Raw genomic sequence first — 60,948 nt, forward strand, 5'->3', positions numbered from 1 at the left:
GGGGCATATTTTGATGCATTAAAACTCTGTTTTTGGTTGCATGATTCATGCCGGGAGTGGTTGGGGTGGTTGTAGTAGAATACAACTTTTTGTGGCCTTGAATGCTTCCTTTTTCACATCCATTCCCCAGCATGTTTTGGTGTCATCTTTTGCATGCTTTTCAGAGTTTAACATGAGTGTTTAATGTCCAAGTATATTGTCTTTATGTGTGCTTAGAGTTGTCCTCTTCCATGCTTGGGTGATGGACCTTGGTGTGTGCATGCTTGCATACATGACTTGTGCTCTCTTGCATCACTTTTTGGTCACTGTTTTGGGGTGGGCTGAGGTTTGTCCCTTTGGTTCAAGTCCACCATTGCATAACCATGTTACATTATTTTGGTTTCGTGTTTACATTATAGCATGTTTGCACACTTGCATATTGTTTAGCTAATTGCATTTCGGGTCATAGCATTGTATGTTTGGTTTGCATTACATTTGGCATGTTTGCATACTCAAGCCCTCTTACATACCTGAGCCATATTTGTATACATGCATTGCATTGTTTGGTTTGGGGTGTCAAACCAAACATGAGAATTGAGGTGCGTTCGTACTCAAAGTGACGTAACACGTCTCGATCCTCGGTTGCCGACGCCCTTGACCTCAACACGATAGGGCATTGGCACTCATTTGTTTTGTTTGCATGCATTTACATTGATTTGCAACTTGGCCTCTTAGGCCATCATGCATCGAAATGTGCAATTGATGGCCCGAGGGTCGAGGGCCACACTTTCTTGAGTCCATTACATGATTGGGAGAGTGGCCATGCGTACATTTGCTTGAAAATTCCATGCCATACACTGCTTGCCCTCTGCTGCTGTCAGCTGCAGGTTTCAGCAGAAAGAATTGGCTGGCCGGCAATGTTGGGTGCCGACAGGCAGAACATGTTTGGCCGAGAGAATAATATTTGGCCGATAATCCCATTCCCATGGCCAGTGGCATTTTGTTCTGGCCGATGACACCCTAGAGCACTCAGGGAGTGATTCAAAGCAGTTCTGGAAATTTATGTGGTCCTCAGAGGAGCAGGGCAGTGTTAACAGAGGCAACAATGCTATGGCAGCGAGTTTCCGGGCGAGACGAGTCAAGCATGCATCATTCACGCATCCCGAGGCGGGGCTGTGGCCACCTTCTTTCTGCATTTAATTTGTTAATTAATTAGAAATTCTGTAATAATTAATTTAGTATTATTTATTCGGACTGTAATATTTATTCGGACCCTCCGAGTGAGGGCAATTATGTAATAAGTGTACGTGAGTGTGTGTATGCCTCCCAACCCCACATCTTTCTTCCCTTTTATTTACTGGCTTTCGATGGTTAGTCTAGGGCATGTTTCAATTAGCATACAGTATGATAGCATGTTTGCATCCATTCATCAGTGTTGTATGCACCGGGTTCGGCGCATCACGCTAACTGCATAGTATTTCAAATCAAACTTGAATACATGTTATCTGTCGCATCTCACATGCCATCTTAGAATAATCGAGCCTATTGTAGTTGCATCTTGTATGTGTTGCATTAGCCATCTTAACATGAGCTAGGATCATGCATTGATTACTAACTAGCTTTTGTTTTGACTCGGAGTACTAGGTAAGCTTTTATGCTTTAGCATCTTGCATGAGTGTGAGTGTTTGTCATGACAGCATGCTTACCATGAGGCCACGTGCTTATATATTATAACTGCCTGAATGCCTGTGGGTGAAGGTTGGGTTACTTAAATTGGAACAATGCATTGGATGCGAATTTTAAGCCCACTTGAGAGTGGCAAAACTATATTTTCTAAGCCCACTGAAGGGTGGCAAAATTCATGTCTTAGCCTACTCACGGGTAGCACCATCAAATCATTCTCAAATAAACAAACATGAAATGTTTTGTTCCAATTTAGGCAACTTAGTCTATACTTGTTTGCTGTGCGCATAACATAGTAATTCTAGGCTAATAACCGAAATAAGAACACATAATGCTTTCAAAACAAGATATCATGGTTAGTAGAGGCCAATCTTCGGATCGGGCGAGAGGGGGTGCTCATAGCTGACCTTCCCCAATCGTACCCAAGTTCCCGAGCCGAGGCAACTTTGGTGATGACGGACACGTGGCCTTCGGCACCGAGTCAGGGTTTCCTAAATTTCCCAAAATAAAATATTTAGGTGGCGACTCTGTATCTGGCAAAACAGTCCATGTTTGGCACTTCTTTTCTAAAAATCTGTTTTTCTCAAAACAATTTGCCGGATTTGGACTCTTTGGTTCAGATTAAGAACCGTGACAAATTTGAGAGTCCTGAACTGTAGTGAACCCAATATGAACAGAACGGGACTCATCCTCCCGGGGCGTTCGGGGACGTCTACACTTGTGTACACTCCTTATTGTGTCGGCAGCGGCGTCAGGTATATGTTTCGATGTTATTTTACTTCTTTGATAAATATTCTGATTGTGTTATTGACTTCATTGTCTATTTTTATATGTAATATTGGGTCGGTAATGTTATAGGTTCGCATCGTATTGTTGTTCTATGTGAATGGTGTAAACACCCCATTTTTTACCACCCTTAAGACTTTGGCACCTCATGGTGAACACTCGATGATGAAATGTTACGCCATATCATCGTTCAAATTCTTCAGCAAAAAGCTTCATTTTTGAGCTTCTAATCCCAACCTTACACCCCATTTTGACCAAAACTATTTTAGACCTTAAAACCCTCTTTTTCAAAATATTTTTCCAAATGTTTCTACGATGTTCTAAGGCTCGCATTTCGTTTAAAATATTGCACTTTTCGGTAAACCGAGTAAGGACAAAGTGGAAATAAGTGGAAGGAAGGTGAAATCTTTGAAAAATCTTTAAAAATATCTTATTTATAGGTTTGGAGTTGAAGGAAATAGGAGGGATTGGAAGAAAACTAGTTGGGGGAAAGGTTGGGCATCAAACCGATAAGAAATAAATGAGTAGCCTTCACTAAATTAGGCATATCTATTTTCACACTTAGAATTTAGATGTGAGGCCACCAGGATTGGAAATTAGACTTCTAGGGCTTCAATTTGGACTCAAGAATCACTTAAAACCGAGTCTGATCAAGAAGATATGGTCGTTTGAAGTTGGGCATCAATCTATTAAGAAAGAAATTAGCAGACTTCACTAAATTAAACATATCTCTTTGTACACTTATAATTTAGATGTGAGTCTACCACCATTCGAAAATAGACTTCTGAGGCTTCAATTTAGATTTAAGAATCATCTGAAACCAAGTTCGGATGAAGGAAATATGCCTGTTTGAAATCGGGCATGAGAGCAATTTTTTGTGACTAGCCGTACAAGTCATTGGTCGGTAGGCCGACCAGGTGTCCCGACAGGCAGATATTTTGCTGCCAGCTGTCCTACCCATGTGCATGCCTTATACCAGCTGTCTCTATATAGATATTTCTGACTGAGGCACCTATTTTTCTATAAATAGAGGACAATCCCTCATGATTTTAGGTTAGAAAAAATTCCTAAGTGCTCAAAACTTATGAAACACTCTCCCTCTCTATCTTGCAATATACATACACTCTATATACACTCCCTAAACCAAATTTTTGAGTCTCTCTGCTGAGGTTCTTAAGCTAAAATCTCAGCCCTTGAGAGTGAAAGTCTTGTGGTTTGTAAACAAAAGAGTAACCTCTCTTCAAGAGGTTTAACTTTGGCCATCTTTACACTACTTCTTTCTTCTCTTTTCTTAATGTTTTTGTACTATTTTTATGGGCTAAAACTTGTGACTTAAAGCTACCAAAGGTGGAGGGGTTAACCACCCTTCTTTGAACCTTATTCTCTAAGCTTTTGTCCTTGTGTTTCCCACTTCTTTGAACCTTATGCCTCAGACACCAACCTATTTGAGTTGATAGCTTTTATTTCATAGTTTTCATACATTTTCTCACACTTGTAATAATAATTTCGGCAACCTCCCTCCTTTCTTGGTTTTCTTTGTTTGAGAGTTGTTTCAAACGAGTGTTGTTCAAGACATGCGAAAGAGACCCTTCCATGCTTAATGGTTTAATCTCTTCGGAGGTTCATTACTAAGGCATTACATCTCTCTCATACGAAAAACAACTTCTTGTTTGACACTTCTCTTCATTTAGTGGACATAACTCTCATTTTTTGACTAAAATGATTAAAGAATGGAAAGGTAATTAAAAAGCGCTAATAAAATTGGTAAAAGAGGTAAAACAATGGAATAAAATCAAGTCGGGTTCAATCAAACGTTAATTGAACCTATTGAGTCTTAAATCATTATATACTCTTAGTGATGTTAATTGTGATATCCATGTTCCGCAATATGTTAATTGGTCCTTCATATGAGTATGGTTATGTGTTTAACATGATTTTGTGTGCCATTATGTGAAAATATGTGGTTTTAAATTTCTATCTGTTCACCGTAGGAATATCTGTTTGATTATCTGCTTTGGGAATTAAATTGAAGGCCCTATCGGCCACCGAAACCAAAATCGATTACGCCATTGTGATTAACGTAATTTTTAGAGCCTACGGTGAAATTTAATTGGAAATTGATTCGGATCAGATTAAATTGATTTAATTAGTGAATTAGTGCTCTATTATTATATATCAAAATAATATAACAAGAGGGGCTTTTATATGAGCACTACACACTCAATTTCTCTTCTTTAGCTTGACTTGGCTGATTATAAACTCTAAGGAAAATGAGAGGGTCGGCTAGAGAGAGAGAGGGTGAAGGAAATTGGAGTTTTGGCCTCAAAGCTTCGTGATCTTGAAGGCACACTCAAGAATTTACCATAAATTGTAAGGATTAAGCTCCTAGGTGAGTAATCACCCCTTGGTTCATAAGTTTGAACTTGTGATTTTGTGTATTCAAGCTAGTTGGGTGATCAAGAGTAAGAGTTAACATGATTTGAGTTGGTTTTGTTGATTTGGTAGTCTATATGCACATGCATGTGAAGAATTGTTTTGAAATTGCATGTTTGAGCACAAAATGTATAATCCATGGGAGATTTTGATTAAAACTCTTATTTTGACCTTCTCTTCATCATCTAAGTTGAGAATGAGAGTAATTTGCCACATGCATGTAGAATTCACAAGGGTGTAAGTGTTGAATGCATGAAATTATTATGTTGGTAATGAATTTGGTGTAAATTGGGACATGCATGGGATTAAATTGTGAAATTGAGCTTCATTGTGTTGTAATTTGGTGTTATACCATGTTAGAATATGTGTATATGAAACTTGAGCCCAAATCATGCATTTGGAACCTTTGAACATCAAATTGAAGCTCAAGAACATGTTCTGGATTTTCCAGAATTTTGATGTCCGCTCGAGCGGGGAAACCGCCGCTCGAACGTGAAATTCGTGTTCCCAATATTTTCTGCAGACATGGTGTCCGCTCGAGCAGGGAAGGCTCGAGCGGGGAGCCATATAGAGAGGCCTTCCACTCGAGCGCCAGAGTTCGCGATCGAACGTAAATTTGACATATCCAGTACTTTTGCAGGCCTCAAGGGTTCGCTCGAGCGGGGATCCTGTTTTCTGAAATTTTGAAAAGACATTCTGTGTTTCATTTTCTGTTCTCTTTCACTTTCAAGCACTCTTGGGCATGCATTGAGCATTGTAAATGAGTTAAAGAGATAAGAATGAAGCCTAAAAAGAAAAATGTGAATTTAGAACGGATCGAATTGTTTGTGACCCTTTTGTGTTCATGGAATGTGTAGGGTCGAGCTCCAGGGCAAACCAACCAACCGATCACTATGAGTAATATCTTAACAGAGATATCTGAAATATATTGTTGTCCAATTGCTCACTTCTATGTAAGTTTTATAAGTTCATTGATTCGATTGGTGGACAATGTTTGCTATACCAAATGAGTGGGCCAGAGGTCAGCCTGATCTGAATAATATAATGAATGGGCCAGAGGCCGTTTTGACAAAAATGAATGGGCCAGAGGCCGTTTGGCATGAATGGATGGGCCAGAGGCCGTTTTGACACGAATGAATGGGCCAGAGGCCGTTTTGACACGAATGAATGGGCCGGAGGCCGTTTCGACATGAACGAATGAATGGGCCAAAGGCCGTTTTGACACAAATGAAAGTTTGAATGGGCCAAAGGCCAGTTTGTTTGGAACCGCAGTCTCTTGACCTAAATTGTGTATATATGTTCAATAGAAATATGAATTGGGCCTAAGGCCGTTTGAAGCATGTTGTTCTATATATCATCTGTATAGCTTCTTTAATTGATATTATTCACTGGGCTTTCGCTCACGCTCATTCATTTGTTTGTAGATGAGCCAAGAGAAGTCCAAACCCAGCCCCAGTGAAGTCTATGTGGAACAACAAATGTTTTGGGAGAGTCAGCCCTTGTGTCTCACGCACGAGACCCGTCTTCGCCCTTTTGTTATGTATTTATGTTCTGTCATGTTGGCGAAGACTTTGCATCTGTTGTATATAGTCGTGATGGGTCGACTCAGACTTATATGATCCTGTATGTACAAAACATTATGTAGTACATATTTTGTTGTGAGTTATTAATGTGCATATGTATGGTTTATTATGGTGTGCCATGTAAGCACAACTCTATGGACAAAGTTTTAAATTGCTTCCGTTTGGCCCCTATTAACTCTGTTAAAATACGTTTGGTTTGGGTCAAGGCCGTAGGTAATCTCTTGATTACTGGCCGGTTATGTCCTTAACCCACGGGGACGGGTTCGGGTCATGACATTAATGGTTGAAGAATCAATGTCTATTACTTCCCTTGAGGTAACTCCATGATATGGAGGAGGTTTTTGTTGGTCTTTATTTCCATTCATTAAGCTTTTGTCCCATCGATCCATAGATCATCATGCAACAACCTTGCAATCATTGATGATTTGTAGTCCGATTCTACTCCTTCCTTGATCAATTTCATGATAGGGAGAGGCAGAGAGGATAAACATCCCTTGGAAACACTCTGTTTTGCTCTGTTTTCATTCTATTGCAGCAGGGCAGTACCAAAAAATAGTGGCCGGCCGGCCGGCCATCTTTTGTTGAGCAAACAGTAGCATTTTTCTTGCAAAACAGAGCAGAAGCTAAGGCAAAAACAGAATTATTTTCTGACTGTGAACAAAATAGAATAAGACAGCAAAACAGAGGCATTTCTAGGAGGATATTCTTGGTTGCACGTGTGATTCCTCAGTTCCCGTACAAATTAGATTTCGTACATAATGTATTGTAATTAATTAACTTTCAATTTACAATAGCTAGTTGCTTAGTTAATTAATTTCGTGTTGTAATTAATTAGTTAGCCTAGTTTTAATTTGTAATAATTTGTTAGTGTAGTTAACTCATTTATTTATTTGTAATAGTTAGTTTAAATTCGGACATTCATTCGGACCCTCTTGCATGAGGGAAAACGTGTAATAATGTGTGTATGTCTCCCAACCCCCATTTCTTTCTCCCTTTTATTTACTTGCTTATGATGGACTGCATGTAGTATCATCTTTTCCTTACCATTTTCCATAATTTGCATCATTTCATTTTGCATGCATAAGGGTTCGGCTCATCATACTATCAATATCAATTTCAAATTCCTTACTCGAATACGTGTTATATCGCATGTCTAGAATTGACTCACATGCCACGATAGTAGCCAAGCCTATTAATTGCATGTTGTGTATATCGCATTAGTCACTTGCATAGTAACGCATGCATTTTTTCTAACAATTTTCTTTCTTTTAGGTTGCCTCAGATATTTGGGGTAAGCATTTTTTGCTTTGCCATATTGCATGCGTGCAATTGTTGTCATGTTAAGCATAACTACCATGAGGCTAAGTGCTTAGTTGATATATCTCTTGAATGCTTGTGGATAAATGCTTGTGGATGAAGGCTTTTCGTTTAAAATTGGGATAATTTGATTAATGTACATATGAGATCACTTTTTCAAATGGTACATATTGAAAACATTTTTCAAAACATACATGAAATCAAAGCGTTCCAACTTTTGTGAATTAATCTATACTTGTGTGTATCACATAGTAAAGATAGCATAATAATCGAAATAAGAGCATATAATGGGGTGTTTGGGAAGGAAGTTTTTTGGTTTTTTTTTTATTTTTTTCACTAAAAACAAATTGGTTACAAAACCCAAAAAAAACAAATCCAAACAAAATATCACATCAAACTCCATAATCATTTCACTTTTTCTCTCACAAATATCACATCCAACCATAAAAAAACCTAACTATCTTCCCAAACACAAAAAAAAAATTCTCCAATAATATCCTACAACTAAAAAAACCTACAAAAAAACTTACTTCCCAAACACCCATAATGTAGATAAAAATCACATCAATATTAGTAGAGGCCGATCTTTAATCGGGTGAGTGGGGTGCTCAATTCATGACCTTCTCCTCTCATACCTAAGTTCCCACGCTAAGACACTCTGGTGATGACGAACCAATGGCCTTTAGCACGAGTCATGGGTTTTCTAAATTTTCCAAAAATATTTAGGCGGCGACTCTGAAATCTGGCAATGCAGTCCATTTTTGACATCTTTGATTCAAAATCGATTTTCTAAAATGATTTGCCGAATTTGGACTCTTTTGTGTTTATCCGTTTCACATTGCACCTATGAAACCAGATTCAAAACCACAGGAGTTCGAACTGTAGGGCTATCGTCTCCGAGGAGACTAAACCCTTCCAAGGAGCACGAAAAGTAAGCTACAAAAGGTAATGTAGGTTTGGAGTACATTGGGGTTTTGGTGGTGTGGTCATTGTTCTATTGTGAGTTCTGTATGTGTAAATGTCATTTGACAAGTTAGTGTAGCTTTGTGTTGTCGAACGATGATTGTGTTGTGTAACGTTGTGGTTTTTGTTAACCGCATTTTGTCATTGTGATATTTGTATTAATATGTGTTTTGTACACATGAAATGGCCCCTGTTTGTTGACATTGTTATGGTTATTGGAGATATAGTAGTGTTAGTTACTAGTTTGAGTCATATGGATGTTAACTAATATCAATGTTATAATGGGGACGAACACCACAAAAAGGAACGAACACTACACCGATAACATCACAAACGGGGTAACATCATCCACCCACAAATCACTCCCCTAAATCCCACAAAAAAATATATATATATTAAAAAAAAAAATTAGAAACGTAAGAACCTAACATACCTACGCACACCCAACATAAGGAAAAAATCCAGACAAAATCACACACAAAGACAAACAAGTAAACTCTCAAACCCCCAAATCAAGGAAATACAACATACCCAAAAGAAAAAAAAAATTAATTGGTTTGAAAGAAAACTTTTAAGACTAAATGGAATAACTTTTCTCTAAATGAGATTTATGAACAATTTTTCCGTAAAATTTTGAAGCATGCATAGCAATGTTTTTAAAATTTGACCGATTCAATTTCAGTTTGGATAAACCCTGAAACCCATTCTACGTTAGATACCGACTTGTTTTCTTAAACTCGGTGAAATTCACAATTAAACCAGATAACCGTTTAAACCAAATCCAGTTCAAGAAACTCTGCCAATCTTGAAGCCATACAAGGCATGGTAGGCATAGTTTATTTTTGGGAGACTTATTTATAAATCATTTTTCAGACACTTATGGTAGGACAAGTCCTGTGTGATTTCTTATAGAGTCTCAAGTCGTATTTAGATAGGAATATATTCCACAAAATCCTACATACACGTAACGTGACGTGACACTTACATAAACGTAACGTAACGTGACACCTATATAAACGTAACGTAACGTGACACCTATATAAACGTAACGTGACACCTACATAAACGTAACGTAACGTGTCACGTTACGTTTCGCAAACTTAATGAGTTTTTATTTTTTTAAATTAAATGTGAAAATATTGCTGGTTTATGTTGGTGTCACGTTATGTTTCATATAAATATGATCTTTGGTAACATTCAATTTCCTATATAGGAAATTGAATGTTACCATAGATCATATGTGTCATGTTACGTTTATGTAGGTGTCACGTTACGTTACGTTACGTTTATATAGATATAATCTATGGTAACATTCAATTTCCTATATAGGAAATTGAATGTTGCCATAGATCATAGGTGTCACGTTACATTACGTTTATGTAGATATGATCTATGGTAACATGCAATTTCTTAAATTGCATGTCACCATAGATCATAGGTGTCACGTTACGTTTATGTAGGTGTCACGTTACGTTACGTTACGTTTATATAGATATGATCTATGATAACATTCAATTTCTTATAGATGGTTTTACTATTATTTATGATATTAACAACTAATATTGAGCGTAAATATGTCAACAAACTTTCTACAGGATTTATGAGAACATAAGTTTTTTAGTAAGATCATATCTAGCATAAGTCTCCCTAATAGGACTTATAAATAATTTTCCCTTTATTTTTCAGATCAAGGTGGTTGTCACGTTTTTTCATACGTACTTGTTGTATTTAAAATGTTCCAATTATCAAATTTATCTAATTTTTTCCATAGATGATATATATTGTGAACCTTATAAAATTAATTATTTAAATTATCGAAAAGAAACTTATTGTAGGCCTCACGAACCACTCCAATTCTCTCAAGTTCATATTTGAATTTAAGAGAAGCCTAATACTTCATAATTTCCATTACCAGCTCTAATAGTATAACAAAGTGAAAGTCTATATATCATAAAAGTAAAATAAGAAAGGAAAAATTACATCATTAGTCCCTATACTTTGAATCTTGTGTTATTTTGATCGCTATAATTTTAATTAGTTCGATTTTAACCTTAAATTTTTTACTCTATCTTAATTTGATCTAATTGATTATGATTGTTAACATTATTTTATTTTTAAAAAAATGCACAAATGAGCGGCATTTGTCGTGCTTTTAGAGACAAAATTATAAAATTGATCAACTTAATTAGTTAATCTCAATCACCTTAGTGATCATCTTTCATAATTTAAAAAATAAATAATCAAATAACCCTAATAGCTTTGTCAATCAGACCAAATTAACACAAAATCTAAAATTAACGATCAAAATTAAATCCATTGAAAGTGTGAAAACCAAAATAACACGAGATAATGTGAAAACTACCTATGCAATTTGCCAATAAAAAAATTCATGTAAATTTAAAATGCATAAGAGAAGAGAAGTTAGTATAATTTTCCCTTTTAATTTTTTGTGTTTTGTTTTTTGTTTTAAAAATCTTAAGAGTAAGGACTTAAAAGTGAAAGTCAGGATGTAATTTAGTTTTATTTTTGTTGTTCGTTTTAAAAATCTTGTAAGGAATTGAAACAGAAACTAGAGGAGCTCACCACAAACGCCTAATTTGTCAAAATTAACCAATTATGTGTAACCGACACCAAAAATAACATAACAAATCATTACCAAAAGGTAATTTTAAATCAATCTAAAAAAATAGTTATAATTTTAAATTTAAATTTGAAAGTAATGATTTAAACTGTTCATTTTATAAGATAATTCGTATATATCAATCATAAAAAATATAAATAAAAAAAACTATTAAGTCAATTCAATGATTATAACTTTTTCATTTTATTTTGCTTGTCTCCAGTGATCTATTTTTTAAAATATATTTATCATCTATTTTTTACAAGACAAATGGCATAAAATAAATAAAATTACGATTATCAAATTAAGCTAACTTTTTCATAAATAATATATTGAAAATTGTACAAAATTAACATTCGGATGATACAAACCCGATATGTTCAAGAAGCCTACTCATGGTAGTTTGGGCAACTTACACCAATAGTTCTTATATTTTGTCTCTTGTATCATTTTGATCTCTATATTTTCAATTGGTTCAATTTTAACCCTTAGTTCTATATTTTGTGTCAATTTAGATAACGCTGTTGGTGTTTTTGATGGAAATAATCATTGAATTAGTTAAGGTTAACTTACTAAATTGAACAATTTTGTAATTTTGCCTCTAAAAGCATGCCATATGTCACTTATGTGCATTTTTTTCATTCAAAAATGCTAACAATTGAAAGCAATTGGATTAAACTGAGACAAATTCATAAATTCATGATCAAAATCAAGTCAATTAAAATTACAAAAATCAAATAATATAAGGACCAAAATACAAGGGTTATTAGTGTAATTTCTCCAAGTAATTTTCCCTTTAGTTACAGTCTGCTCTAATGAACTCAACTAGAAGGATAGAGTTACTGAATATTTAAATGTGGTATAATTACTCTCCAATCCTATTTAATGAACTCAAATATCATTTAGTCTTATACGTCTTTTGAACACACTAATAAATCCTGATATTTATCTTTTACCCATCTCTTTCTCTCTCTCCAACATTTCTCTAAGGCCCTCACACTGCTATTGTCACCAACCATCACCACCATTTTTGTCTACATCATCTTCCACCCGCTACCATTGTCGTCCATTCACTAACACTACCGATGTACACTCTACCGTCATTCACCAATCCACCACCACCACCATTTACTAACCACCTTCATCGTCACCGATCTACACTTTGCAACTATGATCTCCACTTTACCGTCGCTGATTCACTGATTTAATTGTTTCAATGGTAAAATCAACTCCAAATGAAGTATTTTTCAAATCTTTCCTATTCTCCCTCTCTGACTGTTTATTTTTCAAAGAAGATCTGCTGCAAAATTATTTTTCAGTGATAAATTTATCAATTTTTGATTATATATGTATATACAATGAGAGTATCTTGTGATTAAGTGAATGTAAATGTAAGTGTTTTTAGCATCTGTAATTTTTTAACAAATCACTCAGTGATATTCTTTGCATGTTCAAAGGTTCTCCACAACCCGGTATCCAAGTTAGAGTAAATTACACTTTACCCTTTTATGTTTGGTTACTTTATCACTTTGCCCCTTCATGTTTCAAATTTTTCCTAATTTACACCCAAAGCTAATTTCTGTTAAAAATTAGACAAAAAATAGGAAAATGTCTCGTAGCTCAATTTTTGTGGCTCAAAAGTGGCTCAAATGGCCAAAACGACGTCGTTTTGGCCATTTTTATGTTGTTCTGTACTCAAAACGACGTCGTTTTGGCTATTTGAGCCACTTTTGAGCCACAAAATTTGAGCTACGTAGCATTGTCGAAAAAAATACATTAATAATCACGTAACATAAAAATATTTTATTATATATAATTGACACATTTGATACAAACTCAAAATCTAATAAAATAATATTATTTTTTTTATATGATAATTATCGTGATATTTTTCATTTAATTTTGAACATAAATTAATTTAGGAATAAACTGAAAAAAAAAAACTTAAAATATAAAATACCAAAATGAGAAAAAAAATAAACTTTAAGTACGGAAGTGATAAAGTGGCTAAACATAACAGGGGCAAAAAGCAATTTACCCATCGAAGTTATCACAAGTTGTCTGCAAACACAATCTACTTTGCAAGATCTTAATTTTTTTTTCGTTTACATACTTTAATATAAAATCAATTGTATCACTGAATGTATCAATATGAAGGGATTGTTTGAAATGATCTAAATAAATATATTTTTTATCTTTTTACGAAAAAATATGTAAAAAAATAAAAAAATGATGTGATGAAAAAAAGATAAAAAGATAGATTATTTAAGGGATGCCAAACCACCCCTGAATTTATCATTGAATGGATCTGGAATTCTTTTATAGATGTTGTATTAATCTATGATAGTGAAAACTAATATGAACTATTTTCTGATAAATACTATCTATTAATCTGTAATAATGAAAATTAATATGAACTATTTTCTGATAAATACTTTACTATCTACTTTCTGAACTAAGGAGGTGATGACGGCAGTAATATGGTGGTGATGAAAATTGTTTTTGTTAAAAAATAGTTGGAAAAATATCACCGAAAGTTGTGGGAGATTAAAGGTAATTATCATAGTTAGAGACGGCAGCCAAGGGTGGCCACCGGAGATCAGAGGTAGTTGTCAGAGGTCGCCACTGGAGGTCAGAGGTTGAAGGTTGTCTCAGCTGGAAATAATTGCTGGCAGCAGGGTCATGCCAGTAGTGTTATGGTTAAAGTGTTGAATGAGATAAGGTAAAAGATATTTTGAAGATATTGATGATTAAAAAAAAAAACTTCTAAATAAATAAGTCTAAAACCGGCCCCTGAGTGCCAAATTTAAATGTTTCATTAGATTGAAGTAAGCCAATTTGCCAACCCTTTTATAATGCCAACCCTTTTATAAAGCTAGCAGAAGTTCTCAAGAATGATAAAAACCAAAAAATACCGGAAAATGGTAAACCTGACTATAAATTGAGTCATGCTGACTATTAATTGACAATAAATACCTGAATACTAATTGTACACAACACACAAAAATAATTTTGAATTTTGAAAGATATATATATATATATATATATTTTTTCATGCCACCACTTTTGCAACTGTATCAACTCCATCGGTAGAGTTATTTTGCTGTCCCCAGAGCTGGGCATATCTTCCGGCATTCAACAAGAGATTTTCATGGGGTCCTTGTTCCACTACCTTCCCATTCTCCAGAACTATAATCTGACAACAATTAATCAAAAATATCAAATTTATAGCTCGGTGAAGCATATATATATATATATATATATCAAAGGTACATTCACATTCCAAAAAAATCTAAACGAAAAATGGTTTGTTTATGTATATAGATGACAATGCGTCTCTGAATTGTTAAAAGGCCGCAAGTTCTTTTTTATGCACAACTTGCAAGAAGAAGAAAAAAAAATTAATAGGGGAAAAAGACGTAAAGTTTTGAAGGCAAGAGTGGTGTAAATCTCTTAATCGGAGAAATTGGAAGATTGATAGAAATGAAGACAAATTTTGAGGAAAGGTACATAAAGTTGAAATACAATTTAACAACAGAAGGCAATAAGTTTTCCAGAAAAAGAAAACAGAATACGAAAACACAATCAAACATACCATTCCAAGCCCATGAAAACAAGAAGCAATGCATCCAACTATAACCTTGATAAATGTAACAAAACAAAAACAAAAAAACAAATTCAATACCAATAATGCTTACCTGATCACACTGCATTGCTGTCGTAAGCCTATGAGCTATAAAGACTGAAGTTCTATTGTTAGAAAGGGACTTCAAAGCACTTAATATCTCTGCTTCCGTTGTGCTATCAAGTGCGCTAGTAGCTTCATCACAAAGCCTGCATAAGTTTCAATTGTGATTTGTAGTTACAATTCATTCACTTCCTCACTGAAAGGAAAACCTTAAACCCTCCCTTTCCTAAGATTGGGACCAACTATGAAGAAGTAAAACTCCAAAATATAAGCAGATTTCACAATTGACAAATTTTTAAAACAAAAAAATAAAAAGAGCACACAATGTAACTTCAGTAATGCTAGGAGAAAAGCAACTGGTCAGTAGCTAGTAGTTGCGAAAAAGCAATCATTAATTTGAACTTGAATTCGCTCTGTAAGTAGTGAAAGTTGACAAGGGGATGTTTCACGCAAAGTATGGGATGGACAAAGTGAGGAAGGTGCTCTGGAGCATTCTGCAATCAACTTATATTCTGAACAAACATAAGGCCACTTGCACTTCATGATTTAAAATGGACGGTTGTCAATAATTTTGATTCATGAATTTCCAGTGTATAAGATATCGTAGAAATGGCTCTGCCGCCTGGCAAAGAAGTTAGAACTAAAATTGTTACAAGATGATTATGTGCAATAGATAAAATAAAGAAAAAAAAATGTGTGGTGGTTATTGGGACACTAGATGACACTCAATACTAGAACATGCACAAGTTAATCCAACAAAAAGAGCGGAGAGGAAACCTATGTCAGTTGCTCAAAGGATTCCTTAATTATTTCAATTTGTCAAAATGAGAAAATTACGTAAAACATATGATGCTAAAATAGCAACTCATTTCAACCAGCCAACCAGCGATAAATGAGAAAAGGTATTGGACAATTTTAAAATTTAAACTTCTCTCTTTGTACCAGCTTAATGTGGCGGCAAATATTCAGGATTAGTGATCTTGAGATGTGATTAAAAGGCTGTATGTTGACCAAGGACCAGATGTGAGAGACAAACAGAAAGCACTATGTAGGTGCACACAAGGGCGGCATTTGACCACAAGGATGGTGGCTCAAACAAACCAAAGCAGAAAAAATTGAAAGAAAAGACACTTACAGAAGGGCAGGTGCTTTCAGGAATGCACGAGCTAGTGCCACACGTTGCTTCTCACCACCACTTAACTGCAGGAAATAAAAGCATCACCTAATTACTGGAAATACCATTTCCCATTGAAAATAAAAAGAAAAACTTTTGAAAATAAATAATTTGGACATTAAACAGTTGGCAACTTTTGGACATTAAACAGTTGGCAACTTAATCATATTAGGTTTTTTCAGATTTTCTTTCACTCTTCTTTTTCTACGATTTGTAGGTATCTACAGTTGAAGGTTCAAAATTATCAAGGTTTCACCAAACTGCATACTTAAAATGTTGTTTACTTGGGACATATCAAAATATCTCCAACAAGATTTTCAAAACCTAGTAAAGAAGTTTTTCCATTAACATTTCTGACAACCAGGAACATGTGAAATTATTTGTATTTAGTTTATACTTAGGCTAGGAAGAAGTGAAGTTATCCTCACCCTATTAGCCAACTACTGACAATAAGGTTGTATTTCGATCATGGATTTGGGTAGAGATTTGGAAAGGGAAACGACAAGGGAAGGGAAATGGAGAAAAAATTGAACTTATATTTCATTCATTTTTCCCTTGCCTTTTTCTTTCCCTTTCCAAATCCCTACCCAAATCCATTATCCAAACAAAGCCTAAAGCAATAAGGATGAATCTTTAACGTGCAATCCAAAAGAATACAGTAGTAAACTTCAATTTATTCAGAGACAAGGGGCACATGCACCAAGTAAGACCAAATGGCATTCTGGAACCACAGCACATCACTTCTCCTGGAGTGCTTTCTAGAAAACACTAACACACTAGCGATTTCCGTTTTGGCATGCATGTTCCAAAACATGGGAAACTTTCGTTCCAAAAAGGTGAATTTAACAATCCAAAGCGATCTCATAATTTTTTCTATTTTCTCATTAAAAGTTCTCCTTAATTTAAAGAAAAGTACACTATAATTTATTGGATGTGATTGGGGAACGGAAACGCATGGGACAAAGAAGAAATTAGAGATTTTGTAGTTTTATTTATTTATGATGTTTAATTTAATTTAGAGTTTTATTTGGTGAAGTGTTCTATTTTTGGTAATCATAATTAAGGTTTTTTACGATGCCTTTATATAGCCTTTTATGTAATAGTTTTAGTTAGCTTTGAATTAAAAAATATCGAAAGAGTTTTAGGAGTAGCTGTTTTTGTGAGATTAGGGTTTTGACCCTTGTGTTATTCTCTCTTCTTATTCTTCTTACCCCTTTTGATCTTTTCTTTTAGACCAATTCTCTATTTATTCTGTTTTGAGATCAATCGAATAGTTGACCAGATTTCTTCATAGCCATTCTACATCAGGATGTCAAATTAAGAAGTATACCCCTATCATACCATATTTTAAAGAAAGTGGCATACCACCCGTTTCTTGTACCAGAATGATCCGTGTTCTAGGTAACATAGGTGTTGTCTAATAATGCTAAGGAACGTGTAATAGATATATATATATACTCAACTAACATGTCTGAAACTCCAAACACTGATAGGCATTTGAGAAAGACAAACAGAAGAAAGATTGAGCAAATAAACAATTTGTTAGGTCATAAATTGGCCCCAAACTAAAGTTTGGCAAGCTGAAAGACCTGGCCAAGAAGAATTTGGATATCAGAACCTGATTAAGCACAACCAACAAACTTTTTTCTAAACCTGACGGAATGATGTCTTTTATGTTCTTCCACATTCCAATGGAATATGGAGTTGACCGATTATCAAAATTTTAGGGTTACTCTCGCAACAGTGGCTACAGTAACTTGAAACGGCAGACGTGCTACATATACATTTTAAATAAGTGAAGCAACCGTGTCAGACACATGACACCTCTGTATGCATATGGGATTTGTGCCCAACACATCTGATTGGAGATTCACCCACATTTCAAATAATTCAAGTTCACTATACATTCCTAAATAAAACTCCTTTATAATGTTCCTTCTACAACATGATTTCTTCAATAGTACCATGCTGATCATCTATGCTATATGTAAAGGCACCATTTTAATTTAAGAAGCCAAAGAATTCTAAAAAACTATGACTGCTTAACAGCAGCCTCATATCCTCAGATTAAGGGATCAAATAAACCCAGTGTCTGATGTAAAAGCCTAGTTATCCACGCCCCTCACCCAATTCATGTAACAGAGCTAACCTACCCTTTTCCTAGATGATCCATGCAAAGGATGACAGAAAGATGTATCATGTAGTTAAAAGCCGCTGGTTTCTCACCTTCAGGCCCCGTTCCCCTACCACAGTAGAATATTTTTCTGGAAAGTTCATGATAGTGTCATGAATTGCTGCCCGTCGAGCCGCATCATACACCTAGAAGGGGGAAAAGAATATGGGAATTGAAAAGAAACATCACATGACCTAAAAAGTAGAAGCAATGAAAAGTAAATAATAAATTTCGCCACAAACCTCCTCCGTTGTTGCTGAAAGACGACCATAATGAATGTTGTGAAATATTGTATCATTGAAAAGTACCTGTCAGTGCAACATGAGTTGCTTGTATTATGAAGTTAAGACTACAAAAATAAATAAATAAATAATTAAATTAAATTAACCTGGGGAACCTAAGAATTGAAATTAGAAAAGAGGGAAGTAATGAAACAAGATATGGAAAACTCACAGTGTCTTGTGGAACAACACCGACAGGCTTGCGAAGACTCTCTAGTGTTACCTTCTGTATATCTTGACCATCTATCCTTATCTGTCAAGTAGCAATTGATAATGTTGTGTGCAGATTTAAGTCAAAGAAAAGCAAACCCCTTAGCCTCTGGTCACTGGGCCAAACTTGCACGGGAAAACAAATATCACAGCACTAGGAGAAAAACATTCACACAGGTTGAGAAAATGAGAAGGTAACTTTGTGCATGGTACTTTTCCGTCCCAGTAGCATGACTGACAAGGAAAAAACTCAAAAACTTAAAGATAGCCAGTAAAATTGACATCTAGCACAACATGATAAATGAAGCTCATGAACACAGCCCTCTGTGAAGGGACCATCTTTCCGAAACAATTACAACACCAATGCCTCACAAGATATGTGTCATTAGGCCATCTCCAAACCTTAAAATTTTAATCAAATTTGAATAAAAAATTCAGTAAAACCTTTATTTGATATGAATCACTGGACAAACTTATATTTTAAGCATAAATTTGAGTAAAAGTTTCATTAATGGCAAAGTCGTAAATTTGAGAGCCCAAAAATAGCCTAGAAAATTTTGAGTACACATTTGAGTCACCCTTGATTTGGGTAAAAATCTAAGTAAAACTCAATTTGGTATAAGTTTGGGTCAAAAAGTGAAGGGTGTTAAGGATTGGAGATATGCCCTTACTCCTAGTGAACCCATTTTGAAGCAGGACCCTGGCACTTCTATATGCAATCATGCAGAGCCCAGATAGCAGAATATCGTTCAAAAACTACTTCTTTCTTAAAGGTCTTTTTGTCCAGTTTCGAGGTATTATTCATTCAATAATTGACCATAGGCCTTGGCGGGTAAAACATAGGCAGATGATGAAAATATTGGGGCATTACTCGGACTAAAAGCATCCAAATATCATAGTAGCAGTGCTTACATTTCCAGAATGGGTGTCAAACAACCTGAAGAGCAATCTAAGAATGGTCGACTTCCCTGCACACACAAATCCAATTTACGCATCAAGGGTGATGTGCAAAAAATTATCAGGTGATGCAAAAGGATGATGATATTCTTAATGGAGCACAATAAAAAATCAATAATGCTTCATAGGCAAATAGAAGAATAGTTGCCAGATTCAACAAGGACAAGCATAATCATGAAGTAAATCTTAAGAAAGAAAGTATTTGTGGTAATTCGAAATGATATATCAGTAATTGCACAGTACATCTCCAGGATAGGATTTTCAGGTGAGACTTGAAACATGTGAGGTAAATCTTCTAAGAAAATTGATCCTAAAGAAACAAGTCTTCTCAAAAATACAAGAGAGGAAGAAATCAGAATGCCATGGAAAACTAAAGAAAAATAAAAACAAAAAAGCTAAATAAACTTGCATGGACTACAAAATTATTGAAAATAATACCAAGCTCCCATTTAGAAAATAAAATCCAGAATCCTCAACAACTTAAGTTCTCATGAACCTTGACGTTAAGACCATATGCTATAGCATTGACCAAGAATTTGCCACAATAAAACATAAATTTGATGGACCACCAGAAAGAAGAAAAAGGGAACAGAAGCAGGTTGGTCTGTTAAGGAAGGTATTCCCAATACCAAGTCATCAAAAGGTTAAAAAAAATAATTACACAAGTGGCAAGTTGCACGTAACTTTAAGTAAGTGGCAAGTTGCACATAACTTTACACAGGACTCAAAAGGAAGAGCATTAGAATTGGCGACAGGAACCCCAACAAAAGTATTCAAGTTGGTCTCTTGATTGATAAACATGACTATCCACAAGAAAAGAAAAGAAAAGAAATTACACCAAAATTATCAAAGCTGCCATCTCGATTTACTGATGAATAATTATTAAGAAGGATAAAAATATTGGTAGAGATCCAAGTTGACAGTACTTGAAGAATTAAAAGTGATTGACTAACGTTGAGATGTGATTTCTAGTGCATTATGTCCTTGATCATTGCAGTTAGACTTGATTCTGTGATGAGATTGACTACCAATAAACTCTCTCTCGAGTTGTGAAGATGAGTTCTCAATTTGAAAATATTGCTGTCTCTGGCAACAAACACTGAGTGGCCTCCTATGTTACATGGACTCGGGTGCGGATATGTATTTAGAGGTCGGACTCATCAAATCATAAATTTAAGGATACGCAGACTTGGCAAAAAAATGTCATATTTTTATATTTTTAATCTAATATGTGAGATAAAATGGTACTATATTTAACTTATAGTGTCAAAATGACACTTATAGCAATTATACAACAATATGTACATATAATAATAGTGTTATATACAATTATATAAAAAGTATCCGTTGAAAAGTATCCGACACATATCCCATACCCTTGTCCAAGTGTCGAGTGTCCGACACGGGTATTTGATTTATTTTGAAGAGTCCATATAACATAGGTGGCCTCTTTAAAAATGTGAAGCCAGTCTTCATGGAAACTTGAACAAAGAAAGTAGGCATGTACAACAGCTCGGCCAGACCCAGTTTCTGCCAGGCTGGGTTGAGCTCAAGCCAAGCCAACCAAACTCCCACCAAATCTCAGGTTAGGTCAGGCCTATTCTTACAACCCTAGACTCAGCCCATGGCCCTAGGGGGGTAGGGCCTCAGTCCAGGCTTTTAGAGAGCCCTCGGTTTTTTTCAGTTTTTCCTACAAAAATGGGGCAATCCACACTTCAAATACCTCAGCCCAAGCCATAACTGAAGGGTTCCGGGACTTGGTCTAATCCTCTTAAGTGGGGTGGCAGATCGTGCTCTAATTTTCAAATTGGTGAATTTAAAGCAAAAACTAATCAAATAATTGAATTTGAAACAGATTGAACTTCTAATTAGTAGTGAGCCATCATGTGTGCTCTTAATGGTACAAGACACATGGTAGCCCACCCCTGCTGCCTCAATGCAATTCAACCCATAAGAAGTCAAAAATGGTTGGGGAAGAGAGCGCCAAGAGAAGCAACCAAAACTTGCTTACCGCTAGACCAACAATACCAATGAGTAATATCTGTGGTTTTTTTTTTATTCTTTGACATATTACATCTTAATATTTGTATTAAATGTAGTTTCTTAAACAAGTAATGACGCATAAAAATCTGAATGTTACTTTAGAAAATGTATATGAATATATACCAATAGTACATAAATATACGTATATGCATACACTAAATGCTCTCGCTTTCAAGGTATTTTGATAAACAACACTCTTGCCGTCTCACTCTGGACCCATGAATCAATAACTAAGATTCAGAACAAAGCTGGCCCAAATTAAGGTGGGGCTCGAGTGAGCCCGCAGGCCAAATTTACATGCCTAAAGAAAGTCTAGATGGTTGTTCTAAGTGAAGTAACATAACTTGTCAAAAGGGGGAGAAGGAAAAAGAGGCCATACAACCACTAGTGGGGCTACCAGAATATGAAGAGAAGAAAGAAGAGAAAGATCACATAATTTATACAATTTTGGAAATTTTTGGTGTATTATACACTTCAAAAAAATTTCAGAAACTTGCACCATAATTGAAGAATCATGAAACGTCTGAAAGCATACCACTGCCACTGGTTCCAACAATAGCAACACTCGTTCCAGCTGGCACAACAAAGGATATCCCATCAAGAATCTTTCTTTCTGGCACATAACTGCAAGAAGAGAAATAGAGAATGTCCATCAGCTAGTAATAATCCACAGCCATTACAAAAGTGGAAATGGTCAATACAGTCCAAATCCTCCCTCCCTCCCTCCCTCTCTCTTTCTTTAAGGTCAGGTAGAACCAGTAGTTGGTTGCAGATAAGTTCAAAATTTGGTGGAATGAAAATTAAAACCTGTACTTTAAAAAAAAAGACATCACAAATTTTGAATTAGACCAAAAGTTTGCAAGGGCTAATACAACATTGATTCTTAGTCGAGTCCAAGGAGAACATTATATAAGACTGCTAATAACCAACTAAATTTACTACAAGAAAAGCTGTCTATCAAAGAATTTACCACATGATAGGTAAGAAAAGACACAAACAAAGAGTACTTATCTCATAATAGAATGAGTCTCTTGAGGGAAGACCTAGTTTACAGAACCCAATTTACAAGCAATGATAAAATAAACAGTAAAAGAAAAAACTTACGGTGGCTTCAGAAAGTTCATTATGCAATATGGAAGAAGACACTGAAGGTTGGAAAATGTGTATAACGGGGGGGGGGGGGGGGAATCAAGTATCACGTATATTAAACATGCACTCGCAAAAAAAGTTGAGAGACCCAATATTTCATCAGTGCTGTCAAGGTAATTCGATGATAACCAGAAGACTTTGTACTAGCTCAGCTCTCTCCAGTGGAATTTTTAAGACATGGAGCAATAACTTCAGACCAAATGCGTATATTGTATACCCAATTGATGACTACCTAGTGGTGTTGACAGCACTGTACACATGCCCAATTTTTGTAATTATGATGTGTTCAAACACCATGTAATGTGCTTTTGCTCAAAAATGTTTCCAATTTTATCTATAGAAGGCAAAGCCAGAGAAACAAACAAAAAAAAAAAAAACCTGAAGTGAACATTGTCAAATTCAATGCTGCATCCCTTCAACTCCAGAGGCTTTGCATCAGGATCATCGCGAATGTCAGGCTTCTCCTGTGATAATCATTGAAGAAAAATATTTTGTAGGCATTCAAACTGGACTAGTGATGAAGAAAAATTACATCACTGGCAATTTGCCAACACAAAGTACTGACACAACAAAACAAAGACAAAATAGTCCTACAATAAATGATAACAGCCAAAAAATAATGAAACCTCCCTAAGCCACTTTTTTTGCCACCTCTAAATTGATGCAACCCATGAAAATATGTATATAGAATAATTATGTGTCTTTAGTGAAGCGCGTTTTTGATGTTTCAAGGTTTTACGCCCAGAGAGGATCCAGCTTAGAAATAATTATGGGATGTTGGAGAGTTATGTTTTCTTTTGGGGATTATGAGCTTGTTTTGAGTTGATATCTTGAAGAAGCCTCTTGACTTTGTATAAAAAGGAGCGGATTTGCAGAGAAAGGGACTTTTGAGTGGAGAACCACTACACAGAGCTACAACCCCAAATCTACTAGGTTTTGAGGATTTGGAAGGTAGGGTTGAGGATTAACCTCCACAGCACCTACTGATCCCTCTGTCACTGTTGAATGCATTAAGAGGCTAGCAAAAGCCATTGTTTTCGTTGTTGCCTAGATTGGAAGACTAACAGATTGAGGTATTTTCTTTAGACTTGGAGAGGAAAAAATATTTTAGAGAATCTTGGCTAGCTATTTTCTGTGTTGGAAGATTGTACTTCTTTGTTGTCTAGAGGTTTACAACCCTATGTCACCATCAAAACTTGTTTGATTTCCTGAATTGAAGTGTCAAGAACTTCAATTTCTGCATCTAACTGCCTATTTGCGGTGAGCATTTGCATTACAAATTCTTTCCAAAAAAAGATTGAGTTGGAATCCTCAAATGAGAAGCTTGATGACAAAGATGATGATAATTTGAATACATTGATTGAGAAAAAAGAAAAATAGAAAAAGAATGCTAACTCAGCCTGCAAAATGCGATAAATCATTGGCATAAGACAAGAAATTACTGCAAAATCTTACAAGGACAAAAAAAATTGGGTCTAGATCATATTCATTTAGTTTAACTGATAGGTTGTAATTGTCATTGAACGCAATTTACTTGATAATAATAACATGGGTGGTGATGTGGATAATAAAACATTGGTAATTGCAGGACTGGAGGAATTCATTCTCTGTCAAGTAAAAATTAAACCTTGCATCCAATAGTTGACAGTTCATTCCCAAGTGGAAGTACCACTGTACCAGTGCTCCAAATGTTCTGTATAACTAAGAATGATTGGGACTATTCACTTGGATAGATTTCTCACCAACAGCTGACTTAGGCCTCGTTTGGCATGTCAGTGTTTTAGTCTAAAAGTCAAAAAGTTATTAAAAAAGTCAAAAAGCCTATAACTTATACCAAAAAATCAAAGATTCCCTTTTCTCTTTACTTTTTGCATATCTTTTCGTAAAAAACCAAAAAGTCATTTCAAACATATTAGTTTTTTTTTTTCTCATATTTTAGCCAAAAAGCTAAAAAATTACTAAAATAGCATGTTCCCAAACGAGGCCTTAATTATAGTCAACAGGTTTTCCCTATACTGCAGGTTGGAGGTATCTTTACTCTTTAGATCATCCATTCTTTATATCCTCCTTAATCCGGTCCCTGGTTGTTGGTTTCTGTTAAAATCCACCCACTACACCACTACCACCTCACCTACTCCACTAAACCTAACCCACTACACCACTATCACCTCCACTTCACCTACTCCACTAAACCTAACCCACTACACCACTACCACATCACCTACTCCACTAAACCTAACCCACTACACCACTACCACCTCCACTTCACCTACTCCACCTACCACCTACTACCACCTACTCTTCTATATATAGGAATCATTGTAACATATCAAGAGATCAATCAATAATACAATCAATTTATTCTCTCTCTCTTTTCCTAAACATTAATTCTAATATTTGTTTCTCTCTCTCTTTTCCTATACATTAATTCTAACATGGTATCAGAGCAAGGTTAAAGATCTTGGTGTTCTTCGCCTTCCGGCGGGCGGCAACCTTGCCTTGACCGCCCGCCGGAGCTCAACCAATTCAAACCTCCCTCTCCCTCTCGGCACATCACTTTCTCTCTCTACAAATTTCTCCGTCCGTTTATCTCTCTACCCCTTTGTCTCTCTAAGTTTTAGGGTTTTGAGTGTGAGAGAGATGGGGCAACAGTCTTTGATCTACAGCTTCGTGGCTAGAGGAACAGTGGTTCTCGCCGAATTCACCGAATTCACTGGAAATTTCACGAGCATCGCTTCTCAGTGCCTCCAGAAACTCCCTTCCTCCAACAACAAGTTCACCTACAACTGCGATGGCCACACCTTCAACTATCTCGTCGAAGACGGCTTCACTTATTGTGTCGTCGTTGTGGAATCTGCTGGCAGACAGATTCCAATGGCATTTCTTGAACGAGTTAAGGAGGATTTCACCAAGAGATATGGTGGTCGAAAAGCTGCAACTGCTGCTGCTAATAGCCTGAATAGGGAGTTTGGACCCAAACTTAAGGAGCAGATACAGTACTGTGTGGATCATCCAGAGGAGATCAGCAAGCTTTCCAAAGTAAAGGCTCAGGTTTCAGAAGTCAAAGGAGTGATGATGGAAAATATTGAGAAGGTTTTGGATCGTGGAGAGAAGATTGAGCTTCTAGTGGATAAAACAGAGAACCTTCGCTCTCAGGCACAAGACTTCAGGACCCAGGGTACCCAAATGAGGAGGAAAATGTGGTTACAGAATATGAAGATAAAGCTTATAGTTCTTGGTATCCTCATTGCCTTAATTTTGATCATAGTTTAATTGTGCATGGGCCAACCTTCTCCACTCATTTATTTTATTATTATTTTTTACAAATCCATACCCACTCTAATTCATACCTCCTCACTTTTTAAAACGCATGCTGATTCACGCTACCCCTACTTTACCCCACTTTACCTTTATTTATTTTATTTTATCAAAAAATAAAAATAAAAAAAATAAAAAAATACCAAACCCATTGCAGGTTTTCACCAAAACCGTGGGCCAAGAAACTCACGTGAACCAATTTTTTTTTCCCTCACTCTCTCGTTTTGATTTCACATATCTTCTTATTATTTCTTTCTTTTTTTCTTTTTCTTTTTCTTTCACTTTATTTTTTCATCTTTTTTTCCCTTATTTTTTTTTTTGCACAAAAAAAAAAAAAAAAAAAGGGGAAGAAGACGAACTGCACACCAAACTCATTTTATTCATGTCGGGGCTCACCCCGATCACCATTTTACACCCAAAAAAAAAAACACAAAACACAAAACAAAACAAAACCAACACAAATCGGAACAGTGGCATTTTTCTTCTCTACTCTGCCGCTGGTCTCTTCTTCTTGCCTCCGTCTTGGCCGGCCCTTGACGGTATTGCCTCCGTGCTTCCTAGACCACCAAGCAAGTTGCCTCCTCCCTGCTCCTCCACTACAGCATATGGTGGACCTCCAAATCGAAACATCACGGTGGCCTTCCGCTTCAGCTCCTTGTTTTCTGCCTTTAGCACACTTATCTCTGCTCGCGCATCCTTATACATGCGTTGGAGCAGAGCCAGCTGGGAGTTTAACTGTTGCACCTCATTTGTCCTGCTCTGCAGCCGGTGCGACAAGTTTGTGACCGCAGTCATGGTTTCCACACATGACTTCAGAGTATACTGATTGGCCTCAATATCAGTTTGCACCGCCATTTTTTGCTCCACCGACCGCATCGGAAAGTTCAACGGAGCAAACACAGAGGTGTTTGGTTGAGGTTCACTGGCCACCGCACCAGTTCTCTCTCTTGTTGACTCATTGAGGTCGGGAAAGAGAGTGAGTAGACCTCGGGATGAAGAGGCCATATTCTGGGTAGCTGAACGGGAAGAAGAGGCCATGTTTTTTGGGTTGCTGAGTGTTTCCGAGAAGGGTTGGATACAGAGTATTTACAGATTGTTTCAGAATAACAAGTTCAGAGGTTTCAGTCTGGTTTGGTTTCCTCCGCCTCCGCATTGGTTTATATTGACACAGACGACACGGCCGACACGCCGCTCTGTCGCTCACGTGCCTCGCCGCGTCTCCGGCTCACCTTTTGATGGCTCGACGCTTTCTGTCGGGCACGACTTTTGATGAAGTGGGCGCGCCTTTTGAGGGCGCAACTTTTGATGGCACGCCTTTTATGGGCACGCATTTTGATGGCACGTCTTTTTATGGATTGGGCACGCCTTTTTGATGGCACGCCTTTTGAAAGATTGGGCACACCTTTTGAGGGTGCGACTTTTTAAGGGTCCGACAAGACTCTGTAAACTGTCCCGACATTGATTCCGGTTAGCTCCTTCATGGGTCCGACAAGACTCTGTAAACTGTCCCGACATTGATTCCGGTTAGTTTCTACAAGGGTCCAGCAAGACTCTGTAAACTGTCACAACAACTGTCACAACATTGTCTGCTACAACGGTCCGACATGACCCCATAAACTGTCTTCTACATCGGTCTGACACCGTCATCCAGTGTCCTCTACACCGTTATGACACCACCATACAGTGTCCTCTACAACGTTATGACACCCCCATACAGTGTCCTCTACAACGTTATGACACCACCATCCAGTGTCTTCACCAATGGTCTGACACGACCATACAGTGTCTCCTATCCTCTTTTATTTTTATGTATTTTCTTGTTTTGTTACTCTCTCCAAACTCAAGTTGGTTAGTTCCTATCCCCCTTGAGTTTGCGGGGGGCTGTTAAAATCCACCCACTACACCACTACCACCTCACCTACTCCACTAAACCTAACCCACTACACCACTATCACCTCCACTTCACCTACTCCACTAAACCTAACCCACTACACCACTACCACATCACCTACTCCACTAAACCTAACCCACTACACCACTACCACCTCCACTTCACCTACTCCACCTACCACCTACTACCACCTACTCTTCTATTTATAGGAATCATTGTAACATATCAAGAGATCAATCAATAATACAATCAATTTATTCTCTCTCTCTTTTCCTATACATTAATTCTAATATTTGTCTTGGACTTCCCGGCGTTCTTTGTAGTGCTATTACAGAGTAGCATACTGAAATTGTTGTCCCCTAAGAAGTTCCCAGGCATCTAGTACTTCTTGTTTGGCACCAACAGATTTTGAAAGGCGTTGGCCAGACTGCATGACTAAAATAGTATCTAGTATTGGCAATTTAAGTTCTTTGGCATTGGGCACTTTGCACTTGTCTCCTCCACCAAGGTTATTTATTTGCATCTCATTAATTGTTTAAAGAAAAAAAAAAATATCATGCAACTTAACTTGAAGATGGTAAGAAGTCACTAAACAGAAACACCATACAAAAGAGAACATCATTTGTTCATTTTTGTTAACCTTTTTTTTGCAAGTATCCTTTTTTTGTTACCTTTCCATTTAACACTCTTAAAGAGAGAAGGAGAGGGAACCAGATTACAATAACTATTGGTCTGCAAAAATTCAAAAAAAAAAAAAAATAGTAATATAAAAAGAATTACCAAGAAAAATGCATACATAGTATGTGTGACTCAAGTGGTAAGGGCTTTCTTTGCCAAACCTGTGATCTCATTTTTCAAGTCTTGTCCTCCTCTAAATTTAATTTTTACATAAACAACAATTACAGGGATATTTTGGGAAAACCCAAAATATGAGACATTTTGTGTCAACACCATACAATTTACACATTTCTTTTATTCAAATTTTGTCTTGTTAATTATTAACTTTTTAGAGTGACATCAAAAAAGGTGTATCATGTATAGAGAAAAAAAAAAATTTAAAATGAAAAAAAGCTACCAAGCAAAAAACAACATAATTCCTTTATGAAACCTATCACCATTTTTTAATATTAAAATTCCAATAGTACATGAATACAAATGCAGGCTAGACCTGCAAAGACCCAAGATTCATGTCACACACAAAGTAAACAGGACCTATTGAATCTGAAACTGAGAGAGACATAAGAAGCGGCTAAATACCTCTAGTAACTGAAACATGGACTTCATGTCAATAAGACTTTGTATAGTCTCACGATATACACTGCCAAGGAAGTTGAGCGGAAGAGACAGCTGGAACAGGAGCCCATTTACCATAACCTACATTCCGAGGATAATTTATGTGAATCATCATTTCAAACATACAAAAATTTAATCAGTAAACATATTAAGTAGGAATTTTACCAAATCACCAACTGTCATCTGGCCAGTCATAATCCCATTGGAACACAACACCATAGCTGCTGATAGAGCTACGCTAAATGTTACATTTTGGCCAAAATTCAAGAAAGCAAGGCTACGTTGCGTTTTTAATGCAGCATCTTCATACCCTGAAAGATAGAATTATCATCATGAATCAATTAACTGTACTCTATTTGGAAATAAAAATCAAATTGGGCACTTAAATTACAATAATACTGAACAAAATGGATTCATAAACCACTACAAAATCCAGAAAACTATAGCAAGGGGGGCACTACGTGCCCCAAACCACCATTGCAATTTGCAATGATGTTATATTGTATATATCCAGACCATCGTTGCACATATTTTATAAGGTGGTACAAGTATAAGCAGCAAAATCCACTCAATTTGATGACGTTAAGATATATCAGCATATATGCATTAGACAACAACTACAGCTACTGTAACAGGTCCTTCTCCCAACCACTCAAGGTCGACTGAGTAATGCAATTTTTTAGTCAGCTCTATCTTCAGTTGTATCTTTAGTTCAATCATATGTGAATAACTTCTATAACAACCAAACAACTTACTCTTTAAGAACTCATCATATTTTTCAACTTCATAAGCCTCGTTGTTGAAATATTTGACGGTCTGCATATGTAACGACATTAGGTGAGAAAAGATCACCAACAAGAAAGGCTAGGGCAAGAAAAATAAGGAATCTAGTATGCATTAAAAGAAAGATATACAAGAAAGATAAATTAATACTTCACCTCATAATTGATAAGTGAATCTATTGCCCTCGTACTTGCATCATTATCAGCTTTGTTCATGGCCTTCCTAAACTTAGTCCTCCACTACAAAACACAATTGAAGGGTGACACTTAAGTAGAACAAAAAACAATTGCATAAATTTCGTCTGCTTAAGAGAATCAAAAAGTAGACGAGGAAGCAGGTTTGGCCCAAACAAATATTAAGTCAGAACAACTTCTGTGGCTCTATAAAAAGTAAAATGACACAACTGAGTTGTGCAGTGAACATCTATATCAGAATACGCAGTTGCCAGTGGATGAAACAATTATAAGGAGACTACCATAAGATAAAGGAAACAAAGCACGCTCCTTAACTCACCAAAAATAAATTAGTCTACCATACAATATAATAAATAAAAGAAGAATAAGAATGTGCAGTGGATAACCTGTGTTATGATCAATGTGAAAATAACATATGCAGCAACTGATAGGGAAGTGATCAACGCAAATGGTGCTCCAAATTTGTATGCCAGTATACCTGATACCATAGATATCTGGAAGGATACACGTTAAATCTGACAAAATTGCATTCAGAGACCAAAAAGCAAAGGCATGTATATGATCCAAGCAAATTATGGCCCAGTGATTAAAAAATGAATAATTTATTCAAAAAACCCATGTCAGTGAATCCTCAAGTGGTCATTGCAAGCAGCCCACAGACAACTGCATATTGGTTAAACCATTATGCCAGTTGAAACAATAAAGGTTATAGAGTCGCACCTCTAAGATGGTGGGTACAACATTGAATACCATGGAAGAAAGGATGAAGTTTATTGCACGGCTACCACGATCAATAATCCGATTTAAAGCACCTGTTTCTCGACTGCAAACAGAAAGAGCATGTAAGAAACAGAAGAGTTTTGTCATTCAACTTTTTAATGTATTTAGTCTAAGACGAAAAAGGCAAGGAAAAAAAAGGCTGTCAACATAATTACAAGAATGAATATATGTGTATCACCAACCCGAGGTGTATTATCAATCCAAAAATATAAATATGTCATCATATATTTGCTTCACACTCTGAATCCCTCTTATTTAAGCTATTTCTACCTAATAAACTGTAGACAGAAATGGCACCAAATAGTCTAGCACAAACTCCCAAATTAAAATAAGCTATAATCAACTTATAGAAACTGCAACAAACAGCCACTTTGATTAGTTATGAGATTATGAAAAATGTAGAGATTTTTGTATAATTATTGTATCAAAATTAGGGTTTTTGTGTATAATCCTAAACTTTCTAGAAATTTCCTTTCAATAAACTAGCTTTGTGCATGAATTTGTTAAATTCATTTCAAAAAGGCAAAAGCCCCAAATTTTTCAAAATATTAGAAATTGAAAGTTGATGAAATTGTGGAATTGATACTTCTTTTGATGAATTGAAAATGGCCATGAGGTTGTGATATATATTGAGATACAATTAGAGATAATTGTTTGGGGTAATCGGTGAAGAGTTGCATTGTTGTGTTGTGGAATTGATTGATGATTTATGATATTTGAAACCATTTGGAAAATCATGCATTGAGCATCTCATTTTATCATCGAGCATCACGCATTGAACAAGTCATGATTTTGTCATGTTTATTGAAATGTTGTTGGAATTAATAAATAATGGTGGGTGAATCCGGATAGCGTATAAAATGATTTGAAATGTTGATGTAAGATGGCTTGAGGTCCTCGGTGAAAGACCGGAAGCCCGCGCAAAGTATGTACCCATTTTCTTCCGGTTAGCAAACGGTAAAATGAGGATAGTTTTTGGTGGTTCTTAGATAGACTACTGACAGATACTTAGGGATTCACCGTGTTTTCTAATTGTTGAATTCTCTTTTGAATTCATGAAAGTTGAGTAATTGGAAAGTTGTTTGGAAAATCTCATGTTTTGAAAATTATTTTATCATGAAACGGCATGTGTATTGGCATCCATGATCAATGTATACTCAATAATTATTTATTTAGTTGAGATTGTCTCTATTGGGCTTGGTGACCATCCCTTCGTGGAAAACCATTTCCAAGTATTGATGGATTGCCTCCGCCGAGATAATGGCTAGAGGATTGTGGGAGTGACAAGCTCATTTTGTTTTGTTTATTTTGTAAAGCCTAGAGCTTGTTTTGTAATGAGATGAACCTCCATTTTATTGTAATAGGTTAAGGCCCTTGATATATGTAAGCCCTTAGGGCACATTCTTTTGAATTCAAACATTTGTAGTGGAAGGCCAAAACATTGTGGTCTTGCATTGTCTTTGCCATTTTTTGGACCATTTGGTTGGAAAGAAATGAAAGCATTGTTAATGAGAAGGAATCAAAAAAGGAAGCTATGTGGGATAGGAAGAGGCATGTGGCCTCAGTTTGGGCTTGTGTGTCTCCCACTTTCAAGGACATACCCCTATTTTTGATCTCTAGGGATTGGGCTATTGTTTGTGTTAGAATTTACCATCACCTACCACCACTACCACCTCACCTACTCCACTAAACCTAACCCACTACACCACTACCACCTCACCTACTCCACTAAACCTAACCCACTACACCACTATCACCATCCACTACACACCATCCACTACACCTACATCTATATAAGGAACCATTTGTAATAGACAGAATATCATATGAATATATCAATCAATAATACAATCATTTCTCTTTATACATTAAATTTCTACATGGTATCAGAGCGGGTTTAGAACCTAATATTTTTCGCTTCATCGGCGGGCGGCAACCTCACCTTAGCCGTCCGCCGGACCTCAACCTAATCCACTAAAATTCTCTACACATACCTTCGCTTTCCTCTTCTCTTCCAGCACCTTCTCATACTCTTCAAGTGTCATCTCCTTATCCTCAGGTTCTTTTCCTCCAGCCTCATTTGCAGTGTTCTCCTTGTTGACATCTGTTGCATCCTCCTGAGGCTTCTCAGCAACCCAACGTGCAATAATTGTCTCCTCTAAACCTCTGTAGTTGAAAATTTGTACAAGCTGTGAGAGCTTTCTTATGAATGGGATTGAACTGCCCTCATCTCGGATTACAGGATCAAGTGGTGTAGATGCTGCTAGCATTGGGTACATAGGCGATGAATGGGATGAAGAATACGACAAGGGAAAAAGGAAGAAGGTGAGGTGCTCCCAGATAGAATTTGGTGGACCAAATCCATTCCAAGAAATTGCAACGAAGAAGACAAAGTTGAAGAAAGTGAAGACAGACCAGTTCAGCTTTGGAAACCAACCTTTCAGGATATGATTTCACTACATATATATCTCTTCCAATGGAGAGGAAGCTTGATTTGTTACTCCAGTGGTGGATTTTGCACTATACATGGCCCTCCCTCGGTAATAACCCCTTTGTTTTTATTATCATTCCTCACCCATGTGATCCACTCTACCGAAGCCAAATAAAATAAATAAATACTTCAGCACATGCATTGAACCTCCTGGGTCCACCCACTTCACTATTCTTCTTCTAATTCTATATATACTTTTCCATTTTAAACTATTTTCCACCCAACACCATCAGCACATTGTACCCACTTCACTATTCTTCTTCTAATTCTATATATACTTTTCCATTTTAAACTATTTTCCACCCAACACCATCAGCACATTGCATCCACCACCCAAACTTTTTTTTTTTTTTATTCTAAAGCTTAATTGGTACACTCCTTGTTCCCCATTTTCTTTATTTTATATATATATATATCTATATATCTCTTTTTATTATATATTAAAAAAAAAAAAAAAAAAAAAAACATCATCCTCTCTCCTCCGTTTGATTTCAAACTCCCTTATTTTTATTTATTTTCTCCACACCACTTTCCTTCTTTCCCCCATCTTTCCTTTTTTGATTTCAAATATATTTTTATTATTTCTTTCTTTATTTTTCTTTCACATTATTTTTACTCTTTTTCCAATTCCATTCATACCATCTAGCTTTGCACACCAAACCATATTTTATTCATCTCAGGGATCAACCCCGATCACAATTTTACAAAAAAAAAAAAAAAAAAAAAAAAACAAACAAACAAACAAACAACCACATTCACAGTTGGGATTTTTCTTCTCTACTCTGCCGCCGGTCTCTTCTTCTTGCCTCCGTCCTGGGCGGCCCTTGCCGGTGTTGCCTCCGTGTTTCCCACTCCTCTGGGCATGATCACTACTCCCTGCTCCTCCACTGCAGCATATGGCGGACCTCCAAACCGGAACATCACGGTGGCCTTCCGCTTCAGCTCCTTATTTTCCGCCTTTAGCACACTTATCTCTGCTCGCGCATCCTTATACATGCGTTGGAGCAGAGCCAGCTGGGAGTTTAACTGCTGCACCTCATTTGCCCTACTCTGCAGCCGGTTCGACAAGTTTGTAACCGCAGTCATGGTTTCCACACATGACTTTAATGTATACTGATTGGCTTCCACATCCGACTGCACTGCCATTCTTTGCTCCACAGACCGCATCGGAAAGTTCAGCGGAGTAAACTCCGGGGCACTCGGTTGAGGTTCCAGTGCCACCGCTCCAGTTCTCTCTCTTGTTGACTCGTTAAGGTCGGGAAAGAGGGTGAGCAGACTCCGGGAAGACGAGGTCATTTTCTGGGCAACAGAGTGTTACAGAATATCTCTCGTTACAGAGTATTACAGAGTTTCTCTCTCAGCAAAGGAAGCGTTTTTTCAGAGGATTTTCAGAAGTTTTTTGTCTGCCTCAGCCTCTGCCTCAACCTTAGTTTAAATAGCCAGGGCCGATCCGCGCATCGCGCGCCACTTGCCGACAGACGACAAACGGGCGCGCCAACCAAGGCACTCACGTGCCTCGCCATCATCATGTCCGGCACACCTTTTTATGGATTGGGCACGCCTTTTGATGGTACGCCTTTTGAAAAATTGGGCACACCTTTTGAGGGTGCGACTTTTTAAGGGTCCGACAAGACTCTGTAAACTGTCCCGACATTGATTCCGGTTAGCTCCTTTATGGGTCCGACAAGACTCTGTAAACTGTCCCGACATTGTGCTGGAAATTGTGTTCATGCATATAATATGATAGTGGTGTTGGTGGTAGATAGTGGCATGTATAGAATATGATAGTGGTGTTGGTGGTAGATAGTGGTATGTATAGAATATGATAGTGGTGTTGGTTGTAGATAGTGGCATGTATAGAATATGATAGTGGTAGATAGTGGTAATATATAATATGTAAGTGGCATATAATGGGTTATGATGATGTTTGTAATATCTCCTATATAAGGAGTGTCATTTGGTCTTGTAAGATAAGAAGTTTTGAATATAACAGAAATATATTCCTTCTTCCTCATATTTTCGGAGTTCTACTTCTTCATATTTTCTAAGTTGGTATCAGAGCAACAAAAAACACAGCAGCCCTAAAACCGTCATAGCCATGTCGGAAGTCACGTCCGGAACCACTTCAACCCCTGCCGCTGCCATTCCGGTGAAAACGTCCAACTCTCACTCTGTCCAAATCACCACCATCCGCCTAAATGGTGATAATTTTCTCCGCTGGTCACAATCTGTCCGGATGTATATCCGTGGGCAAGGAAAGATCGGTTACATCACTGGTGACAAGAAGGCTCCTGCTGTTAATGATCCGCAGTTCGACAATTGGGACGCTGAAAACTCCATGGTTATGACATGGTTGGTCAATTCCATGGAGGAGGATATAAGCTCTAATTACATGTGCTATACTACTGCACAAGAATTGTGGGATAATGTTAGTCAGATGTATTCTGACCTAGGAAATCAATCTCAAGTTTTCGAATTAACTTTGAAGTTGGGAGAGATTCGTCAAGGAGATGATTCCGTCACCAAATATTTCAATTCGTTGAAAAGGTTGTGGCAGGATCTTGACATCTTCAACACATACGAATGGAAATCGGTTGACGACTGCAACCACCACAAGAAAACTGTGGAAGACAGCCGTATTTACAAGTTTCTTGCCGGCCTCAACATTGAGTTCGATGAAGTGCGAGGAAGAATTATTGGCAGACCTCCTCTCCCATCCATTGGCGAAGTATTTGCCGAAGTCAGAAGGGAAGAGAGCCGAAGGAGCGTCATGCTTAAGAAAAAAGGTAATGGTGAATCAATTGAAATTTCTGCATTAATTAGCGATACTGCGGCCAACAAGGCTGCAAATTACCAGCGCAGGTTTGATGATAAGCCACGGGTCTGGTGTGATTTTTGCAACAAGCCTCGCCATACACGCGAAACGTGTTGGAAGATTCATGGCAAACCTGTCAACTGGAAAAGCAGCAAACAAGGAGAGAAGAATCGTGGCTTTCCTACCGCTAATGAAGCCGATTCAGGTCCCTTCAACAAAGAGCAGATTGATCAACTCTTAAAGCTGATAAAATCCAACTCCTCAACCGGTACTCCTAGTGTTTTGTTGGCACAAACAGGTAGAAATCCTAAAGCCTTCTCTTGCCTAAACTTCTCTCCGTGGATCATAGATTCCGGTGCCTCCGATCACATGACTAGTTTTTCCCATTTATTTAGTACCTATTTCCCTTGTTCTGGTCATGACAAAATCAGAATAGCCGATGGTAGTTTTTCACCTATTGCAGGAAAAGGATTTATTAAACTAACTGAGAAAATTAATCTCAATGCTGTTCTTCACGTCCCCAACTTAGCCTGTAACCTTTTGTCTGTCAGTAAACTATCTAAGGATTCTAATTGTCGTGTTACATTTTTTGAATCCCATTGTGAATTTCAGGACCAGAACTCGGGGATGATGATTGGGCGTGCTAGGATGCTTGAAGGTCTTTACTACTTTGATGAAGTACCTGTTAGTAATAAAAAAGCTCAGAGCTTTAATAGTACCAGTTCAATCTCTGTTCGAGAAAAAATAATGCTATGGCACTATAGGCTAGGACATCCTAGTTTTCTTTATCTGAAACATTTATTTCCAGAATTATTTAAAGGGATTGATTGTTCTTCTTTTCATTGTGAAAGTTGCATTTTTGCAAAATTTCATCGCTCTACTTATTTGCCAAAACCTTACCAGGCTTCAAAACCTTTTTATTTGATTCATAGTGATGTTTGGGGCCCTTCTAAAATCACTACTCTTTCTGGTAAAAGATGGTTTGTTACATTTATTGATGACCATACCCGCTTATGTTGGATTTATTTGATGAATAAAAAATCTGACGTGAAAAATTTATTCACAAATTTTTACAATATGATTGAAAACCAATTTCAAACCAAAATTGGTATTTTACATTCTGATAATGGAACAGAATATTTCAATGAGCAGTTGGGTGAGTTTTTGGAAAAAAAGGGAATTTTTCATCAATCTACATGTCGGGATACCCCTCAACAAAATGGCATTGCAGAACGAAAAAATAAACATCTACTTGAAGTAGCACGTGCTATAATGTTTTACATGCATGTTCCTAAATATTTATGGGGTGAAGCAATTTTAACAGCCTCTTATTTGATAAACAGGATGCCTACAAAGGTGTTAACATACAAAACACCTTTTGATTGTCTCAAAACTTTTTTTCCTGACACGAGGTTGTTTTCTGATTTACCCGCCAAAGTTTTTGGATGTACTGCCTATGTTCATATTCCCAATCAATTTCGTTCAAAACTTGACCCCCGTGCTATAAAATGTGTTTTTTTGGGTTATTCCTCAAACAAAAAGGGGTATAAGTGCTTCGATCCTCAAAACAAGAAATTTCATGTGAGTATGGATGTGTCATTTGTGGAAACAAAATCCTATTTCCCCAACACTTCTCTTCAGGGGGAGACAAGTGGAGTAGAAGACCGTTTTTGGGATATTTCTATCCCGCTCCCCAATGTCATTTATCCTACACAAAAACCACATCTGTCTGATAATGATCACTTAGGAGAACCAAGTTCTATGGTGCCTAGTCAAGAAGATTCTTGTTTAGGGGGAGAAGTACTACAAAATGATCTAAATCCTGAGCTTCAGGTTTATACTAGGAAGCGATTTCATCTGAGGAATAATGACCCAAACGTCCATCCTAATGACTCGAATGTCCACCCGAGTTCTGGCATCGAAATTTTAGGTAATCCTATTCCTTCTATTTCCGACCTTGATGTACCTATAGCAATTAGGAAAGGTGTCCGAAATTGCATTAAACATCCTATTGCAAATTACCTCTCCTATCAAAGACTGTCTAAAAACCATAGAGCTTTCACATCTAGGATTTCACACTTGTTTGTTCCAAGGAATATACAGGAAGCATTGGATGATCCGAATTGGAAATTAGCAGTCATGGAGGAGATGAATGCTTTAAGGAGAAGTGGTACTTGGGAGATAGTTGATCTACCCAAAGACAAGAAAACAGTTGGGTGTAAATGGGTGTTTACGATAAAATGTAACGCAGATGGAAGCGTTGAGAGATACAAGGCGAGACTGGTAGCTAAAGGCTTCACTCAAACTTATGGGATCGACTATCAGGAGACGTTTGCTCCTGTTGCTAAAATAAATTCCATCAGAGTACTGTTATCTCTTGCAGTAAATTCAGATTGGCCTCTACATCAACTTGACATTAAAAATGCATTTCTCAATGGTGATCTTGAAGAGGAGGTGTTCATGAGCCTACCGCCGGGATTTGAGCAGAGACTTGGAAGTGACAGAGTATGCAGATTGAACAAGTCATTATACGGACTCAAACAATCACCAAGAGCGTGGTTTGAACGCTTTGGGAAGGCAGTTATCAGTTGTGGCTTTTCGCAGAGTCAAGCAGATCACACAATATTTTATAAACATTCAAAAAACAGTAAAATTGCAATTTTGATTGTTTATGTTGATGACATCATTTTAACTGGTAATGATGAAGCAGAGTTAGCAGCCCTCAAAGAGAAACTCGCAAAAGAATTTCACATAGGATCTGGGAGCCCTCAAGTATTTCCTCGGAATGGAATTTGCAAGATCCAAGGAAGGTATATTCGTTAATCAGAGAAAATATGTTCTTGATCTCCTTGGAGAAACAGGTATGCTTGGTTGTAAGATGGCGGAGACTCCGATCGAGCCTAACTTGAAGTTACAAGCTGCTAAGGCTGAAGAAGTCAAAGAGAGAGAACAATATCAGCGACTTGTAGGGAAATTGATTTACTTGTCTCATACGCGGCCTGATATTGCCTTTGCAGTCAGCATGGTAAGTCAGTTCATGCACTCACCAGGGGCAGAGCACTTTGAGGCCGTTTATAAGATCTTAAGATATTTGAAAGGAACTCCAGGGAGAGGCTTACTATTCAAGAAACATGGACATCTTCAAGTTGAAGTATACACAGATGCAGACTGGGCAGGAAGTGTTACAGACAGGAGATCAACATCCGGATACTGCTCCTTTGTAGGTGGGAACCTAGTTACATGGCGGAGTAAAAAACAGAATGTGGTAGCTAGAAGTAGTGCAGAAGCAGAGTTCAGAGCTGTTGCCCATGGAATCTGTGAAGTAATGTGGATTAAAAGAATTCTTGAAGAATTAAAGCTTTCTCACCCGACACCTATGAAGGTCTATTGTGACAACAAAGCAGCTATATCTATAGCTCATAATCCAGTTCTACATGATCGCACAAAACATATAGAAGTGGATAAACATTTCATCAAGGAGAAAATCAATGCTGGCATAATCTGTATGACCTACCTTCCAACAGGTGAACAATTAGCTGATGTGCTAACGAAGGGACTACACAAGAAGCAATTTGATAAGCTGACTAGCAAGCTGGCTATGGAAGATATCTTCAAACCAGCTTGAGGGGGAGTGCTGGAAATTGTGTTCATGCATATAATATGATAGTGGTGTTGGTGGTAGATAGTGGCATGTATAGAATATGATAGTGGTGTTGGTGGTAGATAGTGGTATGTATAGAATATGATAGTGGTGTTGGTTGTAGATAGTGGCATGTATAGAATATGATAGTGGTAGATAGTGGTAATATATAATATGTAAGTGGCATATAATGGGTTATGATGATGTTTGTAATATCTCCTATATAAGGAGTGTCATTTGGTCTTGTAAGATAAGAAGTTTTGAATATAACAGAAATATATTCCTTCTTCCTCATATTTTCGGAGTTCTACTTCTTCATATTTTCTAAGTCATTGATTCCGGTTAGCTCCTTTATGGGTTAGCTCCTTTATGGGTCCGACAAGACTCTGTAAACTGTCCCGACATTGATTCCGGTTAGCTCCTTTATGGGTCCGACAAGACTCTGTAAACTGTCCCGACATTGATTCCGGTTAGCTCCTTTATGGGTCCGACAAGACTCTGTAAACTGTCCCGACATTGATTCCGGTTAGTTTCTACAAGGGTCCAGCAAGACTCCGTAAACTGTCACCACAACTGTCACAACATTGTCTGCTACAACGGTCTGACATGACCCCATAAACTGTCTTCTACATCGGTCTGACACCGCCATCCAGTGTCCTCTACACCGTTATGACACCACCATACAGTGTCCTCTACATGGTTATGGCACCCCCATACAGTGTCCTCTACAACGTTATGACACCACCATCCAGTGTCTTCACCAATGGTCTGACACGACCATACAGTGTCTCTTATCCTCTTTTATTTTTATGTATTTTCTTGTTTTGTTCCTCTCTTCAAACTCAAGTTGGTTAGTTTCTATCCTCCTTGAGTTTGCGGGGGGCTGTTAGAATTTACCATCACCTACCACCACTACCACCTCACCTACTCCACTAAACCTAACCCACTACACCACTACCACCTCACCTACTCCACTAAACCTAACCCACTACACCACTATCACCATCCACTACACACCATCCACTACACCTACATCTATATAAGGAACCATTTGTAATAGACAGAATATCATATGAATATATCAATCAATAATACAATCATTTCTCTTTATACATTAAATTTCTACAGTTTGCCACACTTAGTGGTGGATTGTTTTATGTTTTAGTTTTCGTTTCTTCGGTTTTTAGCTTCAATTTCTTGACTTTGTATGAGGACTTCTTGTCCTCCCCTTGTTTTCACCTTTTATTTAAATAATACTATTTTGTTGTTGTTCAAAAAAATATATATTCATGTCATGTAGTGAGCTTGAATATAGGATGCATGTGACACTTGTGTTGTAACTCATGTATTGACTGAATATATATATATTGACGGGCGGTTTTCAAATGTTAATCTTGTCTCTCATTTCTCAAGTTTTCGGTTGTATATCCATATTCCACTAGATTATATATGTGTGTGTGTGTGTGTGTGTCTGTGTGTTTGTGTGTGTGTATTAACGAATCATCTCAAAAATACTAATTATTAATAGATTCGGATCTCTTAAAAATCAGGGTGTTACATGGATCATTTAACTCCACTCACTTTCTCTTTGTTGTAGTTTTATCTCAAATGCACCAGTCTTCATTACGGGATCCCCAAAATAATATGTTGACATGATTTAGTTGCAACAATTTCGTGCACCAGGTGCCCAGCTATGAAGCACATTGTGAGTACCACACCATTTTGGGGCCTTTTTCCCATGTGGGATTTGACCCTTTTAGAATGTGAATCATGAAGGTTAGTATTTGGCAATCAATCACAATATGGATTCCATTTTATTGATTTATCAAGGAACTATGGAAATCCAATTGACCAAATCATACACCCACAATTGCCAAACAAATACCGATTCACAAAACATAGGAGTCACCACCTAATTTTTATGAGGAAACTACAAAACCCTAACTCCATTTTGATTTAAGCCACTGATTCGTCACAACCAAAAGTCTTGGTTCAGGAGTTTAGGCATGAAAGACGAAGAAGGCCAATGACCGAGCACCCCCTTTCGCCCAATCTTTAAGATTGGCCTCTACTAATTCCTTTTAGAGATTTATTTCCATATTAAATTCATGTTTCAAATTAATTCACCAAAAGCTTTTAAACTAACGTACCATCTATGTGGTTCGCAAGATTAGGTAATGTCACCCAATCTAAACACACAAACAAAGTCTGCAGAATATTCAAAATTTCATCTCTAGAGATCAGTTCATCAGGTTGAACAAATATCCCCAGACACATGATGCAACTCCATCAGGTTGAACCCTAGGAAACTGAACCCAACCTGACTTCTCTTTTCAGGCTTCAACACATTTTTTTCACTCAGTTCAATAGGTGAAATCCCTTAGCCCAAATTGGGTTCAGACCAGACCTAGACATAAGCATCAGTGTGCCGAACTAAGAATTTTTCCTTGGGGGACTGGACGGCAAGAGGGTGTATATGTGTAGTTGAATTTCTATAGCGCACCATAAAGATTATGCATTCTTGCAATTCACAAGAGATTGAGCGTCATTGTCTACAAGAAGTTTAGAATTTAAATCTTTTCCTTTTTTATCTCCTTGTAGAAGTGATTGGATAATGTAGGCCTAGTGGCAAGGCCTTGGGTGTTGGGAGTGTACTCCGCCAAAGTTCAGGGATCGAAACCTTTAGGTGCTAACAATTCCTCGGGACCTTCGGACTGGGGGAAAACCTTGAATTAACCATGTTGCACTTCCAAAAAACTCTATGCCGAGGGCCTGTGCACCTCTGGAAATTAGTCGGGTTTTGATGCAAACACCTCAATGCCAATCCAAAAAAAAAAAGATATTAATATTCTACTTGATAAAGGATTAGAGCATCCCCAACACTAGTAGGCATTTTGCATACTCAAAGATTACCATAAATTATACATTTTATTTTGCCTACCTACTTTTTTTCAAGTTCCTACTCTTAACACTGCGATTTATTTTAGCTATTCATCTAAACACTACTCACTCTACGTAATGCAGCATTAGCAATAAAGCTGGAGGGAAATGAACATAAGGGTTAGGAACATTTTAACCTTTGAAAGCTAGCTACATTTAGCTAGTAAATTTGAGTTGAGGCAAAATGCCAATATACCTAGCGTGTTGGAGTTGGAAAAAGTGAGTTATATTGGCATTTTAGCTAACAGGCGTTATATGCATAGTGTGTTGGAGATGCTCTTACTACTTAATGAAATTGAATATTCTCAACTTTTCATAAATTTTGTGGGCACTTCTTTTTCATGAAAGAAACCATTATAAACATTATATAAATAACACAAAAAAAAGTTTGCACTTTGGGGGAGCCATGGCCTCTACCAGAACCCCTGTAGTTCCACCCATTTACGCATTCGATCAGCTCAAGCTTGACTCCTTATACACAAATATATATCTATATATATATAAACACAGATGAGTTGTGCCTAATACTCAGCCATTCAAAGATTAAAACTTCATTATGGTACGTTGTTTTGATTTGGTTGAAAATGGAAACATTTAAGAAATATAAACCTCTCTCTTTCCTCTAATCCTTTATAGTTTATCATATCCTTTAATAAATTTGAATTTTTTCTCGATTCTCAGATATTGTCTTTTGACACAACAACAACAACAACAAAAACAAAAACAAAAAAAAAAAGGAGACAAATTGAAATGACCATTGTTCCCCCTAGGCCAAGAAAGAGGGCAACAGCCTTGTCAAGGAGCAAAGAGCAAGCCAAGCCAAGGTATTGAAACAACTCATTGTTTCGGTATATTTCATAGTGTTTCAGCGCATTTCAGTATGTTTTGGTAAAAATATTGAAATTTTAGTATTCCATTAATGTTTCGTTTCAGTTTTCTACAAAATGAAAGAATTTCAACGATTTCAATGGAAGCTAAACAAATTTGTTCCTTCAACCATTAGATTAAGAAAATTCTTTTTAAGTCCCAGCCACTAGCTTTAATAGATTGGATCAAAATCCCAAAATAAATAAGTAGAAAACCCCACCATAGTGCATTATAGTACCACCACAAGCTATGTTACACTAACTCAGGTACGAGTGTGTCAGGTGGATGTTCATATATTAGGGCCTGACTCATCAAATCTCAAATTGAAAGATACAGGAACTTGGCATAAAAGTGTCAAAAAAATTAGATACGGGTACATGGATATGTCATCCAAATATTTTTTTTAATAATAATAATATAAACAACCCAAATTTTATGCGATTAGAGGAGAAGGACTAGATTTGATGAGTCCAAATTTATATATATATATATATATATATGAAAGCAACGCTAATTTTCAATCCATTCCCAAAATGAATAAACCAGCTCACATTTAGATTATCCAACCCGTAAATTGATGTCTTACCCAGCAACTATGACCCAAGACCCAAACCAAAAAAATTAAAGAAAAAGAAGAAAAAAATCCATCAAAGTAGTTGGTCTAAACAATGTTAGTTAAATGAATTCACACTAATAAAATTCCCTGTCTTCTCAAAGACCAAAGACAAGTAAACCCCCTTCGTCTTCTCCCAAAAACCACTGCAGACAAAACCAACAAATGTTGGAAGCCATACTTACAGACTTACAGGCATAGTTGACAAGAAAAAGTTGGGTAGCATTTGGTAGAGTTTTCTAAATATGATTTGAGACCAGGAGTTGTGTTTTGAGTTTGTGAGTTTTGGAATTATGATTTGAGTGTGAAAAATTTGTTTGGCTATGAGTTTTGAAAAGAGTTTTGGAAAGAGTTTTGAATTGAATTTGAAATGAATGATGTGACATATGATATTTAATTCAAAAACTTACAACTCATAACCAAACACACAATCCAAAATCCTATTAAAAGCTCAAAAAATTTTAAAAAAATTCTGAAAATATTTTTTATTTAAAATATAAAAATAACAGGGGCAAAAAAAAAAACGTACATTGTTCCAGTCGTCCGGGGGGATGATCGGGTTAGTCAAATTTCATGCCTAAAAATAAGTTTTCAAAAGTGGGTGTGGAATTAATTTTTGAAAACTACAACCAAACACCACGTGCAAACCAAGAGGTGGAATTACAATTCCAAAGCTCTTCCAAACAAAGCCTTGTATTCTTCATTGCAAAAGAACACATTGCAAACCCTTAATCGAAGCCCTCTCTATAGTGAACTGCATTCAAATCGAAGAAATTGTTGACACAAGATATGTTCTTCTTCCTCTTCTTCTTCAGTCGTATTTGTGTGTTCATTGGCATACCTCGACCGTATCCCTCAGCCAACCTTGTGTCATGTCGACATTGGTATTTCCCCAAACATGAAGAGTCCGTGTAACATAGGCCACAAGCACCACCATCACAAGCCCTTCCATAAATCTATCGACCCTCATGGTACACAGGTTAGCATTTCTCAAAGCTTCTCTCTCTCATGTACATGCATACACAAACATATATGTAGATTCATTATATGTTTTTATAGTACATGTTAGATAGTTTAATATACATTGTTGGGCTTATTTCTTAATAACTTAAGCTTTTGGGACAATTAGTAATCTAATCTGGTGACAGGGCTTAGGTTAGGACCTAGAGGTGGTATGGGGTTCGAGTCTCTCCATTTGTATTTATTCAACGTTTGCGTTCTATTTCGCTCATTGTATGTCTCCTTACATCTCCAAGTAGGTTGCACATGAGGAAGGGTGTTGAATAGCTTAATATACATTGTTGAGCCCATTCCCTGGCAACTCAAGCTTTTGGAACAATTGATACCAAACCAAACCAAGCCTTAAGTCCCATCAAATGGGATCGGCTACATGAATCCTTCTTCTCCACGCAGTCCTATCAAAGGCTATTTCGTTAGTCAAATGAAGTAGATCCATATCTCTATTTACAACGTTAGCCAACGTTAATCTAGGCCTACCCTGTCCCCTAACACTCCCCTCTACCGTTACAGCATCGCATCTCTTCACTACTGCCTCTGTTGGTCTCCATTGAATGTGACCAAACCATCTCAATCGATTCTCTCTTAACTTATCTTCTATCGGTGCTACCCCTACCCATTCCCGAATACACTCATTCCTAATTCTGTCCTGTCTTGTCTAGTCTTGCCACACATCCACTTTAGCATCCTCATCGCAGCCACACTCATCTTATCTACATGTTGTTTCTTGGTTGCCCAACACTCCGTCCCATACAACATCGCTGGTCTAATAGTCATTCTATAAAACTTACCTTTTAGTCTAGTGGGCATTCGTTTATCGCACAGTACTCGAGACGCACTTCTCCACTTACACCATCCCGCCTTAATCCTATGGGCCACATCCGCATCAATCTCCCCCGCTATTGTGATAATCGACCCTAAATAACGAAAATGTTCACTCTTAGGCAATTCTTGGTTCTCAATCTTCACTTCTCCTCTGCTTTCATTGTTACTGTTACTAAATTTACACTCTATGTACTCTGTCTTATTTCTGCTTATCCAGAAACCTTTAGACTCGAGAGCTTTTCTCTAAATCTCCAACTTTATATTAACTCCTTCTCTAGTCTTATCTACTAGCACGATATCGTCTGGAAAAAGTATACACCATGGCACGTCATACTGAATATTTCTCGTCAACTCATCCATAACTAAAGCAAAAAGATAAAGACTTAAGGTAAATCCTTGGTGTAACCCAACAGTGATAGGAAATTCATTTGTCACTCTAGCAGGCAATCTAATAGTGGTCACCACCCCTTTATACATGTCCCTAATCACATCAATGTAACCTTTTGTCACCCCTTTCTTCTCTAACACCCACCATATTATATCTCGGGATACTCTTTCATATACTTTCTCAAGGTCGATAAACACCATATGAATATCTCTTTTCTTTTCTCTATATTTTTCTATTACTCTCCTCAAAAGATAAATCGCTTCCATTGTTGACCTGCCGGGCATAAACCCACATTGATTCTCTGACACCTCTGTTATATCTCGCAATCGGCGTTCCATCACCCTCTCCCACACTTTCATTATATGGCACATTAGCTTGATTCCTCTATAGTTGTTGCAATTCTGAACATCTCCTTTATTCTTATATATTGGCACTAAAATACTCTTCCTCCACTCATCTGGCATGTTCCTAGTCAACAAAATTTTGCTAAACAATCTAGTCAACCAAGTAACCCCCTTTTTACCCAAGCACTTCCAAGCTTTAATAGGGATATCATCGGGTCCTAAAGTTTTATTTGATTTCATCTTCTTAAGTGCAATCTCCACTTCAAAGTTCATAATCTTGCGATAAAGCCTATAGTGTTGGTTTATCGTATTACTAACCATTTTTTCCCCTATTGTCGTACCTCCATGTTCCTCATTTAATTGTTTCTCAAAATAGTTCTTCCATCTTTCCTTAATCTCTTCATCCTTCACCAATACCTTAGAATCATCACTCTTGATGCACTTAACTTGATTAAAATCTCTTGTTTTCCTTTCCCGTATCTTAGCAAGTTTGTATACTCTCCTTCTTTACTATCTAATCTAGTGTATAGGTCATCATAAGCTTTCAACTTAGCCTCTCTCACTACTTTTTTGACCTCCTTATTAGCCAATTTATAGCTCTTAAGGTTTTCCTTAGTTCTATCATTCTGCCACTTTTTAAAGCACTCTTTCTTTGCTTTAACTACCGCTTGAACCTCTTCCCTCCACCACCAAGTTTCCCTAGCGCTGGGTCCCATCCCTTTCGACTCTCCAAGCACTTCCCTTGAGATTCTCCTCATACAATTGGCCATCGAATTCCACAGTGTTAGCATCATCTTCCAAGTCCCAAGTACCTTCCTTATCTATTCTATTCTTAAATATTTCTAGTTTATCCCCTTTTAAGTCCCACCATCTCGTCCTGCGACGCCCACCATCCTTTCTAGCTTGGTATTGCCCTCTAAAACATAAATCTAGTACCAAAATCCTATGTTGAGAGGTCAGGCTCTCTCCAGAAATCACCTTACAATCATTGCATTTTAGGCAGTCCACTTTTCTCACTAAGAAGTAATCTATTTGGCTCTTAACTGACCCACTCTTAAAAATTATCAAATGCTCCTCCCTCTTCTTATACATAGCATTGGCCACTACCAGGTCAGAAGTCAACGCAAAATCTAAGATACTCTCTCCAGCCTCATTTCTGTCACCAAAACCGTATCCACCATGCACCCTTTCATAGCCTAGTTTATTTATGCCTGCATGGCCATTAAAATCTCCACCTATAACCAGATTCTCTCCTACGGGCATCTCTCGTAAGATCTCATCCATTTGCTCCCAAAAATCCCTCTTAGTCTGATCATCTAATCCTACTTGAGGGGCGTATGCATTAATAGCGTTCACCATATTCCCTCCAATAACTAGTTTAACTAACATAATTATATCCCCTTTCCTAATGACCGCCACTACATTCTCCACCAGACCCTTGGCAATTATGATTCCTACCCCATTCCTGCGTCTGTCCTTACCACTATAATACAGTTTAAAACCGGTATCCTCAATTTTCCTAACTTTCTCACCCGTCCACTTAGTTTCTTGTACGCAAGCTATACTAACTCTCCTCCTAATCATAACATCTACCAATTCCATTGTCTTACCAGTTAAGGTTCCTAGATTCCAAGTGACTACCCTAAACCTGTAGTCTTGGACTAGCTTCTTAACCCGCGCTCGTCCAAAAAAACACGGAAACCTTTGCCCATTTTTCACCGCACCCAGGCGTCGATGCGGCATCCCTTGCTCACTTTTCGAAACACCCGGAAGTACGCACAACGCGTTACTTGAGGGTAACGACCTAGCATTTAGACGATTCAAAGTAAGATTCATTTTCATAAGGGATCCGAACGGCTTTTTTACGTGTTAGCTGTTGGCTACCTAACACACAACCCTCTTCCTTAACCTAGGCTTGGGACCAGCGGAGTTGTAAACAACCCCGGCGGAGTTTTTTGGAGCAATTGATGATCTAACAATATCAATCAAACCCTTTTTTTTTTTTGGAGTTTTTGGAGGGGGGGGGGGTGTTCTCTTGATAACACAATCAAGCTATTCATCAATCTTCTTTTTTCATTGGCTTTTTGTCAATCCATCAAGATTAGCATCATTCAAAGGACAATGTTCTTTGATAAGTCAAGCACCTATTCTTTCTCTTCTTTTTTCTCTCTAAGCATCTAATGGTTCAATAATTATTTTGTTAGTACTTTTTTAGGGGAAAATATCAAATTAATGGGAAATGAAAAAGTAATTGCAAGCCAATCGAGTGCAAGTGAAGCATGTGCCTCAAGGGCACAGTTTTTATTTGCAATCACTTTCACTCTACTAATTTGCAACTACTTTCTCCATTTCCTATTTATCTAATGTTCCCCCCCATTCCAGCAATTTTTTTATAAAAATGCAAATATTCTTCCAGCTTTCCAGCTATGTGTACTTCAAAGCTTGCAATTGTATTGGGCAACTCGAACCCAATTCAAACTTATGATTTCAAGCTAAAGCTTAGCTTTGGTTTGGTTCAGTAGATTGAGCTAGGTCTCAAACCAGCGCAGGATTAGACAGATCTCAATACAACGTGGGTTGGGCTTGGAAAGTCTCCCAACTTGTCCAAACCCGTCTGAGTGGTAGTCCTTACTAGACATTTAAAAAAAAAAAAAAAAAAAAAAAAAAACATTTTTGAGAGCCACAAACCCAAGGAACTAAGCATCTCTAGTTGGAAAAAAAAATATAATTAATTATGATGGTCCTTCCAAATACACCACTAAAAAAGGAACATGACCCATACATTTTATCACAAAGATGGAGTGAACTAAACTTTAGTCCCCTCAAAAGGAACAAGGAGTAAAAGTAGAAGAAGAGTCACAATATATATCCACTCAACAATGCATGAGTTAGATGCTACATCCCACACAGATATAAATAAAAAGTAAACAACTACTATTGAATGAAATTTTAAACAAACTGAATAGAGAGTTCTCCAGACATACCTAAGATGGTACTGAAGGTCGAGTTCATGCAAATGTGAGAATACCTGTGAAAGTCAAATTTATTACATAGGTCACAACTGACATGGTGTCAGGAATCAGCATATAAATTGGCCAAAGGTGATACACATTGCAAGTATAGAAAACATTAAAGCATGTGAACAACAGATAAATATGTATATCAACTATACTAGGGTAACGACATGTTAGACCTTCAAACATCACATCATTTGTCAATTATAAGGTCAAATCAAAACGTTTTCCATGTAGTAAAATAATATTAACAATGTAATTTTGAGACCTACTCTATTCTTTATCATAATATAACTCCAATGCAAGATCACCGTCAGTTCTCGGCAGAACTATCTTTTTCATCCTTATTTTCCAAGTTAGTATCTGAGAAACTATAATTCATATGCCTCCACTAAAGCAAGTCTAATATATCTTGGTCTCAAAACACGTTAGAAAGAGAAGATATTTTTAACGAAAACAAGTCCAAAAACAAAGGAACTATATTGGCCACCATAAAGAAGACAAAAGCTCTTATCTTTCTTGGGTGATGCAAGGATCTCCCAAGATTGCAAAAGCCACTCAATGACCATAGAAGAGTCTCAAATGACACAACATTGGATGTCCCAAAGCAAGTCTAATATATCTTGCTCTCAAAAAATTCTTAAGAAACTGGAATGCGTTAGACAGAGAAGATCTTTTTCAAAAGACAATAACAAAAACATGTCCAAAAACAAAGGAACTATATTGGCCACCGTAAAGGAGACAAAAGCTCTTATCTTTCTTGGGTGATGCAAGGATCTCCCAAAATTGCAAAAGCCACTCAATGACATAGAAGAGTCTCAAATAACACAACATTGGACATCCCAAAGTTCCTAACTTCTTTAAGACATGTCAAGAAGCCAACTATGTATTCACTTTCATTGTGTCCCTCTCCCTCTAGAACTTGGCATTAACTTGAATTCCTCAACGATAAACAACAAGAATTGAACTCAACCTCTTTCAAGTCCACATTTTAGTCACAACAAAATGGACTGAAAGGAGAACCCGACACCATTCCACACTAAATAAGAGTAGACGAATGTTCGACCACAGATTGCTTAAGAAGCAGAAAGTGATGGTACTAATGGCGTGTAAAAGTTAAAAAAAGAAAATACAATTTATTTCATTTCTGCACATTGAGTGACTCAGAAGAGTAGTTTTTTAACTTTTCTTCCTTTAGAGTCACTCTGGTCATGGCACAAAAGGTAAAGGAATACAGCGTAGGGTGGTGAAGTAGTTATGTGAGTTTATTATGTGTACGGCACGAAAATTTTAAAAATCTGAGAAGAATATTTTTCAGTTTTAAGGTTTGAAACCCTTCCTCCCAGAGTCTCTTGTGTGTGTGTACAAATGAAACTCATCTTGCAATTTTTTTTGATCTTTTTGCCATGGATCTTTTCTGGTTGCCGTAAGCTGGTTAGTGATCTTATAGATTTTGTGTACTAAGATTTTGCCCCTTCTACAGGTGCCTTTATCCACAAATACAATTAAATAAGGACAACAATGTTTTATCACAAGGAGTTAAGAATGGCTGCAAACAGAAATATTAATAGCAGGAGGGTAATATGTTAGTAATATATATGAATTGGTTGATCATTTTATTCCTTGGTAAAGACCACCACCACCTCTTCCCCCAAATCATGATACACTAGTGCCTTTTTGTGACGCAAGTCCTTAAAGTACGCATAAATAAAACCAACAATCTCATACCTTCCTAGATACTGATCGGATTGTTCGTAATGCTACCTTAGAAAACACAGCAGTTCGCAACTCTGGAACAACAAATTTGCACAAGATTAGGAAATGCATCCAAAAAAATAAAAATAAAATTTTAATTCTGCAATTGGCACCACAGAATTCATGAGTTGGATTTGGACTTCGCAATCTTAGTCAAAAGTGAGAGGTGTATACAAAAACAAAACGAAGCTTTATCTACAATTAAAAAAAGAACTACTCTTTAAATTTACAAACAGAAACCAGATACACTTCATTTGAAATCAAAGGTACACATTAGCAATTACTTCAAGTGAGGTACCATTGAAAGCAGCAGCCCCTGACCGTGCTATCCCATATCCCACTAAAACAGCTGCAGGGCTCACAAAAAGAGCCAAGGCAGTTGAATTTGCAGTTGTAAATGAAGCAAAAGCACTAGCATTGCCTGTTGCCGTTGTTAACCAATCAACAGCAAGCTTGAAAAGGAAAGGTACCTGAACATTCAGAACCTACAGAACAAAAGCACAACAACTTGTTTAGTGATTAATGGAGAGCAACTTCTTTCAATTTCTACAAACCAACTAAAGCTACTACATAACAGTCTAATCAGTTACAAATTGGAAAATCAGACTCTACACCCACCTTGGCTCCCACCAAGAAACCCAAGGCAATAACAACCCGCAAACGGAACTCAGGGTTATCTTTCAACCACAAGTACTTCACAAGAGTACGAAGAATCTTCGTGTCGGCAACTTGCTCCCCGGAAGCTCCCCTTTTCGCAACAGTAGTCGTTTGCTCTTGCTTTGCACCCTGTTTTCTGCCGACTGCATCACTCCCCGCCGATGTTGAGAACAGTGCAAACCCATTTGGCATCGAACCCTGTTCAAGGCTTCTAATAAGAAAACCATAAAATTCATAAACACACAAACATATATGTGGTCATAATTGTGGGTAAAATTGTGTGTCCTAGACATACATATATATCTATACTATCTATACTATCTATATATATGCTATCATATAAAGTCTACAGTGAACTGGGTATGAACACAAAAGGGAGCTTCTATTTACACACACCCATTACACTCTATATACATCTTTTTTAATAAATAATTGGTTCGGAAGTAGCATTCTGAAAATAAACAACTTGTTCGGAAGTAGAATTCCGAATTTTTTTCATTTTTTCGACATTTAACTTCCAAATGTGTTTATTTGATGTCCATAATAGTAATTTCACTCGAAAATAAAATTATAATAAAAATAATTATTATTAAGTGTGTGTAAAGAGGGGAATGGGGATGTGCAAATAGAAGCTCCCGAACACAAAATGTCACAGCTTTTTGCTTTACCAAAATGCCCTTATATAATTGCAGCTACAACCACTGAATTTAACCACACACATATACCTGTAACTGTTGATTTCAAGCACACCCATATGGGTGTGCATAACTTCTAGTCTATTCTATTATATAAAGCAAAAGCTTAAGTTGGTATAGACGCTTCTTTTGTCACATTTTTTCCAATTCTGAAAATACTCCCAACAGTTTGATAACTGTCAAAAGGAAGAAACTGCCATAAGAATACTGATTTATATATTCAAAATTTCACAAATGTTTTCTATTCATCTTCTCCATTAAATATTTATATATTTGCACATTGCACTGCATGTGAACCAACGGCTAGTGAATCTATGCTATCTATAACATCTACACTATCATATAAAGAAAACCCCAACCTTGGTGTAGATGTCACACATTTTCCTTTTATTAAAATGCCCACAAGAGCAGCTACAAAAACAATTATGCCATTATTCAGTTTTTTTAAAACAAAACTCTCAACTACCTCTAACACACTTAGATCTTTTCAATTGCACATATAGTTCCCATCTAGTATGTATATAAAGAGAGATTACAGACGTGGCATAGATGTCACGTATTTTACTTTTCCAAAAATATGCACAAGAGCAATTACAAGAACAGTTACGCCATTGTTAAATATTTTTTTAATTAAAAAGAATAGACTCTCAATTGCCTCTAACACAACCACGATCTTTTGAAACCATTTGAATTGTACACATGTTCACTTTCCCTTCAAGTATCTTCTATACTATTATATTATTACATATGTGAAGCCTTGAGATAGTGTTGATACAAAATATCTCATATTTTGGGTTTTCCTAAAATACTTCTATAGTTGGTGTTTATATAAAAATTAAGTGGAGGACAAAACCTGAAACCGAGATCATAGATTTGGCAAATAACACCACTTGAGCAACACATACTACTATGTGTGCATTCCTCTCTATCATTATTCTTATACCATTACTTTTTTTCGAGTTGCACAAGCATCGCGTGTGCAAACCGTTAGTATCTTCTATATGCTATTATAAAGCAAACAGCCACGGTAGTGTAGACGAAGCTGGCTTACCGCTAGCATCTTCTATACACTATTATAAAGCAAGCAGTCATGCTGGTGTAGACGAAGCTGGCTTATGCTGTAACTGCTTGGAGCAGTTTACGACCCTATTTAAGTGTTTCAATTGGTAATTGCCTATCTAATTGTTTCACTCGTGAACATATAGGGTGTGCCAACACTACTAGTATATATATATATATACTATCTATACTTCTATACTATTATATAAAGTGAACGACTCATGATGTCCACGCCTTGCTTCATTTTTCTATTTAAAAAAAGAATAGATAAATGGGAGGAGTAGTAGGACTTGAACCTTTTACCACTTGATCAGTACACAATATATAATAAATATTTTATTTTGATCACTTATTTGAATTGCACATGCATAGTGTATGCCAACCCCGTTAGTGTGTGTATATATATATATATATATAGAGAGAGAGAGAGAGATTACAGGTGGTTGGGGAGGTCTAGGAGGGGTGTCAGACAAGAAGCCATTGAGGTGCTTGAAGAAAAAAGGCGTGGTTTTGGAAACATCCCAAGGGTTACACCGATGATAGCATCCACTACTTCTAGTACTACCTGAGGAACCAATGCGGAGAGAGAGGGCAGTGGCAGTGGTGGACGATTTCCAAGGAAGAGGGCGGAAGCTGCAATCCATTGTCATCATTTCTCTCCTGCGGAACAAAATCTGGGGCGCCCTTCGGCACCTCGATACGATGGCCGCTCGCATTCCCTAACTCCTCCTTCGAATCAAGGAGTTAATACTATAAAAACACGATCAATCGAATCGAACTCAACTGATTCAATGAAAAAAGAGAAAGAAACCCTAGTAGTAGAATCGGAGAAGAAGATGCAGACACAATCCAAATGGAAAAATAATGTATATGTGTCAGTCTCCGACGGCGGAGTTGAATTTGAATTGAATTTATATAGTACTGTTGTTTTGTGTGAATTGGTTTGGTGCATAGATGTATTTAAGGCTAATTCCACTTTGATTTGGTTCGAAACATGCAGATACTACTTACTTGATTTACAGTAGCGATTACATTTTTGAGGCTTTTCCCATATTAAGGGGAGCATCTATTTACGCACACAAAATATTCTTTTTGCACATTTTTCTTATTACACGCATCAAAAAAAATTAATTCTTAATTAATTTACTCATTACACATACCGTTCATTCCACATCTGTCCTTATACACACGCACACCCCCCAACCCCAAACAGGGCCAGCCCTGCCTATAGGCAGGTAAGGCACAAGCCTTAGGCCCCAAATTTTGACCCAAAAATAGGGCTTCCAAATTTAAAAATTTGTTATAGGTTCAATTTTTTTTTTTTTTTTTAAGATCAATTTAAAGGGTCCCAAATGTTTTATTAGGCCCATGTATAATTTAGCCCATATTTATTTATAAATGTGTTTGACCCATATTTATTAAAATAAAAATATATAAATAAAAAAAAAAACAAAAACTGAAAATGTGTTTGGGCCCAATCCAAAATTTATGTGGTGTGGGACAGTGAAAACAACTTTGGAGGCTTTAAAGGGCCCCAAAACTGAAAATATATTTAAAGGGGCCCAAAATGTGTTTGGCCCAACCCAACCCAAACCATACATACAAATATAATACACAATAGCATAGGCATAGCAGTGATGAAACGAAGTGGAGTGGCTTTTCAATCTCTGTTTAACAAATCAAAATGAAGTGAATCACTCTCTCTTGAAGGCAAGCAGACGCAGATGAAAGCATAGACTCATTCTTCCTCTTTCTCACACTCCTCCTCCCGGCGATTCACATTCACTCTATGTCACAGACTCTCTCTCATGTAAGTCCTTTCTCACTATCAGATTTTATTAAATAAAGTTGCCCTAATTTTTTTTTTTTTATATTCTTTCTCTACCAATTAGTGGAATAATAAATTTGCCATAATTTTTTTATTACCTTCTTTATCCATTAGATTTTAGTGGAATAAATAATTTTGCCCTAATTTTTTTTTTTTATATTCTTTCTCTACCAATTAGTGGAATAATAAATCTGCCATAATTTTTTTATTACCTTCTTTATCCATTAGATTTTAGTGGAATAAATAATTTAGCCCTAATTTTTTTACCTAGGTATTTATCAGTTTTAATTGAATAATTTGTTTGCCCTAATTTTGTTTCATTAAATTATTTTTTATAATTTATTTGCTATCAGATCAGTGGATTGTGATTTGTGGATTGAAGTGTTTGTGATTTGTGGATTGATTTGAAGTGTTTGTGATTTGTGGATTGAAGTGTTTGTGATTATAGCCATGTTTCCTAGGAAGTATAGTTCTGGAAATGAAAAGAGAAAGAAGAGGATGAAACTAGAACAATTAATTCAATCTCAATCGGGAGCACTTGATAAATATTTTGGTACCAAGAAACAAGTAGATATTTTAGGTTCAAATGACAATGATGATGAAGATTTGGTAATTGAAAAGCCTACTCATTGTGTGAGTAATAATGAGCATGATGATTTGGTGATTGAACAACCTAGTGAACATATGAATGAGAATGAGAATGAAGATTTGGGGAATGTAGAATCTAATGAAAGTGAAGATGTGAATGTTGAATGTGGACCTCTAAACATTTATGACCCTAGTAACTGGGACAAGATTGATCAAAATTTAAGGGATTTACTAGTTGAAAGAGGTCACATAAGAGGTAATGGTGTGAATTTTCCCCTAGATGACAAAGATAGGCATTTTTCTTCTACATTTTACATGCGACAGTTACAAAATGGAGAGAAGCAGGATAGAAAGTGGCTAGTATATTCAGATGCTTCAGACAAAGTGTTTTGCTTTTGTTGCAAGTTGTTTAAGCAAGATGGGAACAATGTTCATTTGGCTACTGATGGATTGAAAGATTGGAAGAATATGGGCAACAGGCTTAGAAGTCATGAAACTAGTAATGAGCACTTTATTTGCATGAGCAAATGGGTTGAGTTGGAAAGTAGATTGAAGAAGAATGAAACAATTGATAGAAGTGTTCAAGAACAAATCAACAAAGAGAGGGAACACTGGAGACAAGTGTTACTAAGGATAATTTCTATTGTGATCACTATTGCTAAAAATAATTTAGCTTTTCGTGGAGACAATGAGAAGATTTATCAAGAAAGAAATGGAATCTTTTTAAGCTTAATTGAAATGCTTGCTAAATTTGATCCAGTAATGCAAGAGCACATTCAACGTATTCAAAGGAGTGAAATTCATTACCATTATCTTGGCCACAAAATCCAAAATGAATTGATACAGATGTTAGCGAGTGAGATCAAGAGTATGATTGTGGCAAGAATCAAAGAAGCGAAATATTTTTCAATTATTCTTGATTGTACTCCAGATGTTAGTCATGAAGAACAAATGTCTCTTGTGATAAGATGTGTAGATGTTTCAACTAGTCCGGTAAAGGTAGAAGAATTCTTTTTAGAATTTTTGAAAGTGGATGATACATCGGGGTTGGGACTTTTTAATGTACTTAGAGAGGCATTGCACACACTCCAACTTGATATTGGTGATATAAGAGAGCAAGGATATGATAATGGCTCTAATATGAAAGGGAGACACAAAGGTGTACAAAAAAGAGTACTTGAAATAAATCCAAGAGCATTCTACACGCCATGTGGGTGTCATAGTCTTAATCTTGCCCTTTGTGATATGGCTACCTCTTGTTCCAAAGCTATCTATTTCTTTAGAGTGGTACAACGCATATGTGTTGTTTTCATCTTCTACAAAGAGGTGGAAAATTTTCAAAGACAATGTGGAAGGTCTCACACTTAAGCCATTATCACAAACTCGTTGGGAAAGTCGCATTAAAAGTGTTAAAGCTATACGGTACCAAGCTCCACAAATTAGAGATGCTTTAATTCAGTTGGAAAAAGAAGCTGATGATCCCAATACAAAGTGTGAAGCTGAATCCTTAGTTACATCTGAAATTGAGAACTTTGAGTTTTTGCTTGGCATGATTATTTGGCACAATCTGTTGTTTGCTGTTAATTCTGTTAGCAAGACATTTCAAGCTGAAGACATGCATATTGATGTTGCTATACATCAATTAAAAGGACTCATTACATTTCTTGAGAAGTATAGAGAAATTGGATTTTTGGAGGCCATGATTGAAGCTAAAGAAGTTGCAATTGAAATGGAGATTGAGCCTACATTTCGTGAAAGGCGTGTCATTCGTAGAAAGAAACATTTTGATGAGAATGTTAGTGAAGAGGTTGCACAATCAGCTGAAGAATCCTTTAGAGTTAATTATTTCATATATATAATAGATCAAGCTCTTTCTTCACTTAAGAGTAGATTTGAACAATTTCAAATATATGATGAAACTTTTGGATTTTTGTTTGATTTGAAGAAGTTAAATTCTACCAATGATGAGTGCTTGAAGACTTATTGTGCTAATCTTGAAGACTTTTTGAAACATGATGGGCTTATGGATATTGATGGGAGAGATTTATTTTCTGAGTTGAAAGTCTTCAAAGAAATTTTGCCAAAAGAAATCAGTAGGCCAATGGAGGTGATGAATTATTTGAAATTGATGGATGGTTGTTTTCCAAATGCCTGGATTGCGTATAGAATATTATTGACTATTCCAGTTACCGTTGCCTCTGGAGAAAGAAGTTTTTCACAGTTAAAATTGATCAAATCCTACCTTCGATCAACAATGTCACAAGAAAGATTGAATGGATTAGCTATATTGTCTATTGAAAAGGATTTGGTAGATAAATTAGATTATACAAACTTAATTAGTGATTTTGCAGCTAAAAATGCAAGAAGAGTAGTATTTAAGTGATCGTTGGGTTAATTGTAAGCTGGATATTGCTAAACTATAAAGCAACAAAACCAGTTTTTAATGTTTTGGAGTCATTATACTGATTTCTTCCTATCTTAATATATGAAAGTAAATTTTAGTTTATAATTTTAATGATTATATGTTCAAGTATACTTAAATAAAAAATTTGTAGATACTTATCATTTTATGCATAAATTTTTTATTAAAAAAAAAAATATTCGAGGGGCCCCATTTTCACAGGGCGCCTTAGGCCCCACAAATCTCAGGGCCGGCCCTGACCCCAAACCCAGCTCTCCCAACAGTGCAAATACATACACCCATTGAAGCTGAAGGTACATCTTCAACCTTGAGGATACACACACCCATTGAAGCTTACCGTGTGCAAATACACACACCCATAGTAGAAGCTTCACACAGCTTTCATCTCCAAAACTACATCCCATTGAAGCATTCCAATACATTTTCAATCCTCATTAGGTGAGTTTACTTTTGAATCATCATTCCTATTTAATTTGCAACGTAGAGTTTTGTTTTTATCATTTTGAAAACGAACGAAGGCCCACGGAGTATAAACAAATCGTTCGGAACTGGTTTTCCAAAATTAAGGAATTTGTTCGGAAGCAGGAATCCGAAATTGGTGATTTATTTCAACAGTAGGTTTCCAAAACTTTTTGATTATATCGGCAGTCAACTTCCGAATATATTAAATTCAAACAACAATCAACTTACGAAATTAATTTTTTGTTTCGGATTTCAACTTCCGAACAGTATATATACTTTCGGTTTTAAACTTCTGAACAATGTTTTTTTTTTTTTTCTCTCCCTTCTTTTGTATATTCTTTTTACATTTGTGGTAATCTCTTATTGAGTGATAAATAATTTGAGAAAATGCATTAAAATTTTAATTATTGTAACATAATTTATACCTATATGAATCAATCACTACATATTGTATTTGAGATCACCTTTTCAAAACTTGTTTGAGCTTCAATGGGTACTAACATGGAATTGAAAAATGGTATAGATTTGTTTGGGGATAGAATTAGGGAATAAGACCATTAGTAATGCACTAGGATCGATTTTTTTTTTTTTTAATTTTTTTTTTAACAATGTGATACTTAATGTGTTTATAATTATATATATTATGAGATTATTATAGTATTATGTTTGATCAAGATGATGATCATCAAACATATTAATTTTTGCAGATAATATGGATTTTGAATATCAACAACGTGTCCCACCTACTACTTCAAATAGACGACGTCGTGAATTGGATGTTGACCATGAACAGGGACAAGGGCGTGGGCGAGGACAAGGTCAAGGTCGAGGTCGTGATCCAGTTTCGGTAGAATATGATATCTCCAGTGCCAGTCAAAGTCGAAGTCGAAGCCAAAGACGAGTTCAAGGTGATGATATGCCTGACATTGCTGTGGAGGACGCCTCTTTACCCGATTCTCCTACTGTCCAGGAAGAGTACCTTACTCATGCTTTTCCAGGTGGACCGACTGATCCATCAATACTGCGGAGTTTCAATAGTCATGTCGCTGCAGCTATTTGGCACAGGGAGGTAAAACATTCCTCAATAGAAGTGAAATTCATTTGTATATGAGTTTTTTTTTTTTTTTTTTTGTATGGCAGTTTCTAATGAGATATCATTTGTGTTATAGGAACGAAGGCCCCTAAAGTGTCATAATCATTCTTCGAAGATCCTTGCATGGCCATGGTGGT

The 60,948-nt window shown here is 36.7% G+C and overlaps 2 protein-coding genes and 1 pseudogene across 4 annotated transcripts; 2 read left to right on the plus strand and 1 right to left on the minus strand.

Annotated features, from left to right (window-relative positions):
- Nucleotides 1-14,160: 14,160 nt before the first annotated feature.
- Nucleotides 14,161-55,486, minus strand: ABCB25 (ABC transporter of the mitochondrion 3). Of its 2 annotated transcripts, none has more exons than XM_028229795.2 (20): nucleotides 54,856-55,486; nucleotides 52,626-52,862; nucleotides 52,306-52,492; nucleotides 51,981-52,042; nucleotides 50,223-50,266; nucleotides 31,239-31,341; nucleotides 30,905-31,012; nucleotides 30,480-30,563; nucleotides 30,297-30,357; nucleotides 29,707-29,852; nucleotides 29,506-29,622; nucleotides 23,418-23,503; nucleotides 22,426-22,514; nucleotides 19,803-19,858; nucleotides 18,853-18,933; nucleotides 18,642-18,707; nucleotides 18,453-18,545; nucleotides 16,188-16,252; nucleotides 15,063-15,198; nucleotides 14,161-14,560 (listed from the first exon to the last, which is right to left on the minus strand). In XM_028229795.2, the coding sequence occupies exons 1-20, from the start codon at nucleotides 55,132-55,134 to the stop codon at nucleotides 14,417-14,419; spliced, it is 2,244 nt and encodes a 747-aa protein (XP_028085596.2). In that variant the 5' UTR covers nucleotides 55,135-55,486; the 3' UTR covers nucleotides 14,161-14,416. The 2 variants fall into 2 exon arrangements, 1 of the variants encoding a protein (XP_028085596.2); XR_014364160.1 differs by having other exon boundaries at nucleotides 14,277-14,560; nucleotides 15,063-15,674.
- On the plus strand, nucleotides 25,140-26,497 carry LOC145822617 (vesicle-associated membrane protein 721 pseudogene; annotated as a pseudogene). Its single transcript, XR_014364161.1, has one exon. The product of XR_014364161.1 is annotated as a vesicle-associated membrane protein 721 pseudogene (transcript).
- Nucleotides 55,487-56,696: 1,210 nt separating the features above from the next.
- Nucleotides 56,697-59,477, plus strand: LOC114298232 (uncharacterized). Its single transcript, XM_028242767.2, has 3 exons — nucleotides 56,697-57,954; nucleotides 58,160-58,327; nucleotides 58,553-59,477. Exons 1-3 carry the CDS (start codon nucleotides 56,697-56,699, stop codon nucleotides 59,215-59,217), a joined length of 2,091 nt encoding a protein of 696 aa, XP_028098568.2. The 3' UTR covers nucleotides 59,218-59,477.
- Nucleotides 59,478-60,948: the final 1,471 nt, after the last annotated feature.

The sequence above is a fragment of the Camellia sinensis genome, chromosome 3 (assembly GCF_055761805.1).
Source record: "Camellia sinensis isolate YWXY chromosome 3, ASM5576180v1, whole genome shotgun sequence".
NCBI lineage: Eukaryota > Viridiplantae > Streptophyta > Magnoliopsida > Ericales > Theaceae > Camellia > Camellia sinensis.

Coding starts and splice junctions, on each gene's coding strand:
- ABCB25 (XM_028229795.2), bottom strand. CDS start 55,134: ATGCGAGCGGCCATCGTATCGAGGTGCCGAAGGGCGCCCCAGATTTTG. Junction 29,853..30,296: donor ATATGATGAGTTCTTAAAGA/GTAAGTTGTTTG, acceptor TCTATCTTTCAG/GGTATGAAGATGCTGCATTA. Junction 18,708..18,852: donor GTGTTGTTCCACAAGACACT/GTGAGTTTTCCA, acceptor TTGCACTGACAG/GTACTTTTCAATGATACAAT.
- LOC114298232 (XM_028242767.2), top strand. CDS start 56,697: ATGTTTCCTAGGAAGTATAGTTCTGGAAATGAAAAGAGAAAGAAGAGG. Junction 57,955..58,159: donor TGGTGATATAAGAGAGCAAG/GATATGATAATG, acceptor CTTCTACAAAGA/GGTGGAAAATTTTCAAAGAC. Junction 58,328..58,552: donor TGATGATCCCAATACAAAGT/GTGAAGCTGAAT, acceptor AAGCTAAAGAAG/TTGCAATTGAAATGGAGATT.